This window comes from Bidens hawaiensis, unplaced genomic scaffold, assembly GCF_021521415.1.
Source record: "Bidens hawaiensis isolate Kalapana, Puna unplaced genomic scaffold, B.hawaiensis_p1.1 tig00025587_1, whole genome shotgun sequence".
Taxonomy (NCBI): Eukaryota; Viridiplantae; Streptophyta; class Magnoliopsida; order Asterales; family Asteraceae; genus Bidens; species Bidens hawaiensis.
Genome location: NW_027494093.1, coordinates 18001 through 82761, shown reverse-complemented (window position 1 = coordinate 82761; position 64761 = coordinate 18001). Strand labels below are relative to the sequence as shown.

General features: G+C 40.1%; 3 protein-coding genes and 1 long non-coding RNA gene across 4 annotated transcripts; 2 read left to right on the top strand and 2 right to left on the bottom strand.

Moving 5' to 3' along the window:
* The first annotated feature begins 5863 nt into the window (after window positions 1-5863).
* On the top strand, window positions 5864-30001 carry LOC143571828 (oligopeptide transporter 3-like). The gene is made up of 6 exons (XM_077057151.1): window positions 5864-6375; window positions 7080-7177; window positions 24761-25330; window positions 27104-27359; window positions 27502-27684; window positions 29276-30001. Exons 1-6 carry the CDS (start codon window positions 5899-5901, stop codon window positions 29888-29890), a joined length of 2199 nt encoding a protein of 732 aa, XP_076913266.1. The 5' UTR covers window positions 5864-5898; the 3' UTR covers window positions 29891-30001.
* A 1312-nt stretch (window positions 30002-31313) lies between these two features.
* On the top strand, window positions 31314-34074 carry LOC143571844 (acyl carrier protein 3, mitochondrial-like). The gene is made up of 4 exons (XM_077057170.1): window positions 31314-31394; window positions 31492-31545; window positions 32457-32660; window positions 33540-34074. Exons 1-4 carry the CDS (start codon window positions 31314-31316, stop codon window positions 33720-33722), a joined length of 522 nt encoding a protein of 173 aa, XP_076913285.1. The 3' UTR covers window positions 33723-34074.
* A 4338-nt stretch (window positions 34075-38412) lies between these two features.
* On the bottom strand, window positions 38413-39682 carry LOC143571831 (uncharacterized). Its single transcript, XR_013142166.1, has 3 exons — window positions 39614-39682; window positions 38824-38932; window positions 38413-38742 (listed from the first exon to the last, which is right to left on the bottom strand). It is a non-coding gene; the product is annotated as an uncharacterized LOC143571831 (long non-coding RNA).
* Window positions 39683-40786: 1104 nt separating this feature from the next.
* LOC143571830 (uncharacterized) lies at window positions 40787-41973 on the bottom strand. Its single transcript, XM_077057153.1, has 3 exons — window positions 41846-41973; window positions 41500-41754; window positions 40787-40851 (listed from the first exon to the last, which is right to left on the bottom strand). The coding sequence occupies exons 1-3, from the start codon at window positions 41943-41945 to the stop codon at window positions 40847-40849; spliced, it is 360 nt and encodes a 119-aa protein (XP_076913268.1). The 5' UTR covers window positions 41946-41973; the 3' UTR covers window positions 40787-40846.
* Between the last annotated feature and the right edge of the window lie 22788 nt (window positions 41974-64761).

The following is a 64761-nucleotide window of genomic DNA, read 5'->3' as shown; positions in this document are numbered from 1 at the left end:
ATGCCCTCTCTCCATGCATCATGCAGGAGCCTTAACAATCTGAACAAACACAATCCTAGCCCTAACAAGCCTTATCTCTGTTACTTATACTACCTCCATATTACACTTTAGCCACTTGTATTATTTTCCCCTTGCCTCCTTTGAAAATACATATATTACTTTTCCATCATAGCTCATTCCCATCAGAACGGTTCATGAACTGTTCAGCGTGAAGTTCATTTATGCTTGTTTATTTAATGAACAAAGGAAGGACGTGAACACGCGTCTCATTTGTTTATTTTTGCTCATGAACGTTTGCTTATCTTCATTCGTTTATATTCATTTATGCTCGTTATTACGTTTCTTTAAGTTTGTTTGTTTATGTATTCATTTAAATTGTTAGGCCCACTACAATTTAGGCTTGTTTTATTAATTTTTTAGGACGAACAGCTTGATATTCATGGTTACTTTTAATTAGTGTTTGCTCATTTATGTTCAGTAATATTCGGTATTTCACATTCGTTTATTCTATTAATGAACGAACGTGAAAATCCCATTTGTTTAATTGTCGTGTTTGATCGTTTGTTTGGTTGAAGTTAAAGTTCAGTTCATTTACATGTCTAATCAGAACCATTTGTTGAGTTTCAGATCAGACACGGTTGAATACATTCTTTCCACGTCTCTATTCCCATCTGAATTTTCTGTTAAAGATAAGGTTAGAATGTGGGTCCGACTATTTTCAAAATTTGATAAAGTTGAGATAAAAGCGTGTGCTTGTTGAATATAAGGTATGCTTACACATTGAAACTTGAACAAGGTTGTAAGGAAATTATTTTTACTTAATCCTTAACAATTGTCATATTTCAAGTTATTTTGCGATATTCTGAATATGCTGACACGTGCCTTGGCATTTCATTATTCCTCTTTTGCGCGACGTTATCGTGCATTTATTATAGGGAATTATGAATGAGTTTTTAGCCTTTACGTGTCAATATGTGTTACTCTGCCTATATCTATTATAATCCCATGCGCGGCCCCCGACCTGAGACCTTAACAACTATGCTTTGGCATGTGCTTTGCCTTAGTTGTGCTTAGGTATTTTTATGGTCCAGCTGCGCAATACGTATGATGGATGCTATGAGTAATTTGAGCTAAGGCTCATATTATTGGGCTAAGGCCCTGACGTTTTAGAGTTAAAACTCGTCAACGCGTCTGAGCTTGAAGCTCGCGCATGTATGTTTTACTTCGTTTTATTTTTAGTTTGATGTCAATACAATGTTGTCATATTGCTCAAAATTAATAAAGGGAAGTGTGAAACATGTATGCAAAAGGTAATAGAACGCATATTAGTTTGGTGAGGGGAGTCCATATTCTTGGTAGAGGTCTGTTAGGCTCTCTACCGCCTTCCTTCTTGTCACCTTCTCCGCGATTAAGAATGTCTTTTTGGGGGTTGGGCGCGCATGCATGGCGGGAGTTGAGCGCGCATGCATGGCGAAGGGTTGCGTGCGCATGCATGGCGTTGGAATCTTTCATAGGTGGTGGAATGTTGATCCGCGGCTCATGCATGCATGGCGGGGTAGTGCATTATCCGCGGCCCGCGCATGCTTGATGGTGAAATGCTCATCCGCGGGGACGCATGCATGCATCGTGGCGAAGTCTTCCACAGGTGGTGGAGTGTTGATCCGCGGCTGCACGCATGCATGGTGGTGCATCAGCCGCGACGCGCGGATGCATGGTGACGAAACCTTCCACGGGCGGTGGAGTGTTGATCCGCGGCTGCAAGCATGCATGGCGGCGAGGTGTTCATGTTGCTACGCGGATCACGGTTTCGACCCGCAGGTGGCATTGGCCACCCACAGGTGTTGATACACGGGTCACGGTTATGACCCGCGGGTGACGGCATCGTACAAGCAGGTCTTTCCTTCGCATGTGTATAAAATTTTTAGACATAGTTTATACTTTTTAGGATTTGCCTTTTATCAAGGGCGGTGCTACAAGCTTGATCCTCGGCAATGCGCTGCCATGCAGCGAAATCTTGATCCTCGGCAGTGCGCATGCATGGCGGCGGAGTGGTGACTCGCGGGCGCGCATGCATCGCGGTGAAGTCTTGACCCTCGGCAGTGCGCATGCATGGCGGTGGAGTCTTCTGCGTAAAACCAAGGACATGGAGTCGTCTTCCGACCCACATGGTGGTTTCCACGGGCGTGCATGCATGGCGACGGAGTGATGACTCGCGGGCGCACATGCATGGCGGTGGAGTCTTCTGCGCAAAACCAACGGCATGGATTCGTCTTTCGACCCGCATAGTGGTTTCCGCGTGGATTGTAGGGCGGCGGAGCATAAAGGGATAATATTGATGGCTATTATTTTGAGGCTGTGCACAGCCTGTCATTCTCCTATGTATTCCTTTTTTACACCCAATTTTTGCTTTGTGACTATAAATCTAGAACTTATTCCAGCATTGAACACTGAAAAATCAGAACTGGATCCGACACCCATTGCGTATGAACGCAGATCTAGAGAGACGAACAAAAATATCGAACGTAACTGTTGCTCAAACGGAATCAGATCTGAAGGAATTAGAACCAGATCTGACCTGCGTCACTCCAGAAACACAGATCTGATCCATGAAACCGAGAAGATTGAGGTGCGGTTCATTGCCGGTCCCACGGATGGCGCCAATGAAGAAACATGAAATGAATCTGACCTGATCCATGACGATGTTCCCGGGTCTTCGAGATGAACGAACCACGACTCGATCTTCTTCTCCGGTAGCTTGAGATCTGCAATGGTTTTTGGGGGTGTGGAGGTGACTGCTAAGAAATCTCGAGGATCTCTTGTTTATAGACACAAAAATGGTTATGGTGGTGGCTCTTATTGAGAATAACAACCCTTAATAAGGAGGTGGAGACCTCCTTATATAGGGAGCCTCATGGCCACCATCATGGTACCCTAATGGGCCTAGCCCAGTTAGGGTTACCTCCACAAAACCCCCTCAGCCCAATAATATTGTATTAGTCCATATAATAAAATAAGCCAAACATAATAAATTAAGGTCGTAAGCCGGGTTTAGTACTATACCCCTACAGTCTGGTTTTTGTTTTCTTCGGTTAAAAAATAAAGGGGCCTTCACCGAGTAATGCCTTTACGCCCATAAGGATTCGGAATTTTTTGTTTCACTTTATTCTTTTTAAATGTTATTTTAATTTTAACTTATTTGGATAAGGGAAATAGATTAGAGATTGTTTAAAGCAACTCTTACAAATGGAAATTAAGAATAAAGGGTTTTAAAGAAATTGGAATGTGACTTGTGGTGGTATAAAGGATGGATTTCAATTATAATTCTTTGGGTTGTTTGATAATTTTTTAATGATTCTATTAAAAGACTATATCTGAATCAGTCACTATTAACTTTGTTTGGTTCGTTAAAATGGCACCTCTGAATTAGTCATCAAATTTCTTATCCATTAAGTTTCAAAATAATGTTGAATTTGTCGTTTCACATGTACGTGTCATAACTTTCAGTCTGCTACTCGGACAACACCTCTTCTACCCACCTCCTCCACACAGAGTCTGAGAGATTGATTTCTGACAAGTGGTATCAGAGCATGTCGAATCTCGGATACGTTGAAATGTGTACACTCCCTCAAATGAGCATAAAAAAGTCGAGGATGAGTTATGCAATGGTGGTGGTAGAAGGCCAAATATGGGATTGCCAAAAAGATAGTCTTTGTACGCCGTGAGTATGGGATCGTGAGTGTCGACCTAGTCTAGATTCAGTGAAGCCCTCCGTGTTCGTGTTCAAAATCAATGGTCCTAGCAGAGCCGTAATCAGCTTTAAGGTTGCTACATATTCTGGTTCCCCATGTCCCAGAAAACAAGATGAAGATCGGTGCCCCCTTAACAACATCTGATGCACCATTGAACTGACACCACTGATCATTGGTTGCTGAACTACTGGGTTTACTACTTATCAGAGTGAATCATTGGTTGCTGAACTACTGGGTTTACTATACGAGACACGAAATGAAATAATCTTACAAGTATACCCGATTGAGAACTACATTATCATGTAAAATTATTCTAAGGTATGGAGTTGAAATTTGGAGACCTACAATGTTTAGATAAAGGGATGAATCAACTTTAATAATGTAGGGCTAAAGAAAATTGTCCAACACTAGTCAAGTCCTATTATTTGACAATGACAACCAACCACCCTATCATTTCCTTATTATTCCTTCTTTCATTAAACGTATACTGAAATTATTTGACTGTAGTAACCAGTAATCATCTTACAAACATTGTGATGGGTTAAGATGATCAAATTTAAGTTGCATACCGGGTAAATCCCATAAATAGCAAAAGCTATTATACGGTAAAAAGAAATATGAGATGGCACAAATATCTATTGTTACTAATCAGACGCTAACATTAGCTCATCCAATTTAAATTGTATTAGATCTCAGACGATTAACATAAATGAATTATTTGAAAGCATGTGAAAAAAAAGAGTGATGCGTAGTTTCAAATAAAACATCTACATAATATCGCATATATTCCATAAATCACTAATTAATTTCAAATCGATGAATTTTCAAAGCGAAAACTGTGTGACGTGCTGAAAGTAAAATATTAACAGACATGCTTAAAGTTTATATCGCAATTGAATTGTTGAAAATAAGAAGAGCTTATCACCATGAAGACTAACCATTACATTTCCATCAATCGAAGAAGTTTTGTCATTTATTATATGTTTGTAACGACCTTACATTTCATTTCCGTATGTTAATATCATATATAAAAATCACAATAATCATAATATAAAGCAGAAATTAACTACCTTTTTAGTAAATTGATTAGATTAATCTCCACTAATAAAAACACAAGCACTAATTTGTGTACATACAAACACCTTTTTGCTCTTGTAAAGTTACTTGCATTCAGTTGACCTAGATGATTGCTCTTCACACACACACATGGTGAGTTCCACAAGAAACCACTATGGTGATGCCCATGCATGTCCTACGTGTCTCAGTCTACGTGGCATAGTAATCACACGTGGAATGAAAGTGAGTGGGTCCCATGTGGACACGTTGGAAGCTCTTTTTGGTAAATGGTGCTAGAGAGTGTGTTAGATAGGCCTAAGTCGTGTGATTTTCACAACCCTTTGGAAAGTAACAACACATACCCACCCACTTTGATCTTAACTTATTTATTAAATTTTTAATTTGTTTGACACCGGTCACCACTGCAAGAAAGTCTTTTTTACCCTTGCCTAGTGTATAATTTACTAAGATAGTGCGTAGTCGGCTGACGACAACGGATGCACACATCAAACAAAAAAACCGAGTCATTTGTCACCTTTCTCCTCCGCATAGGCGACACCTCTACTTGAAATCAGGTTTATTCAAATAACTCAAGTTACAAGATAATTGAAATAATAAATAAAATATTTTATGCATTTTTATCACGCAAAAACAAAAATCATATAGTACGTTCTATTCCAATGACAAGATCAGGTCACTTCAAAATTCATTAATTCAAATTCGATAACATAACCAAATTCCCGAAATTTGATTTGGACAACGACCTGATTCCAATATGCAAACCCCCAATTCAAATCAAATTTCAATTTTTTTAAATATGATTCAAATACTGAACACTCCTGGTTAACACGCTACCGTCATCAACATTTTTCTCCCACTACATATATTTATAAAAATGTCCAATACCTGACGAGTAAAAGAAAATCCATCTTTTTCATAATTTAATCATACCCAAAACTAAATGTAACATAAGAAAAGGAATATATAAATACCTAAAGCCAAGGGCAATATGGTAACTTCACATATAATATTTCTCACTCTTTTAATTTCTTCTATAAAAACCAATCTCTCTAAATAACAAAACAATACAACAATGGCCACCAAAAATGACACCGACGACACACAAACCACCTCCGAATGCACGGTGGAGGAGGTGGCGTTGGTAGTACCCGAAACCGACGACACGACACTACCGGTAATGACATTCCGAGCATGGACACTCGGTGTAGGGTCATGCATAATATTAATATTCCTAAACACGTTCTTCATATACCGAACTCAGCCGTTGGCAATATCCGCGATCCTCATGCAAATTGCGGTTTTGCCTATCGGGAAGTTCATGGCTGCCACGTTACCGACAAAAGAGTATAAGGTGTTTGGTTGGAGCTTTAGTTTGAACCCTGGTCCGTTTAATATGAAGGAGCATGTGATCATAACTGTTTTTGCTAATTGTGGCGTGTCCACTGGTGGCGGTGATGCGTACTCGATCGGGGCGATTACGGTTATGAAAGCTTATTATAGGCAGAGCTTGAGCTTTGTGTGTGGGTTGATTATTGTTCTTACTACTCAGGTATATGTTTTGGTTTTGTTAATTTAATTTGTTTTAGTTTTTGATTATATTTATGGATTGAAATGAAATTGTTGAGAACGTAAACGAGCCAAGCCGAGCCAAGTCTAAGCTTGACTAGGTTGGAGGTCAACTCGTTTTGACTTAGGAGGTTCAGAGGCGGATCTAGTAAAAAAATATTCAAGGGTATGCCAAAAAAATATTTTGGATCCTGGGAGATCATATATAAAACGGAGAAGAAAAAAATTACAGTAATTTTACACTTTACCAAGAAAGTTCAGGTGTATCCCGAGACACCCCTGCTTTCATTGTAGATCCGCATATGGGAGGGTTTGAGCTTGAACTTGGCTTGTTTCGTGCTCTTTTTCCAATGCCTGAGTTCGACTCGTGAGTTATTTATTAGTTATTTTATATACTTCTTATAATATTTTGAAGAAAAAACCCTTAAACGAGCCTAAGCTCGGCTTGAGCTTGTTTAGTACCTTATACGAGCTAGGCAAAGCTCGGCTCGAGCTAGGTTGTGAAGTGTTAATTTAATACAAATAAGTCTAAAAAAGGGGAAAACTTAAAACTATACAAGGCTAGAGTTCTGACTTGATAACTAAACGAGTTTTGGTTGAGACTCGGGCTTGCGTTATTTGCACTCCTAGTTGAGAATTTAAAATAATGGTTTAGATAATGTTTATTGTGGTTGTATTTTGTGACAGATATTAGGATATGGATGGGCCGGGATGTTGAGAAGGTATCTAGTTGATCCGGTTGAGATGTGGTGGCCTTCTAACCTGGCTCAGGTTTCATTGTTTAGGTTTGTGTCATTTCATATTATTGATTTGAAAAGGGGACCTACCAATAGGACCGAGAACCGGCTACATAACTGGTTTGGTTGAGTCTGTATGAACTGGAAACAAAGATATTTTTACTAGCGTTAAAATTATTTATCATGTTGTTTGGGTTTTTAAACCGGTTTGACTAGAAAAATGATTGGTTTTGATAAAACTGGTTTAACTAGTTGGACCTATAGGTCGGACGGTTCAATAACTGGCTTGATTTTTAAAAGTTAACTGATAATTTATTCTGAAAAAAAAGGCCTATTCCTTTTTTGGTTATGGAGTGATGTTTTGGAATAATGAAAAAGTTGATTACATTTGTGCGTCATATATTCGTTTCAACTTCAACTTCATGGAATTTGCAAGTCTTGTTTGTTGTGTGTGAGAATAAGGATAAAAACAAAATGGAATAATGATCGCTGGTTTTCTTCTGCCATCCACTCGCTATCAAATGTCATATTCTGATTACCTATCCACTCAACTCACCAAGACTAGCGCGTTTATGGTACACCTTAAAGTCAACAATATATCAAAACAAGTTAAATTGGTGTCTTTTTACTATGTTTAATAACCAAGTAAGTCTTTTTAAGACAAGATGTTAATAGTCTATACTGATTTTGACTATTTATGTTGGCTTACTCGTGTTCTTTTTCTACAAACAACGTTGAGTTGTTTTGTTTCCACGGATTGTTGAAAAACCATTCATTTAACTTTAAATCCGACCGTTACGTATTATTAGTATAAATAGTAATCTAAGAAAATCAATAATATGCCATAATCTAATATAGTCTCGGAAATTGCTGTGTTTACTCACTTTACTCGTTTAAATTAGCTTTAGTTCACTTAAAAGTTTTCTTTTTCTACTAGATTGTCAGTTAATATGTTGTAATTATATAGTTGTAAAAGTTGTTCAATCATAGGGGTGGACCTAATATTTTTGTCCACTGGTGTCAATTTCTTTTGATTCTTGAATATCTATCAATTTTATTAGAGTATAATTGGGAAGAGATATTTTATATTTGTAAATTATTGTTTTACTTATTTACTTTGTCAACTCTCCCTTAATTATAGGAGAGTTTTATGTATTCTTGTATTATATATAGTCATCAATATACAATCCCTCATTATTGAGGTTGATATTCTTTACATGGTATCACCCTAACACATCGATCCTCTCTCCTTCCTTCCCTACCAATTCGCAGCCCCCTTCTCTTCTTCTTCTTCCATGGCTGAAAACTCTTCTGCTCAATCGGAGTCACTCTCCATGAGCACCTTGCTACATCTTGTCACACTTAAACTTACCCCAACCAATTACTTGGTTTGGAAGAATCACATGCTCCCTATTTTTGCCTTCCAAAATCTTCTCCATCATGTTGATGGATCTCTGCCGCAACCATCCTCTACCATAACCAGTTATAACAAAATAATACTCAATCCCGATTTCAATACCTGGAAGGCCAATTATCAAAAAGCTGTGATTATTCTCAATGCCTCCTTGACCGAGGAGGTTGCCTCGGAGGTCCTTGGTATCTCCGGTGCTCGCAATATTTGGCTCGCGCTTGAATCTGCTTTTAGCAACTCCTCCGTTGAACGCATGTATTCCCTTCGTGACACCCTTCATCAACTTACCAAAGGTACCTCTTCCGTCTCTGATTATAGTCGGAAGTTTAAATCTATTTGTGACCAACTAGCCGCTATCGGACCACCGGTGCTCGAGATGGACAAGTTTCATTGGTATCTTTGTGGGCTCGGTCCATCGTTTGAGAAATTTTCCGTGTCTATTCGGAATGTCAAGCCTGCTCCGTTATTTCGTGACCTCGTCTCTCAAGCCAAGAGCCACGAAATCTTCATGCAAACGATTCACGGTAACACCACTCCTCCTGCGGCCTTCACTGCTCAACATGGCCGTAGGGACTCTTCCTCAAATCGGAATCGTGGTGCTAATAATCATGATGGCCAGAATCGTGGGGGGTCAAACAGTGATCATGGGAACTCATCTCAGAGTCGTAGCCGCTTCTTTGACAAACGGCCACCCAAATGCCAAATCTGCCAAGCCCCTGGTCACTATGCAACATCGTGCCCTGACTTGTACAAGTATGCTAAAAACCACTCCACACCCGATGAGTCTCTTGCAAAGGCATTTCATGCTCAATGCCATGTGACCAACAACACACCAGATTGGAACGTTGATTCTGGTGCAACCGCTCATATGACACCTGAATTTGATTCTCTTCATCAATCCGCTCCTTATCAAGGTAATCATGGTGTCATTTTTGTCAACGGTATGTCGCTCCCTATTACTCATACGGGTGGAGGCCTTCCAATCGGCCACTTATATTATCAATCGGCTTCCCACTTCTTTATTGGATAACAAGTCTCATTTCCAAGTTTTATTCAATCATGAGCCGCAATTTGCTAACTTTCGGGTGTTTGGTTGCCAAGTTTTTCCGTGTTTGCGAGAATACTCAAAACACAAGCTAGCACCGCGAAGTCTTCCTTGCATTTTTATTGGTTATAGCTCTCAATACAAAGGATATTGGTGTCTAGATCCTTCAACATCTCGCATATATGTTACACGGCACGCTCGTTTTAATGAGAAAATTTTTCCATTTACAGGGGTGGTTAATACTAATGCAATTTCTCAATCTGAGGTAACAACTTTTTTGGATGATTTTTCAATTTCTTCTACGCCTATTGTACCAACAAATCAACCTCCAATCTCTTCAAAATCTAATATTGACTCAATTGGTGTTAATGAAACTGGGCCTTGCAATTTATTTCATCCAGATCCACCTCACACTACACCTTCTACCCACCTAAATAACAACCCACCACCTAGCCCATCCCTCAGCCCAACTACTGCCGCTCCCTTACCCGATCCTCCAAGCCCACCTCAAATACACTTGTCAAACCCTCAACCAAATCACGAGCCCGCTGCCTCCTCACCATTTTCTCAGCCGAATAATTCCACTCAACCAACAAACCCAACTTCCACTCATACGATGAATACTCGATCCAAGTCTGGGATATTTAAGCCCAAACACTTTGCGGATCTAGCTTCCCTTTCAAATCACCCCCTACATATTGCATTAACAGCCGTGACAGAACCACGTGGCTGCAAGACCGCGATGAAAGACCCGAAATGGCTGCACGCCATGAATGAAGAGATAATGGCATTGCATCAAAATGAAACATGGGCATTGGTCCCTCGTCCCTCATCTACAAATGTGGTAGGTTCAAAATGGGTTTATCGTATCAAGTATCATTCAGATGGCTCAGTTGAACGATACAAAGCACGATTGGTCGCTCAAGGTTTTACCCAGATTCCGGGACTTGATTTCTCGCACACATTCAGTCCCGTTGTCAAAGCTTCCACCATTCGCATTGTCTTATCTCTAGCCGTTTTAAATGATTGGCAGTTACACCAGCTTGATGTAAAAAATGCGTTTTTAAACGGCAGCCTAAACGAGACAGTATTTATGGAGCAGCCTCTGGGGTTTGTTGATTCCAAATTTCCCAACCATGTATGCAAGTTTTCTAAGGCTATCTACGGTCTCAAACAGGCGCCCCATGCATGGTTTCATCGGTTGAGTTCCTTCCTTGTTTCCTATGGCTTCTCCTGTAGCCGTGCCAACACCTCCGTATTTATTTATCAACGGGATGGTTGTATCATGTATCTCCTTGTCTACGTTGATGATCTTATTCTCACGGGAAGCAATGAACTTCATGTTGGTTCCTTTATATCCCGACTCAACAAGGAATTCGCCACCAAGGATCTTGGAGCCCTCAACTATTTCCTTGGCCTTGAAGTAGCATATACCGATTCCGGTATCTTCCTCACTCAATCGAAATATGCAATGGACATTTTGAAACGTGCTGAGTTGATTGACTCTAAGCCGATTGCTACTCCTCTTGCGCCATTGGAATCATTTACATCGGACGGTGAACAGTTTGATGATCCAACTCTTTATCGATCAATGGTGGGAGCTCTCCAGTACTTGACTATCACGAGACCTAATCTATCTTATGCGGTTAATCAAGTCTCCCAGTTTTTACATGCTCCAACCTGAAGAGGTATGTACCCGCCTCAACACCGAGCAAGGCGGGTCAACCCACAAGATATGGACAAGAGGCTTGAAATCAAGACATTATGAAGGCACAAAGCCAAAACCTATGCGCATGGCGCATATCACACATGCTCAGGCATCATATGCCCAGGCACCACACATGCTCAGGCATCATATGCCCAGGCACACATATGCTCGCGCATCACATATGCTCACGCATATCACATATGCGCGTGGCGCATCAGCGCGCGGCGCATATCACATGCTCGTGCATATCACATCTGCGCATGAAACATCTGCGCGTGAGAATAAAGAGAAGACCTCGCGCATCCTCAGGATTGGCGCATATCACACATGCACATAATCAACCTCGTCCTTATCCAAATCAGGATTAGGGCAACCTTGATTGTGCACGTCAGACAACCTTCCAGAAGGTATCTTTTTAAGGAATAAGAATATGCTGATGTTGACAGCTGCCAAATGAAAGGTGGACAACTCAGCATAACCCATGTGCTACCACGTGATTATAACCAATGAGAAAGCACCAGGTGTCCCAGAAGACACGTGGCGCAGAGCAATTGGAGGAGGCCAACAAGGCTGAGCCCAATCAGTGGAAACCCTAGCACTATAAATACAGCATCAACTCCACAAGGAGAGGGATGATATCACATTCAATCATATTCAATTACATTCAATCAGACAGTTACATCCAATAACACAATCACACAGAGTATTCAGCTATTAAGCAATACTCTCCAGATTTCCTTACTCTGATATTATTATCTTCTCCCACAAATACTTATTCTCACACCGGAGGGTTACCTCAAAGAGGACCCCTCTGTCCCTTTCTGAGGGGTAAGTTGACGGTGCTGTTCATTTTGTAGGTGGAAGAACCCAGATCCAAGAAAACCATCGGTGAAATAGTATAATCACACCCGAGGAAAGTAGATCGTCTACCAGTGAGTCGATCCACGTTTCTTCATTGGCGCCATCCACTGTTACAACGGCAATCAGATCTCATCAGATCTATATATATAAAAAAAATCAACATGGTTTCTGGCGTTCATAACGTTGATCAAGTTCTGGAAGATATTGAACGTGAGGATGTTAATGAGGGACAGCAGTTTCTGAGGGGGCCGCGTGATTCTACGCGCACCACCAGTAACCGTCCCTTCATCACAACTCCTCACGGCCAGACTGAAACTCCTCCAGACGATCTCACGTTACAAAATCTTGCCGGCGCGAAACAAAAAGGACCAATGGGTCCAGAAGATGAAACAAATGATCCTAAAGAATGGCTCATAAACGAGCAGCGGCGTCTAATGGACAAGTACAATGAGATGGTCAAACAGAAAAAGCTAGCCGACTTAACACAAAGGCAAGCGTTTGATAAGCAAACTGTTCATGGAACAAAAAGGCCGCGCGCGCCGGAAGAAGGACATTCTGTTCACACTGCACACACTGAGTTCAGTGATGAAGAAGTGCACAGCATGAGGAAGACGCGAGATACTCATGCAGGAGGCTCACAGCTCCGCGCGCCTGTGAACATGGCGCCTGGAGCCAGAGCCGATCAAGATCTGCACATACCGTACAGCCCACCAGTTAGAGGGCAAGTGGACGTAACCACACCGTACAGACCAGCCATCTTGGTGAAACATTCAAAGTTCACTGAGCGCATCGCGAAGGCTCTCATCCAGCACAAAACCAAGATGCCAAGTGGTTTGGGCAAATATGACGGCACAACAGATCCAGACGATTTCTTGCAAGGTTTTTACAACACGGGAAACCTAGAGAGCTGGACGATGCCAACATGGTGTCACATGTTTGCTCGCTGCCTCACGGGCGCGGCGCGTGTCTGGTTCGAGAGCTTGCCGACTGGGCAAATCGATGGGTTCGAGGAACTATTGGAAAAGTTCCAAGCCCACTTCGTACAGCAGCGCAGACACACGCGCGACCCTGATGACATCATGCACTGCGTGCGCAGGAATGATGAAACGATTGAAAACTACATCACTCGTTTCAATCAGGAGTCTCTGGCAATCGGAGGTATCACTGAGCAACTATTGCGCGTGGCCTTTATACAAGGCGCGCGCAGTGATCAACTCCGCCGAGCTCTCGTAAGCAGAGATGGCATGTCCACCACTTGGGCCAAACTAATGGAAGCATCGCGAGTCTTCGCGAGAAATGAAAAACAAATTGCCCAGGATAGGGTAAGAGAAAGAGCGCATCAAGCTGAGTCACCGCGCAGCAACGAAAAAAGGGGCAAACATAACTCTGTATGGTCCAGGTTGCAATCAACCAGTTTTTCTTCCGCAGAAAAGCAGGCGCAACCAAGCTCACCCCAGCCCCAAAAAGACGTTCGTAGTCGCGGGGAGGGTGACAAGAGGGAGGGCGGCAGAGATCCTAGCAGACCTCTGCCAAGAATATGGACTCCCCTCACTAAAACGCCTTCACAGGTGTTAAGCACTGAGAATGTCCAATTCAAAAGCCCCAAGCCACTACACTACAAGGGACCATCAGACAGTGGCAAGTACTGTGAGTTTCACAAGTCCACAGGACACAACACTGATGCATGCCACCACTTGAAGGATGCAATTGAGAAGGATGTGAAATCAGGCAAGCTGGCTCACCTGGTAAAAAACTCAAGACCAGAAAATGAACAATCAGGAGCCTCAGCCAGCAAGAAGTACAAAAGAATCTGTGTAGCCGAGGGAGGAAGGCAAGGGCAAATGTCAAGAAAGAGAAGCGCGCAAATCCAAGGAGATTGGCGCGAGCAACAAGTCATCTTCCCAAGAATCAGAGGAGGCCCTTCCATCAGCAGTCCTCTTGTCATCACTACACACATTACTCATTATGAAGTGTCAAAGGTCCTGGTGGACACTGGCAGCGAATCAGACATCATGTATGAGCAATGTTTCAGGAAACTAGATCCGGCAGACCAGGCAAGGCTTGAAATTGTGAATGCACCAATCTCTGGTGTTTCAAATGAAATCATTCATCCCCTAGGTCAAATTCAATTTGAGCTAACTATGGGGGATGAGAAACACAAGCGAGCCGAAGTTGTTAACTTCTTGGTCTTGCCCACCACTTCTTGCCACAATATGATCTTGGGTAGGGAAACGATTGCCCAATTCAACGCCATACCGTCGCCAGCGCACGGCGCATTGGGGTTCCCAACACCAACAGGTGTAACTTTTGTATACCGAGATCATTTGTGCGCAGTGACAAGTACTCCGCGGGAAGGGAGGATGAAACTTCCAATGGCAGACAACGCGCCAGAGGAATGGATTCTCAACCCAAAATTCCCGGAGCAGACAATCACAATTGGCGCTACGATATCAGACGACACGAGGTTGAGAATGAAAAGATTGCTCACAGCATATATGTCGGTCTTCACGTGGCAACACTCTGATATGACTGGGGTTCCGCTAGACCTGGCGCAACATTCTCTCAACACCTTCAAGTCTGTAGAGCCAATTGCTCAAAAGAAGAGAGTCATGGGGGATGAGAAGGCGAGGGCCATGAATGAGCAGGTTGAGGATCTATTGCGCGCAAACATCATCCGCCCGATACGATACCAGACATGGGTAGCCAATCCTGTTATGGTAAAGAAAAGTAACGGGTCATGGAGGATGTGCATTGACTTCAAGGACCTCAACAAAGCGTGCCCAAAAGATTGTTACCCCCTACCAAACATCGACGCAAAGGTGGACTCCGTGGCGCCATTCAAGCTAAAATGTTTCCTGGATGCCTACAAGGGCTATCACTAGATTCAAATGGCACCACAAGACGAGGACAAGACCGCCTTCAGAACCGACAAGGGTGTTTTTTGTTACACAAAAATGCCCTTTGGTTTGAAGAATGCGGGAGCCACCTACCAAAGACTTATGGATGCTGTTTTCAGCGAGCAGATTGGAAGAAACCTAGAAGTCTATGTAGATGATTTGGTGATCAAAAGCAGGGAGGAGAAACAAATGCTCAAAGACATCGAAGAAACCCTTAGGCGCCTAAAGGAAGTTAACATGAAGCTCAATCCGAGCAAATGCACTTTCGGCGTACAAGAGGGAAAATTTCTAGGTGTAATGGTCACCAAGGATGGTTTCAAGGTGAACCCTGAGAAGGTGGAGGCCATCCTTGACATGCCCTCGCCATCCACCATGAAAGAAGTCCAGAAGCTGAATGGTAGATTGGTCTCAATCAACAGGTTCCTAGCGAACCATGCAAGCAAATCTACCCCATTTGTCAACACATTGAGGAATTGCTTAAAGAAAAGCCAATTCAAATGGACTCCTGAGGCCGAGCAAGCTTTCAGTGAGATAAAAGAAAGTTTGATAAATTTGCCCGCGCTCACAGCTCCACTTCCTGGTGAAACTTTGACATTGTACCTATCAGCAGAAGAGCGCGCCATCGGCGCAGTATTATTGGTGGATCGCAAGGGAATCCAAACGCCAATATACTATGTGAGTCGGGTGCTGACAGATCCTGAGACGCGCTACTCCATCATGGAAAAGTTAGTTTTGTCACTAACACACGCGTCGCGCAAGCTTCATAGATATTTCAATGGTCATCCCATTGAAGTTCTGACTGGTTACAACATCCAGCAAGTCTTGCGGCGCCCCGCGCTCTCGGGAAGGCTGACAAAGTGGGCGCTGGAATTAGGTGAGCACACAATCGCCTATAAGACCCGTCCAGCAATAAAGGGACAAGTCTTGGCTGATTTCATTGCAGAAGTCCCTGAAGAAAAAATTGAAGAGGCTCAGCGCGAGGTAGACCCTCCGCGAGCCAATGATGAAGAAAATGTTTGGAGTTTGTTCACTGACGGAGCTTCAAACAACGAAGGGTCGGGCGCAGGCCTCAAGCTGGTGGATCCAGAGAATCATGAATATACTTACGCCATCAGGTTGGACTTCAAGAGCACCAACAATGAAGCTGAGTATGAAGCCTTGCTGGCTGGCCTCCGCATCGCGCAAAAATTCGGAGTTAAAAATCTAGAGGCCCATGTTGATTCATACTTGGTAGCAGCACAGGTCAATGGCCTTTATGATGCCAAGGAGAACACCATGCCTCTATATCTAGAGCAGGCGAAAAAGCTCATCGAGCAATTTGACTGCTTCAGAATCATTCATATTCCGCGCAGTGAAAACAAATCTGCCGACGCGCTGAGTAAGATGGCATCAACCAGTTTCGATCACTTTGGCAAAGATGTCAGGGTAGAAGTAATGAGCAACCCATCGGTGGGAGCGAAGTCTGTCCTTGTAACTCATACAACCCCTTCATCATGGATAACTCCAATAATGGAATTCTTGAAGGAGGGAAAAGTACCGGACAGTCGCGCACAGGCGAGGAAGATAAGACACAAGTCGCAGAACTATGAACTGCTTGATGGTACATTATATCGACGCTCTTATCTGGGACCGCTCATGAAATGCCTAGATGCTGAGGAAGCAAGCTATGTGATCAGAGAGATACACGAAGGAATCTGTGGAATTCATGCTGGCCCGCGCATGGTGGTTGCCAAGGCAATGAGCGCAGGTTACTATTGGCCAGGCATGTACTTGGACGCTCTAAAGGAGATCCAAAAATGCAAAGCATGTCAGAGCTATGCGCCAAACACCATGCGGCCAAAGAACAACTTGATTCCAGTAACCTCAGCATGGCCTTTCCACAAATGGGCAATCGACATTGTGGGTCCCCTACCGCAAGCGCCTGGGCGAGTAAAATTTTTGGTAGTGGCAGTAGATTATTTTACAAAATGGGTTGAAGCCAAGCCACTAGCAAAAATAACAGCCGAAGCGATGAAGCAGTTTATCTGGAGCCACATCATATGCCGTTTTGGCTTGCCCATGGAAATTGTGAGCGATAATGGCAGGCAATTCACTGACAAGAAGATATCCAGCTGGCTCAAGGAATTGCGCATCAACCAAATTTTCACTTCAGTTTATCACCCTCAGGGGAATGGACAAGTGGAACGCGCGAACCAAAGCTTGTTAAATGGGCTGAAGAAAAGGTTGGAGGGAGAATCCCATTCTTGGGTCGAAGAGCTACCTAATGTCCTGTGGGCACACAGGACATTAAGCAAAACCAGCAATGGCGAATCCCCGTTCAGCCTAACCTATGGAACAGAGGCAATGATTCCAGCAGAAATTGGATGCCCATCCCATAGAGTGCTCATGATGAGCAAGATTGATAACGAGCGCGAAAGACGGTTGGATCTCAACTTACTTGAAGGGCGCAGAGAGGCGGCTATCATCAGTGAAGCCAAGTACAAGAAAAAGCTGGAAAAATATTACAACCAGCGCGTGAAAGAATGCCACTTCAAGAAAAATGATTTTGTCCTTCGAAACAATGAAGCTAGCCGCGCGATACCCCCGGGAAAAATGTCCCCCAATTGGGAGGGACCTTATCAAGTCTCGGAAGAATTGGGAAAAGGCGCATACGCTTTAAAAGATTTGAATGGAAAGAAGATCCCGCGCGCATGGAACGCGGCACAGCTTAGAAAATGTTTCATGTAAAAATGTCAAGTTTGTAATCAAGGCTTTTTAAGCCATTATAAATAATGATACGCGCTATCTTCTCTTAATGTGGATTCTATTACCTTTTGCATACATGTTTCACACTTCCCTTTATTAGTTTTGAGCAATATGACAACATTGTATTGACATCAAAATGAAATAAAACGAAGTAAAACATACATGCGCGAGCTTTAAGCTCAAACGCGTTAACGAGTCTTAACTCTAAAACGTCAGGGCCTTAGCCCAATTCTATTACCTTTTGCATACATGTTTCACACTTCCCTTTATTAATTTTGAGCAATATGACAACATTGTATTGACATCAAAATGAAATAAAACGAAGTAAAACATACATGCGCGAGCTTCAAGCTCAAACGCGTTAACGAGTCTTAACTCTAAAACGTCAGGGCCTTAGCCCAATAATGTGAGCCTTAGCTCAAATCACTCACAACATCCATCCTACATACTGCGCACCCTGACCATAAAAATACCTAAACACAACTAAGGCAAAGAAAATGCCAAAACATAGTTGTTAAGGTCTCAGGTCGAGGTCGCGCATGAAAATGTAATGGATATCTGAGTAACACATATTGACACGTAAAGGCTAAAAAATTCATAATTCCATGCGCGAAAACGTCGCGCAAAAGAGGAATAATGAAAACGCCAAGGCGCGTGTCAACATAATCAAGATATGAAAATATCACTTACAATATGACAAGGATTAAGTATAATAAATTCCTTACAACCTTGTTCTTATTCCAACGTGCAAGCATATCTTATATTCAACAAGCAAACATGCGATATAAAGAAATGAATGGGAATGCGCAAGATGCGAAGAAGGGAAAAACAAAATTTCATTCCAAAGCATTGAAATTTACAAGTTTACAAGATGAGATACAAACTACAAATAAAAATAAAAAACATGAAGGGCTTCTCAAGTCTCCACGTTGACATCAGCCTCTTCATCATCCTCATCATCGCCCTCAGCATCTGGCGCAGCCTGCTCCTCGTCATCTCCAAACTGACCATAGTCAAGTTCTTCGTAAAAAATGGAGTGTTCTATCACGACAGTGTCAGGAGCAGATCCTTTGGCCACGCCAGAGCCGCTAGCAGGAGCAGTATTCCCCGCGCCATCATTGCCGCCGCCAGCCCCTTCGCACTCATCAAGTAATTTCTTTAGCGCGACGAGATCGGGCTGGTCAGCAAGCGCGGATATCTGCAAATCATAAGGAAAAATATGAGTACACACATACTTCGAAAATAAATCAAAGTAATCTCATTAAAGTTAAAGTACCTGCGCAAGGATGGGAATGGGAGTATTCATATACTTCTCCCCCATCGCGGCCATTTCCGCGCAGGCAGCGTCGCTCTGATAAGGGTACTCGGATGGGTTCTTCTTCAACATGCCATATTCATAGCCATCCGTAAACCCTTCAGCTCGACCCACCAAGCGCGCGGCAGCGTTGCAGTCCATCACAAGGGCCTGAAACTCATCTGAGTATTTCATCGCGAAAGCGCAACGAGTCATGCCCTGTGAGATTAGCCATTGGCGATCCTGCGCGAGGCCAGCAACAGACGTCTCGAGGGCAGGAACCTGAGAGTTTAATAACTCAACAGTTTCCTTAGTCTGTTTTAGCTCCTCTTTGTCGGACGCTGCTGCCGCCAGGACTTCTTCCTTCTCCGCCCGCGCAGCATCAAGTGCTTCCTGGCTAGACGCTGCCGTCGCCAAGGCTTCATCTTTATCGGCCTGCGCGGCCGCCAGCTCCCTCTTCAGGCGCGCAACCTCACTCTCCAGTGATGATTTTTCAGTGATAGACTGGACAAGAGCTTGGTCACGCGCCTCCGCCTCCAGCTCCAAGTCGCGCGCTCTGCGCGAGTACTTGGCCGCCTCCGCCTCCGCCGCCTGCAGCTTCTCCCGCGCAGCCTGAAGCTCATGACCGCGCTTCACGAAGGCGCTGTTGGCACTTGCTCTGTTCTCACTGAGCTCTGCTTGGAGCTTCTCAGCTCTCTCGCGAGCATCAGAAAGATGCCAAGCAGACACCTTAGCCTCTTGCTTGGCTTCCGCAAGAGCATCACGTACTTTTACGTAATCATTGCGAAGCTCTTGGGAGGCAGCAACGAAGGCCGACCCAGCAAACATATGATCGTTGAGCAAGTCGTCGCGAGCGCGGTCCTCCTGGAACCTCCTTTCAGATGGAGGCACAGCATGAGCCCAGAATTCCGCACACACACCCATTGACCGAAATATGTTGTCTTCAGTAATAGTCCATCTCGGGCGGTAAATATGATCGGCTTCCTGCAAAAACAAAGTAATTATCTAAGTCAACACATTAAGATGGAAGTCCGCGCAGCGGAGCAAAAAAGAACCTATACCTGCGGGGATGAAGCAGAAAAGTCAGCGCCAGCCCCACGAGAAGGCTCCGCCGCGAAGCCTCGTGGCGCTGCAGGACTGGCGCGACCGCGGTCGGAGTCTTCAACTTCAAACTCCTCATCCTCCTCGAAAACAGGCCTTTTCTCCTGAGACCTAGAGCCAAAATCGGTCTCGCGAGGAGGGCTGTGCGCAGGAGGAGGTGAGGGAGGTCTCGACGCCGCCAGGTCGGCGCGCAAAACGGCCTCCTGCTCCTGAGTAATCCCAATGAGGGAGATTCTACGCTTGCAGGAGCAGGAGCAGAGCCAACGACGCTGGCACCGGCGCCAGGAGTGCCGCCAGCAGCTTGTGCGCCAGCTACGGCTTCTATGAAAAAATCAACAATAAGAATTGGTTCATGACTTGATCTAAAAGAAAGTCAGAAAAAAAAAGAGCGCAATACGTACCTTGGCGCAACTCCGTTCGCGAGGCAAACATCGCCATGAAGTCCATTCTACCCTTTTTCGAGGGTAAAACAGGGGACTTCGAAGCGACCTCAGGCGCAGCCTCGACATCTTGTGGCGCTGTCGCCGGCTCTACAAACATTTGAGAGAGCAAACATTCATTAGGATCGCGCTCATAGAATCATGAAGGATAAGCAAAGTATACCTGTCGAAGGCGCAACACCGCTTCCCTTTTCCGCCGCGCGAAGGGAGGAGGTAGCGCCACCATACCTCAGGTGGACAGGAGGTCTGCCCACTTTTTGAGGCAGGGAGGACAAGGAAAACTTGGTGGTAAACACCTGGGTTTTCTCAGGTCCCTTCGCCTGAGTAGGGGGATCCTGAACAACAGGGGCATCATTTTTCTTTTGTTTCTTACTGGCCCCTGCGCCAGTTTTCCCCTTAGCTTTACGCTTTAGTTGGGGCGCCTCCTCCTCCTCCTCCTCTTCCGCGAGCTCCAGCTCGTAGTTTTCGAGCGCATCTACAATACACGCAACAGAAGTGTTAGCAAAATTTGGTATTATAAAGGAAAATGCATAAGTACAAAGGCTTACCAGGCGCATCGCTGTCGAAGACAAATCCCAGATCAATAGGGATGAACATGTCATCAAAGCGATCGGGGAAACCAACCTCCCCAGCGCCGAGCGCGACGGAGCCACCCTCCATATGCTCATCATATGCGGCGTGGATATACTCCTTGGTGACTGCACAAAACAAGTCAAATGATATCAGCAAAAAGAATTATATTCGCGCAGAAGTAAAGCAATGAGATTAACTTACACAAGCCGTCCACTTGGATAACGGGCTCAGTCGCGCTGTCCGCCCACCTCCTGCTCATACCAACCCCCACTAGCGCCTCCTCACAAATGTTCTTGGCGGGGGATGGTTCAGCGGTCAACTTTTTAACCCAGGCGCCAGTTGGGTTCTTGAGGACACCCACATCCGCAGGCGCAGAAGAAATCGCGTGCATGGTCATGCGGATGGGGATCACACCAGCCCTTATATAGAAAAACCTCTCAGACCAGTCATGAAGGCTCTTGAATGAAACAGTGGAGCACTTCACCTTCTGACTGCGAGGAATAAATGAGAACCAAGAATCTTGGATCTTGGGCTTGTAAAAAAACTGAAAGCGCCGAGGTGTGGGCTCCTCGCGCTGGGATTTGCACATGAACTCAAAGTGAGTCATGCGCACAAGTCCAAACGGATGGACTTGGGATATATGAATCCCATAAAACTTAAGCAGCGCACCCACAAACCTTGTCATCGGGAGACGAAGGTTGCAGTGGGTGAAAAAGTGGCTATAAAGGGATATATAGCCGGTGGGCGGGTCCGCCGCCGTTTGCCCGGCCACAGGCAACATGCAGCCAAACAGAGGGGGAAAACCCTGAGAGGCGATGAGGCTGTCAAGATCGGCCTGCCTCAATTTGCAGGGGATTTCATTCCACCTCTTCACGGCCTTGGTCCTCCCTACCTCCTCCGATGAGCCCTCAGCAGCCTTCTTCCCCTTGCCGGTCTTCTTCATTGTAGACATTACTAACGATTTTCTACGGCAATGGATGGGGGAGATTGTGCTGTCTGAGCTATCAGACATACAACTGTGACAACGAGCAAAGGATGATCTGAAGAACAGAGACCTGGAAGCAGAAGACAAGTAATCGGAATAGAAAGAAAGAAAGAAAAGAGATCAGAAGAATAAACAAGAAGATGAAGGATAAAAAAACTCTAAGGGCTGGATTTTATAGGCCCAGGAGAGAGAAATATTGGTGCTGATCGGACTTCACGCGCCCCCACTCGCAGGTGTAAGCCAACGCGAGCGCGACACGTGTCCCTGACACTGTGTGAGGGGACACGAAAAGAAACTTTACAGCTGCTGCCAGAGTTCACGCGCCACCACTCGCAGAAACGGAACAACGCGAGCGCGACACGTGTCCCTGACAGCATGTGAGGGGACACGAAGGGCAACTGTAGCACCTCGAGCACACGAAAGGTCTGACACGTCTACATCACTGACCCACGTCAGCAACAACCAACCACGTACAGGGACGATTCGTTTTCAACTAAAAGGATAGAATTTCGCGCAACGATGAATAATAAGAAGAAAAAGACAACCCCTACTAAAAGAGCAAACTATTTAGTCTAACATCTGTCTTACCTCGCTCGCGCGAGACAAGACACACATTAGACTGGGGGGGCTTGAAGAGGTATGTACCCGCCTCAACACCGAGCAAGGCGGGTCAACCCACAAGATATGGACAAGAGGCTTGAAATCAAGACATTATGAAGGCACAAAGCCAAAACCTATGCGCATGGCGCATATCACACATGCTCAGGCATCATATGCCCAGGCACCACACATGCTCAGGCATCATATGCCCAGGCACACATATGCTCGCGCATCACATATGCTCACATATATCACATATGCGCGTGGCGCATCAGCGCGCGGCGCATATCACATGCTCGTGCATATCACATCTGCGCATGAAACATCTGCGCGTGAGAATAAAGAGAAGACCTCGCGCATCCTCAGGATTGGCACATATCACACATGCACATAATCAACCTCGTCCTTATCCAAATCAGGATTAGGGCAACCTTGATTGTGCACGTCAGACAACCTTCCAGAAGGTATCTTTTTAAGGAATAAGAATATGCTGATGTTGACAGCTGCCAAATGAAAGGTGGACAACTCAGCATAACCCATGTGCTACCACGTGATTATAACCAATGAGAAAGCACCAGGTGTCCCAGAAGACACGTGGCGCAGAGCAATTGGAGGAGGCCAACAAGGCTGAGCCCAATCAGTGGAAACCCTAGCACTATAAATACAGCATCAACTCCACAAGGAGAGGGATGATATCACATTCAATCATATTCAATTACATTCAATCAGACAGTTACATCCAATAACACAATCACACAGAGTATTCAGCTATTAAGAAATACTCTCCAGATTTCCTTACTCTGATATTATTATCTTCTCCCACAAATACTTATTCTCACACCGGAGGGTTACCCCAAAGAGGACCCCTCTGTCCCTTTCTGAGGGGTAAGTTGACGGTGCTGTTCATTTTGTAGGTGGAAGAACCCAGATCCAAGAAAACCATCGGTGAAATAGTATAATCACACCCGAGGAAAGTAGATCGTCTACCAGTGAGTCGATCCACGTTTCTTCACAACCATTGATCATTTCAAAGCAGTAAAGTGAATACTCCGTTATGTCAAAGGTACTCTCTCGTTTGGTCTTACTTTGCAGAAGAGTTTTCGGCCATGGAAGAGGAAGAAGAGAAGGGGGCTACGAATTGGTAGGGAAGGAAGGAGAGAGGATCGATGTGTTCGTGGCCTAAACAGAAATAGAATCATAACAAACGTGTAAATTTCTTTTGGTTCTTGAATATCTATCAATTTGAACTATAAAATTTCTAGTCAACTTTGGTGGTCATTTTAAACGTATGTAATAAGCTCATTTTGTTTTGTAATGGTTTACTTGAGTGATGCCGTATGGTCCTTTTTATGTCGTATGCCCATTTTTCGGGCCAGGTTAGTCACCTTAACATTTATATAGCATTTTCTGAATTTATCATTTATATATAAACTTAAGAAATATATAAATAAGTGGGTTGAAGAATTTTAGCAGTTATTAACTATCTAATAAAATTCAGTAAAAAGTGTAAACCAAATCAAATAAAAAATATGTATATAAACTTTTAGTAATTAATTAAAACAAATCCAGTTAAAAAAAATATAAGAAATATGTTGCAACTCTCTTAACCAAATACAATAAAAGAATTTTGAAAAATAAAAAGCAACTATTTAAATCAAATCCAACATATGAGATTATGAGCGAGTAACCACCAAACCAAAGAAAATGATCGCGTTGCGTTAAATTGTAGTGTCATTAAGCTGTGGCGTCACTCAACTTTCGGGTGACTTTGTATGTCATATTTCCTACAGTAATAACAATTTGGTATAATTTACTTTTTTAACGGTCTAGTTTTAGTTTAAAAACGAATAAAAACTGTTAATAATAGTTTGATTCACATTTAACCAAAATTGAATTATAACATCTAATCAACACTCAAAGCTCAAAAAATAATCATTACTTGCTAAAGTGTTTTAACTTCATAATTTGCAGGGCATTACACGAAAAGGAATCCAAAGCACAAGGCATGACAAGGATGCGATTTTTCATGATCTTCCTAATTTTAAGCTTCGTATATTATGCATTTCCAGGCTATCTTTTCGAGATCTTGACCTTCTTCTCATGGGTTTGTTGGGTCTGGCCCCACAGCATAACCGCCCAACAAATTGGGTCGGGTTACCACGGTCTTGGTGTCGGGGCCTTCACCCTTGATTGGGCCGGCATTTCAGCTTACCATGGAAGCCCATTAGTCGCACCATGGTCCTCCATAGTCAACGTTGGTGTCGGGTTCATAATGTTCATCTACATCATTGTGCCCCTTTGTTATTGGAAATATGACACATTTGATGCCCGCAGATTTCCAATATTCTCCAACAAGTTGTTTACCCGAACTGGGCAAGAGTATGACACCACTCGAGTTTTGACCCCGCAGTTTGACTTGAATGTGGCCGCTTACGAGAGTTACAGTAAACTATATCTGAGCCCGTTGTTTGCGCTTTCAATTGGTTCAGGGTTCGCAAGGTTCACTGCAACACTCACGCATGTCGCTCTATTTAATGGCGGGTAATTGATTATCCTAATCATATCTTGTTTTAACGAGTTCTCTTATTTTTTTTACATAGGGGTATTATTTAACTTTTGTTTTTTTCTAATCACATGTGACATCTATTATAAAAAAAATTAGAGACACAAATTTGTTTGTTTCCTTTTTCTTACCATGTTTCGATATAAATTTTGTTGAATACCAAGTGGTATTTAAGACCTATATCGAACCGTGGACAACAAAATTAAGAACCGTGGACAACAAAATTAATTTAACTGAACACAAAGAATTTCAAAATTTAAAATTATCCATTTCTATAAGACACAATTACGTTCTTGGTCTCTGATGTCTATCTAAAGTAACAAGATTGGGTACTAAGGTTAAAAATTCACATTTATATGTCCTAAGGTTTTAATTTTGTAACAATGTTACATACTAACTTTAACTTCCGTTAAATGTTAACATAAAGTGCAAAAAAGCTCAGGGCATTATTGTCATTACACATTCTCACTAAAATCTTTGGCATATTTGTGTTTTGGAATTTCACGATCTGATTAGTATGACAACTAGTGATTTACCGGTGCGTTGCACGGCAAATTCGGTCAGTAAAACTCATGCATTACGAGTCAACGTGAATTCAGTTTATATTAACTGCATTCGTTATGGTACCATAACTAAACCTAAAAAATAAATTTATCAAATTAATATATTTAAAACAAAAAAAACCAAAAAAAGGAAATCAGCGGCGCTCATATAACATTAAAAACACCATATTTTATGACAATATTTATTCAGTCGGTAAAAGCGGGAGTTGTGTTGCGACGTCGAGTTGATGCATATTCGGTGGTATTGATTACGTTCGTAAAGGTAACTTAAGAAAACCCAAAATATTGATTTGTTGAATTGACATATAAAAGGATTAACATACGAAAAAAATAAAATATTTAAAAATGTTGTTTATTCGGTCGATACAAATTATACGTTGGTGAAACCCGAGCGTTGAAGCCTACGCATGGTAAACCTGTGCGTTATGACGGTAAGTTGACGCAAATTATGTTAACTTTTGACATAATTTAAAGTTGGTACATAACATTGTTACAAATTTGAAACCTTAAAACCCATACTTGTAACTTTAAAATCTTAGTACCCAATCTTATTAGTTTTATGTCTTTCTAAAATGAAATTCAAATAAAAAATGAATTATACCATATTTTAATATAGGGAATATCTCATAGGATAATAACCAACTTTCAAAAGTGTTTCAATTATGTCACTCATTTATTTTTTTTCTCAAATCGGGTCACTAAATCTTCAAATCGAGTCTCACCGATTTTTTTGTGCGTTAAGAAAGAAATGGAGGATAAGATGTGGAGGTCAGAATTTGCAATATATGTAGTTATATTTTTAAAAATTTTAAAAACATTAATTATATTAAAATTCAAAAATAAAAAATAAAATCCACACACCACTCAACGTCAACATAAAAAGAAAAGATAAAAAGATTTCCTATGTGAAACAAAAAGAAAAACGCTAAAAAAACATGTTAAAACCTTTAGTTTAATAAAATATGAAAGTTGAGTGACCTAATTAGAACATTTTTTAAAGTTGAGTGACCTAATTGAAACACTTTTAAAACTTAGTTACTATTACATGAAATTGCACTAATATAACACCCCAAGTAATCGCCTTATCAAAACTACCCATTTTAAAAATAATTTCAAATCACAAATGCTATTTGTTAAAAGTTGAATAAATTAGTAGTTTTTGTTAATTTAAATCTGTGATTATGTTAGGGATATATGGAAGCAGAGTAAATCAGCAATTCAAAATGCAAAACTCGACATTCATGCAAAACTAATGAAGAGTTACAAACAGGTACCACAATGGTGGTATCTGGTTTTACTGTTTGGAAGCATCGCGTTATCACTACTCATGTGTTTCGTCTACAAAGAAGATGTGCAACTTCCATGGTGGGGCTTTCTGTTCGCGTTTGCCCTTGCATTCATTGTCACTCTCCCGATTGGTGTCATTCAAGCTACTACTAACCAGGTTTTATTTTATATTATTGATCAACTATATGTAGGGGTACAATGAGAATAATTACAAACGGAATTTAATCAAATCATTTATTCTAATTATAGCAATGAATAATAAAAACAACATCAATAACTCAATATATTATGTGATACAGCAACCTGGATATGACATCATAGCACAATTCATATTTGGGTATATTTTGCCGGGAAAACCCATTGCTAACTTGCTTTTCAAGATCTATGGGCGAATCAGTACAGTTCATGCTCTTTCTTTCTTGGCTGATCTTAAGCTTGGGCACTACATGAAGATCCCGCCTCGATGCATGTTCACAGCACAGGTTTGATTTGTTTTGTTGCTACGACCTAACATCGCCAACAAATTTATGGGTGCAAATTTTTGACATGAAACAAACTTAACATGAAATTATCAAGTTTAAGTTTAGTTTAAAAGGGTTCGAGTTGAACCTTAGTTAAACGGGTCATGTGTGGCTCGTTTCTAGGGGTGTTCAAGAAATCCGAAATCCGAAAAAATTCTGAACCGCAACCGAAACCCAAATAAACCGATCCGAATAACTAATTCGGATTCGGATTTGGAATTTTAAAAAAATCGGATTGTTCGGATTATTCGGATATCCGTTTAATCCGATTAAAAAACATGTTTTAGTGATATTTTCCGGTTTGGTATATTTATTAGACTATTATTTGAAGTTTAAACTTTAAATTTGTGTTAAAAGTAATTCGTATTTTCCGGCTTGTATGTTGATTGTGATTCTAAACTATTAAGTGTTAGGAACAAAAGAATCGGAGATTTTTTTAGGTTTATTTCGGATAATTTCGGATTATTCGGATATTATCCTAATCCGATCCAAATTGAATTCGGATAGATTCGGATCGGAAAGGAATATTCCTAATTCGGATCAGATCGGATCGGATTTCGGATAGGGTCCAAAAATTTTCAAATCCGAATAATCCGTTATCTGATCCGATGAACACCCCTAGGCTCGACCTAGCATCTTCACAGGTTTAACCCATTTAGTTGTATGCTTATTTTTTTCTAATGTATAATATGTTATGGGGGCCGCGTACGGGATACCCGGCGTTACTAAGTTGGCCGTTCAAAAAAAAAACTGATTAGGTACTTTCTACCCAAATCTAGAAGATATAAGACAAATTAAACATATCTTATAGATTAAAAACATTTTTTATATACATTTCAATATTTTTTTTGTAAATATGCCATTTTAGGACAACTATTTGTAAGCAATAAAAATTAGGGTTTGAATCAAATACAAACTATATTAACTAATTGTGAGAATCAAGTAGAACAATTATATATACAAATAGAGTAATTACGTAATTACATCTTAGAGTAATTACGTAATTACTCTACTTATATATAATTACTCTACTTGATTCTCACAATTAGCACGTTCATTTAATTTGTACGTTAACTTCCCCCATAAAAATTAAGCTTAAATTGATCATTTTTGTGTCAACATGCAAAAACTCACCCCCATGTTGTGATTCATGTGTCTAAACCTTTTTCACGTTCAAGTTCGTGTCAAAATTCCCGTTTTCGGGTAATTTATATCCAAATTTAGAATATAAAGAGTAATCACTAATCAACACCAGTTTTTAAAGTCAAAAATCTAAATATGATTATATTATATTATATATAGTTATACACATTTCTATATTTTGGTGTAAATTTGTAATTGTAGAATATTAATATGCAAAAGAAAAAGAAAAGAAATTTGGGGTTGAGCGGGTTGTGTTCGTGTCAACCCGCAAAAACTAATTTCAGGTCGGGTTCATGTGTCTGAACTGTTTACCATGTTCAAGTTCATGTCAAATTTTCTTGCCTGTGTCTACTTCAACTTGTCAACATGTAAACACGACCCATTTAACAACCCTAACTATAATTGACAGTTGGTAGGAACCCTCGTTGCCGGGACAGTAAACCTCGCGGTATCATGGTGGATGTTGGAAAATATCGAAGACCTATGCAACATTGACGGACTTCATGATGATGGCCCATGGACATGTCCCAAATTCAAGGTCACATTCGATGCGTCTGTCATATGGGGACTCATCGGGCCCGAAAGATTATTCGGTCCCAATGGTTTATATAGAAACCTCGTATGGTTATTCCTGATCGGAGCACTTTTGCCCATACCAGTATGGATAATGAGCAAAATCTACCCCGAAAAGAAATGGATTCCGTTGATTAACATACCCGTTATATCATACGGGTTTGCAGGAATGCCACCTGCAACGCCAACAAACATTGCCAGCTGGCTAGTAACCGGAATGATATTTAACTATTTTGTATTTAAATATCGTAAACAATGGTGGCAGAAGTACAATTATGTCTTGTCGGCTGCGCTTGATGCGGGGACCGCATTCATGGGGGTGTTATTGTTTTTTGCTTTGCAAAATGAGGGTGTTGATTTGAAGTGGTGGGGTGCACAAAAGGATCATTGTCCTTTGGCAACTTGCCCGACTGCCCCCGGGATTAATGTGACCGGGTGCCCGGTTTTTTAGGGGTGGCTATAGGGAATGAAATAAGGGGGACAAACATGTTTGTAGAAAGCAAGTTTGGGCTAATTGGTTGATGTAAATTGGTTGTGTAGACTTTGATTTGTTTGTGTTTTGTATTTGTGTTACTATTTTGGAGTTTTGGGCAAGGTTTTACCTTTAGTATGTATTGCATTACGAGCAATTTTGTGACAACTTTTTGTTGTGTAATAATAGTCAAAAGTAATTTTGGTAAACAATGGTCGATCATGATCTTAGATGAGTGAGTTCATAAAATGATGCTTTAAACCTTAATTATAATCCACATGTTATGAGAATCATGTATGAAATATGTTTGGATGAAAGTTTTAATGAATTTGTGCTAATGCACAAGAGTCAAAATGGAATTTGCATCTAATCTTACTTTTAAAATGCCAAATCTATGAAACTATGGTTAAATAGGTTAATTGGTATTTTAGAAAGTGTAATAATATGGTTAAGCTATTTTGAAACTAAATAATCGACATGACAATGAAAAATAGAAACTTGTAGAGAACAAGATACGTATAATCTATAACAATTGTAACATGCTGGGACATTTCAAATTAGCATGCTTCTTACTTAGTGATATAGAAGAAAATGAGAATGAAAAAACAGATAACAAGAACACTTTTCCCTTAAAAACTAAAAAAAAATCTTTATGAGTGTTCGGTTGGACTGGCACATGCACAATATGGGTTAAAAGGGCGTACTCGGAAAACCAATTCGAGTAGAAAGGGAACTTCTAGAACACCGCACCTTTGGTTCGACAAAGTAATACGGTGAAACAAATCGGCTAAAAGTACCCGAAATGTTTTCGAATAACAATATTGCTTTGTTTTGAAATGTGAAATTGGGTAGCTTAGAAACTCTTACCCAATTGAATCCAAGGTAAAAAATGATGTGTAACCATTTTGATCCAATGGAAAAGGTTGGCTATATATCTTTTGTTATTATAACGGAACGAACAATGAATCTAGTGTCTTATCGATCCACAAGTTGAACCGGCTATATCGAATTTAAAAATTGGATGACGGGGCTCTTCTACCACATTTCTAGAACGTATTGTGTAAACATCACCTTTTCAAGTCAAACCGCGGTAGGAACCAACCATTTTAACCAACAACCGCCATCACCAACCATGGTTTCCTTGTTGGTTTGACCCTCACCATAGTTGGTCCACTTGAGGAAGTATCAACACCAACGGAACTTAGAGTGTCTATCATTTAAGCGTTTGAGACTTCTGATTTGTCTTTTGAGAGCTATAAATGTAAGGAGATAAAACCGATACATCCAATACCTATTTATGATAGCATATCGTTTAAAAGACTGAAACTGTTACAAAGTGATATTTTTTTTCCAACGATAATAACCAAATAAAATAACCGATTTAACCATATTGGTTCTTAACATGTGGTTTATATCGGGTACAAAACGGGTTTCCAATAACAGGTTTTTCGGTCGGGTCGGGTCGGTTTTAGAATTGATTTGCGTACGTACATGGTTAGCATTTTATCAGTTGGCCCAATCAATCAGCCCATTAGCACTCGGAGCCCCTTATTACATCATACCGCCGATTACTCCGCCAGGGTTCCGTCACCGTCACCGTCACCGTCACCGTCACCGCCGCACAAGTAACTAAGGTCACGTATGCCTCTTATTAACAGTTTACATTCATCAATCTTCAATCCAACAACTTCACACACTGCAGTTTAATTAATGAAATGACTTATATCCACTTATTTGCTGTAAATAATTAATCAGTACTACTTTCACCTCACACCATTTAGACTTCTGTAAGTTATAAATTGATTTTATATCTATCTGCAATTTGAATATTAACAAATGTTGGGTTTGTGGAGGCTTGGGCCCAGTTTAGAAGACATGTTTACTGGGTTTAATAATGAAATTTCGTTTATTTAATGAACATGAACACGTGTTTTGTTCATTTATCTGTGTTCGTTTACATATTAATAGTAAATACTTAAATATTATATGGACAAATAGATGGTTTTATATTTGTTCGTTTGTGTTCGTTTACGTTTGTTCATAAATCATAATATATTTGTTTATGTTCGTGAACTGTTCTCTAGATTATAAGCGCACGTTCATAAACGAATACGAACATGTACATATTTTAAACGAGCGAACATGAATACAAATATTTGTACGATTGAGTGTTCGTCTTCATTCGGTTCGTTTACAGGCCTACATGGGAGGTCTTTGGGTCGGCTCTATATATCTTATTATTATGACCCGTTTAAGTTTTATTGTTTCTTAAGCTAGAAACTCTAGTGTATTTCTATATATTCATAACTTGTACTTGTAACTTCTCGTCACGAGAGTATACCGAACCACATAAATCCTTGTTTCCCGTGTTCGTTTAATTCCTGCATTTTGATTCTGCGTGTGTTTCACATATCCGAGATCCTAACAACAAACTAATTACAAAAAAGTAATTACTGAAATAGATGTAAAATTACAGATATGATTTAGTGATTATTCTGCCTTTGAATCTTAACATCATTTATTTTTGCCACAATTGTCATTTCAGATCAATCTGCAATGCTTAAGAGATTCTGTGTTGACACATTTGAGGGTTAGGGCTTCTAGAACACAGCTTATGTTAACGCAAAACATTTCTGTAACTCGCACCCTTCACCGGCTACTTTGCACATCAACCGGGCCCAATCATGATCAGGTAATGGCTCGGGTGATTGGACTCGTGAAGAAGTTTGACAAGATTGATGCCACTAAGGTACCTATGCTAATGACATTTTACCTGTTAATGCTGTATGATTGTGTTTCAACTTTCAAGTTTGCTGTTTTCGTACTCCATATTTTCAAAGAGTTATAGTTGGAGGAATTTTTTTTGGCAAAATGTGAGGTTTGGCATGTTCGTAAGATATATTTTGGTCTGTTTTTTTTTTTGTTTTGAGTAGAGGTGTAACGAGCCGAGCAGAGCCCGGGCCTGTCTAGGCTTAAGCTTTGGCTTGTTTAACTTATGTGAGCTCGAGCTCGGCTTGCTAGTAGTTATTAAAGCTCAAGCTGGGCTCGTTTATTATTTCTTAGTTAATTTACATATGTTTACAGTTATTTTATATATATACTATTTAGTTGTATTTTCATAATTTTATATATATATAAATAATAATTTATTAATATATATCTATATAATACATTAAATTAAAATCATGTAATATTAGTCTTGTGGGCCAGCTCGAGCTGGACAAGTGAAGCTCCCGCTTGGGCTTCGTTAATAAAAAACATGGTTATTTTTAGACTTGAGCCCGTTTAAACTCGGCTTGATTCAAGCTTTTAGCAAGCTGGTCTCGAGTAGCTTGCGAGTGGCTTCGCTCATTTCAGAATTTTTATTTTAGGTAATTTGCAGCATGGTCAAACTTACTGAAAAGTCAACTCCCATGACAGTATTTTTGGGCTTTACCAAATGTTTTTAAAGTTTACTACTTTTTACGAGTCAAAACAAAGATTATTACCCAAAACAGAAATCAGACCAAAGTTGGCCAACTTTGGTCTGATTTTTGTTTTTGGTCATCTTCTTTGTTTAAGAAATTATCGTGTGTACATGATAATTTCTTAAATTACCTATATTAAACTTTTATATAACCTTAAACAGGTTACTGAATCAGCCGACTTTCAGAAAGATTTGAGCCTTGATAGTTTGGACCGGGTGGAGCTCGTGATGGCGTTTGAGCAAGAATTCTCCATTGAAATCCCAGATGAGCAGGCAGATAAACTCAAATGCTGTGCTGACGTGGCAAAGTATGTCCAGTCAGCCCCTAAATCTGAACATTTTTGATGAATTGTTTTCTTGACTTAAAATCACATTTCAATTCATATTCCTTCTGGTTATACGGTTTAAAACGTTGCGAGATGATGTTTCTATGTACAAAGATCGTATCTTTTTATCGAATACATATAACGTGTTTCATTATATGCTCAACTTTATAATATGTACATACAAAAAAAACATTAAAAAAAGAAGCATATGAAAATGATCAAGCCCCATAACTCATTGTTATGACTGTAGCGCCTTCTCGAATGAGCATACGAAAACATGGCCATTACATTAAGATGATGTACAATGTTTAGAGTGTTTCTTCTTTATTCATGCATGGTTGTGAATATTTAGGTTTCAAATGAAACTCATGAGCGGTATGCACGAAATCCATTATCTGTTGACAACAGTGTTATTTTTTCGTGTCGGCCCGTGAAAGCTTGGTAGCAAGGCGAGTCTTTTGGTAAATTGATTATTCTCGTGCAGCATTTGTTTTCCATAGCGGGAATTGCATGTAGATGAGAAGGAAGATCGATTAGGAAGTCACCATATTCATCGGTTGTGCCTGTTATCCAATCGGATTTACTTGTTTTCTTCTTGGTGACACACGAAACTGTTGGGTTTCTATGGAAATTTTAAACTTAGTTAACCATTTAACTAGTCATTAATTAAGGCGGAAGCGTGATAATCACAAACTTAAACATATGTATCCATATATATATATATATATATATATATATATATATATATATTACAAGTTTATATGATATGTTAATCTATGAATAACCCTTTATTCTTGTTTCAAGATTACCATTAATCTTAAGATTAGAAACCCGAGACAAAAGATCAAATAATACGGGAAAAAAAACTAAACTATCAAAGATTGTAAAACTTACATTCTTAAACCTTTAAGAGATGTAGTTGATGGTTGAAGAAGATGATGATGTTGATGCTAGACTTTCAAAGGGAAGATCCTCAAACGGAAGATACCCTGAGCCTCCAACACACACCGAGCTATGTTAGGGAGCTTGAACACGAGAAAAAAACGAGACCCGAACCTCTTCTTTTCTTGTCTTCGGCCGAACCAAAAGCAAGAGAGAAAAGGTATTGTATATCTCTCTTCTTACTTGAAAGTATGTTGATGCTATTTAAAATGAGACCATATCTCAATCAAATCCTTGGTTAGGTCTTGGTCAAGTAAGTCTTACTCAACCTACATCAACTCTTTACCAACTTTGACCAAGTGTATGGAGTGTATGTGACTCATGTTTTAAATGATATATATATTTTATACCTTATAAAATATATAAACACCCCTTCTTTTATAAACCATTTTATAAAAGAACACATGTTTAAATAATCATTCCAATAATAATTATTTGAATAAATAAATTAACCAATTAATTTATTTAACACTTTCAAGTAATTATTCAGAAACCCGATTTCTGAATGTGTCGTGTTCTGTATTTGTTTTATAGATCATATCTCAACAAATACATAATTGGTGTGTGTCTAACTCGTTATTGGGTATGACCCGACTTGGATCAAACACGACTAGCCACATTAACCTAATTATGTGTCTCGGGCATACGGTATTCCAACAGAAACCGCGATTGATGCTCCTGATATTCCAATATAGATGATTTGTTAGTGTATAAAAGAGTTCGGTTTTGATAATGACTCATTACTAGAGGTGGTAAAATAGGTGGCTTTGGCCAAACTGTACTAGGTTAGGACTTAGGAGTGTGCAATGGTCGGTTTGGGTTAGCTTCGGGCTCATATTAAACCGAGTTCGTGAAAACCGCTATGTTTCAGTTTTACCATTTGGGCTTAAAACTTTTAGACTAAAAATTCAATAGCTCCGAATGATGGATTTGGACCTAGAACTTTTTGCTAATTAATGACTAATTGATTATTGTACATTTAGGCTAAAATATTTGGGTTACACTATTTAATATATTCTTATAAATTATTTGAATTTATTCAAAAACCAATTATTTTTTTCGAATTGGTTGACGGGTGTTGCTGAAAATGGTCGTTTCAACATCCACATAATAAGTTTGCTTGTTAATGTATCAAACTTAGTAAATGAATCTAATAAAGATACTAAAAAAACATATTACACCCGTTCATAAGTAAATGGATCAAAACTGCAAACTCTACTAGTTAAACAACATACCCGGGATGGGAAGGGATTGAAGATCATTTTTATCCATACAAACATCACATAGAACCGAGCCGCTAACCACAACCGTTGAGAGCTTCTCATCACCATATCCCGCCACCCTACTCAACTCATCACTGCTAGAGGGCTCAACCAACGGGTTTTCAACCACATATCTAGCGAGCGTTTTATGAGCCCCGAGAAAACCAAAGAAGATGAAGAACAGGAGTCTCATGTTATTAGTGTTTTCTTGAAAACTGATTGTCATGTTTTGCGTTTGTGGATATTAGGAAAGAACTTAGGAGCAACGCAATGGGTAAGACAATGAAAAGCTACCTGACTGCCTTGAAGGATTTATTTATATATATATGCCTTTAATCCTATGCTTGTGCATGGGGTTAATTAAAGTTATGTTTATAGAGTTATATATTATAAATAAATTATACTTTTTGTCAACATTCTTGTGGTTGTGTACCTACTTTAAGCTTTGACCGGTGCCTTGCACCTTATTTGGATAGGTAATACCCCTCAAGACAAATACCATCTAACTACAAATGACTCAGATAAAGAAATACTAAATAAGTGCAATACATCGTTTATTTATTTATTTATTTATTTTATCAATGGTTTGTATTTTTAAAATGTTTAAAAATTTTTTTAATCATTTACATGTCACATGACTTAAATTTATTTGTGTGTTATATGTATGAAAGAAATTTGTTTTTATTTTTGTTTATTTCAAAAGATACGAATGAGCATTGTACGTATTCCTATTAATCTCTTATAATTTGAAATTCTTTAAAACTGAAAAAATAAATTTTGTATTACATTTCTCGTAATATTTAGAGTTACGTGTAGATTTTTCCCATGTGTGTGTATTGTCTAGATGGGTGGTACTACGCGGTAGACAATTTATTACAAGAAGGTAAATTACAAGATTATATCAATCATTTTTTCACTTTTTTTAAAAAAAATACAAGAAAATGGTTGAAATGCAGTGTTTATTCATCACTTTTTACAGTGTTAACTAATATATAAAGTTATAAACAAAATTCATTTATTTGTAAAACTTACAAATGTGTAGGTTATCTGTATCATGTGTATGTATATTTCATACACATGCTTGCACAAACGTTTAAAGGTGAAAAAAGCATATAAATAAATTAGTTTAATGGTGTTTTTTTTCTTTTTAATACAAAATAGACCTTTGTGTGTTAAAAGTAAAAGTTTCTTAAAAAAGAACAGTTGGTAAAAAAAAGGAAGTAAAATGATTCAAATTTGTTCTTTCTTTACTTGCAATAAATTGTCTTCTTTAATGAACATCTCTATGTACTCACATACATACACAATTTTATATATACTCATATTGAGAGAGAGAGAGAGAGAGAGAGAGAGAGAAATAAGGAGTGAGAGTTGGGTTGTCATTTTTTAATGAGAATCAAAAAGCTTGTGATTCTTTGATGTTCCTTTATTTTTACTCATAAGTATAAATTAAAAAAGAAATATCCTTGTATTATGTTATATGTTATTTAATTGGTTTACAAATGAAGAATATAAAGATGAGACTGTGACAATGTTAATTGTAATATTATTATTCACTTATTTGTTGATTTAATCTCAACTTAACTTTTGTATGTTTCTTAAAAGTAAACCGTTGACTTAACTGTTAAACCACCTCATTCCAACTGAAGTGGACCATAAGCCACCCTAGTTCTAAACAATGTGGGCACATGTTGGTCACATGAATGTGGGAAGGGTATTTTAGCCTTTTTTTTTTCTTTGTTAACTTCTTAACATGAGTGGTAGGTAAATGTAGAAATTTTGTAAGCATACATGGAGAGGGAGATAACCACAAAAGAAAGAGAGGCTGTTAGTTTGGTAGCTAACCAACACACACTCATGGTCAAGCCTACTCTAACCATCTTTTTATCTTGCTTATCAATTTTAACCCATGTGTCCCAAAATCTTTCTATGTCTCTAATCAATTTTAATCCATGTGTCACTTATGTTCATGGTCTGGTTTCGCTTGTCAATTATGGACCAAAACACTAACTACGGTTTCAAGAAATGACAATAAACCGGTCTGGTTGGGTTAGCAAGACAGCCCTTTGATGGTTTGACAACTCGGTCTTAACAGTTTGAATTGTTTTTGTACTAAAACTTTTTAATAAAGAATGGGTCATGAATAATAATAATAATAATAATAATAAAGGTTAAATATGAATTCCTTTTACAAAGTCATCAGTTTCATTGGTTTATGAACACTTCTACATTTCACATCCGGATGAATACAATGGCACTATTTTTACAAACGATGACTCACACGTCTCGAGAAGATTAACCGGAGTATCAAGCTTTGTGTTGATTACAAAGAAGACCCAAATGTCAACTAAGAATTAAGGCATTTGTAGTTGAAGTATAGGTTGCTTTGTTTATTTAGAAAACTTGATGATGAGAGACACCAGTATACGCTAACATAGAATATAAAACATATACATAACCACACATTCTAAATATTTATAAAATAATAATTAAAGTTAAATGGCATATTCATTTTACACGGTTCAGTTTCAACGGTTTATGAACACTCTACATTTCACTATGGGGTGAAAACCATAATGCAACTTTTAACAAACAATGACTTGTGCCTCGAGATATGCTAGATTACGAAGAAGACACAAATGTTAACTAAGGATTAATATCCTTAGTGTTTAAGTACAGGTTGCTTGGTTTATTTTGGAAACTTGTGAGTGTAGGCACAGGAGAGAAACCAGCATACTTTCCATCTCGTTTTAACATGCATATTTTCGCCAATTGCTTAAGAAGATCGTGATTTTGAACAAATGGTTGAGCTGCATAATCCTCAAACGCCATCCACTATGCATAAAATAACCAAACGTTTAATAAAATAAAGACGGTTTCATTGATCATGAGTTCTTAGCTATATATAAAACTAACCTGGGCTGCCTCTATCTCTCTTTCTTGCATCTGGATGTTGAAGGATAAAGGTTGCAACATGCACATGAGGAATAAATCTGACTTTTCGAAAAATGACTTATGGCTTTGTCTGCAAAACACGAGCAGTGTATTTATTCGTGTCAAAAAATAGATAAACCCTAACGCGATACACTTAAAATTGTGTAAAACATACACAGATCTGTTTAAGCCTTTTATATAAAAAAAACGTCAAATGGGCAACCGAGATGGGTTTCGGGTTGGTGGGTTGAATTGTTCAATCTGAACACGACCCGCATTTTCATTCGTGAAAAAAACATCAATCTTGACTCGCACATGCTTGAAATTGTCTGACCAACATGATCTGTTTAACAGATTCATCAAAACGTGTCAAACGGGTTAGTGGCTGATAAATGATAATCAAGTTGCAAACATGTTGATTGGGTTGATGGGTAATGGGTTATTGAAATGAGTTAAACGGGTTAGCGAGTCAACCTGATTAATTAAACAGGCTGGTCAATTTCTTTAGTTAAATGGATTAAATAGATCAACCCGCACACGGCCTGTATAATTATACAGGTCAACCACAAGACCCGTTAAAATAGGTTAGACATGACAAACCAAAACCTAGTTGTAAATGTGTTAAAGAGATTGGCGGGTCAACCAGAAAAAAACCCATTTATTAAACGGGTTAGAAATGGCAATGGCAACCCAAAATCTAATACTTTCGTGTCGGTGTCATGTTTTGGTACAAATGTAATGATTTCCAAATTAGTTGCAATCATTTCCTTACCTGAACGCTAATACTTCCATGAACTTGGTGTCGATCTGAACCATAAAAAACATCCAGTTAATCATCACATAACCCAAATTCATCATTCATAAGTAACGGGTCAAATATGACACCCATACATCCAATCAACAAAAATAGCTTAAAAGTAACTGCAACTTACCCCAGTCTCTTCTTTCACCTCTCTAACTGCTGCATCGCAAATATCTTCACCCTGTAAAAACATTCCTTTCATAATATCAAAATATTTTTGTGTATGTGATGAGTAAATTACCAAAATAGACATACCTCATCAACTACTCCCGTAGGAAACTTCCATATGCCCGTCCCTTGGAACCTTCCACTCTTCTCTTGCACTACCAAAACCTTATAAAACCACAAAGAAGTTAGCAAATATAGAATATATACAAAAATAATTATACGTTCAAGTTCACATGCTGACAGAGTCACAGAGCGGGACTGAGGGAGCACAAAATATATATTAAAAAAAAACTCTCTATTAAGAGAAAAATTGATGAATTACTCAATAAGAACAACTATTGCATCAACCCTTTTTATAGGGGAAATTTAGGTTTGGCACAAGTGATTAGAGCTGTTCAAAAAGCTCGCGACTCGCTTAAAAAATCCATGATTCACTCGTTTTGCAAACAAAATAAATTCAAGTAAAATCACAAAAATTGGGGAAACTGTTAAAAGTCAATATCAGGGATCCGGATGTGTAAATTTGGGTTGGAAAGTTGGGCAAACCATCTATGAACGTTTGTCACAATGTCCAGCCCGTTACACTGTTTTTGTCCATATTTTATAAGCCCCGCAACTCCAGACTGATAAAATCTTATGTCAGTTTAAAGTGGGTCACGTTCTATTGCTTCTTATGCAATATGCAGTTCAATATGAGTCTGCTATACATCATAAAAAAATATAAAATTATTAAATATATAAATATTGGTCAAGTACCTCTCCGTTTTCGTTCATCACAAAAGCACCAATACCGACCCGGTGACTTGCATTTGCGGGTAAAGTATTTATTGTTTCGGGAATCCAATGCACAAGCATCAAGTGTTTTGGTTCCGCGTGGTGATAATAAAAGCCTTCCTGCAATCAAAGAAAATTTGAGATAAATTATAAATGTATTAAAAAAATCGCATCTGTAGATGTAATAAAAAAAGACTTACTTGGACCGTAGGCTCGATGAGATTCACAAGCTCGATTGGCAATTTGATCCAAATACCCCTTTTACCCTAGACACATATTAACCTTATGTTCAAGATATGTTATTTCAACAGAAAAAATGGTAATAAAAAGAATTATCTAGGTTGATGCATAATTAACCAAACTTGAACACATATCCTTGATCAATATAGGACTTTACTAGCTATAACTCCGGTCATGAAAGAACTTAGTCATGAGAAAATAATTATGGTTTAGTGCCAAAGTTAACAAGATTCACAAATAGGGGCTGGCAATTTCTGACAAGACCCGTTAACACGACAGGAAGCTAAGCAGGTTTGGGTTAGACTTAAACATGCCCGTGTCATAAACATGTTGACACGTCTATGACATGATTAAACCGCCTAACCCATTTATGATACAATAAAAATTAAAAACCATCTAACTATACACATTTTTTTAATGATAGAACACATTAATTTTTTATAAATTATATAGTTATATCCTAAAAAACCTAAATGTCATATTTAATGGTGTTAAACAGCTCGTGTCGTGTAACATGTTTATTAAACATGATCATATCCGTGTTCAGCTAAACGATACATTTAGTTAAATGGGCCGTGTTACAAGTCTACTCATTTCATATATTTCATACAATAACCAACTCAATTAATCAACATTGCTAAAAAATCATCAAAACAAAAGAAAGCAAGAATGACCAGCCTGTTGTTTCCAATGCAGCATTGAAGCTTTGAGCAAAGAACCAAACACAAGCGGGTCAACGGGCTCCTCGGTTGACATTTCCACAATGACACCTCCATGTTCATCCTCTTTACCACTTAATAACAATACACCACTACTATCTACTCTCTGCTGCACCTGTTTATTTGAAAACAACACAGGTGATCGAGACGATGAACCCGCGGAAGCCGACATGGACCGAACATTCAAACTGAGTGTCCCAAATTTGGTGCCTGAACACAAATTAAACAAAAACCCAGAAATTAAAAGTGGGTAATGATTGGATTTTAAGAAGTGAAGTGGGTTTGTGAAATTGAGCTTCACCGGAGTACAAATTTGGTCTGAGACGGAGTTTGGTGGTGATGAAACATAGAATTGATGATGATGGAATTTGTATTGGTCTGTGGAGAAATCGGATGATCATTGTATTTGTGAGACTGTCTCAGTATTATAATTGGGGGTTTTACTTTACAAACAATATGATTTAACGGACTCATTGGTTCGGTTAACGTGTTCCTGTTAACAGAAACTGTATTGAACCTTTTATGGTTATGCTTTTTTTTTTCCTAAATTGTATACTTCTATTTCCATTTTTTTACCACTCTGTTTTTATTTTTTACACATCATAACTTAGGGCCGAGCTCGGTTCAGTTATTAGGCGAAACCCAAACCGAAACCGAAGTAATCGGTTATTTGAATATAAAAACCGTTTAGTTTTCGGTTTTCGGTTTTCTAGTTTTTCGGTTTTTTCGATTCCGGTTCAGTTATTTTCGGGTTTTTTTTGTGAACTGTGTAGACATTGCAAAAAAAAATGTATTTTTAATTTTTAAACATTTTTAGAAGCCAACAACAAGATAACCACTTTCTATAGCTGTAGAAATTTAGATTTCATATGATTGTGAAGAAACACGAAATTCCCTCTTAAGTCTAATTGCTTAGTCCAAGGGTGATGATTAAGTATTTCCCACGATGGGTTGGATTTCCTTCTTGGCGCAGATGAATGTCACTTACAAAACAGAACACCGTGAGCTTGTTACGAGGAATATGGGGGGGGGGGGGGATTCTCTCGTAACCACCCTCCGGCGTGAGTATCAGTATATGGCTAGCGATAAGTATATAGAGTGAGAGTATTCAATTTAGGATCATTTACCATTTGAAGATACCTTGGTATTTATAGCCATTGGATGAGAGAGAGTGTGTGTGGTCAACTGCCTTGTCAGATTCCCCACCAATTATATTCCCTGCACGTGTGTTCTAGGGAGTTGGTGGGCATCGTGGTCATTTGACGTTGACATGTCGTACTAGGTAGTACTATCGTCTATGTGTTGTTTATCCCTTATTAGTTGAGCGTCATTCACGATGAATATCCTTCCTTTTTGTCTCATGCTTGTGGAGATCTTTGGCGCTACCATTCCCGAGGTGTTAGTGAATGTTTATCATATAAGGTCATATGTATTTTCATCGTTTTGGCGCCATGGTATCCGCATGGCGCTTGGCCCTTCCAACCGGCGGGATAGTATATAACTTGTTTAGAGGTGGGTTTAATACCTATCTCTACAGATTGTATAAAAGAATCCGATACACGTATGATGAAACAAAAAACCACATGACATTTAAGAGTAAGACATGTCATAAAACATTTAATTTAACACTTCATGCGTCGTTCAAAAAAATTTAACACTTCATGTAATAGCCGGAAATAAACAAATCAATCATTTTATGAAAACAAGTAAAGAATCATATGATTTCATAATACTATCAAAAGTAATTTGATGGGAAAAAAACATGGTTAAAATAAAATAAAATTTAAAACAAAAAAATCGTGTATATGGTTCGGGTAAACTTATACATGGTTCCAGAATACCATATTCGTAGTAATTTTTCTTTTTGTCAATTCGGTACCCATATCGGTTACCCGTCTCATTTCTTGTACCGTTGTTTCAAGTATTCTCATCGGGTTTGAGGGTCTTTATTTATTTATTTATTTATTTTTTCCATGCTTAAGGATTAGCTAGGTTTCCTAATGGTTCCACTCAAATCACATGAATAACAAAATACAAAAGACTTTTTGGTGTTAGTTTATATATTGAGCAAATTTGTATGATTTACATGATTAGCCACCTTAAAATTCTGTACTTATTTTCTCAATAATTAGACGTTACATAAGTGTGTCGATACAAAATTACAAACAAGAGTACAATATTTAATGTAAGCATTTATTGATATGTACAGAAACTAACATACATTTTCTTGGCCATAACATGCACTGATGCACATTATTGAACAAACTGACCGATCTACAACGATAACCTTACGGCGTACAATATGAAGCTATGCGTCGATTACAAAGAAGATGGAGATATTAACTAAGGATTAACATCTTTGGTGTTAAAAGTAAAGGTTGCTTCTTTGATTAAGGAAACGTACGAAAGTAGTAACGGGAAAGAAACCAGTATACTTCCCGTTTCTTATTGCTGTGCATATCTTCACCATATACATAAGAAGATCATGCTCTTGAGGAAATTGTAGAGCAGCAAAATCCTTGAATGCCATCCACTATACAACGGTTTAACAAAATTAAAGACGGTTTCATTCATTATGAGTTATTAGCCTAGAAGCTAACCTGGGCTGCCTCTATTTCTCCTTTTGGCTTCTGAATGTTGGAGGATAAAGTTTGCAACATGCAAATGAAGAATAAGTCTGACTTTTCAAAGAATGATTTATGGCTTTGTCTACAAAATAAAGGGCAAATGCTTTGATCATTGTTGACTTTTTGGAACGGGTATTCAGGTATGTGACTAGTTTAAAAAAATTGCGGGTATTGAACATGCATATATACATTACTCGAACCATACCATACCCGTAAACATTTCATTTTCTTTGTCCCTTAAGCAATAGAATAATTCACTAATTTTTTGTTTTTATATTTTAAATTTTATTGGGTAATAAAATTATATAAAATGACAGTGTTTAACAAACTAATAGGTATACCCGATACCCGACCAGCCCCATTGAACATCATGTGACACTATGTCAGGTTGATGGGTTGAATTGTTGAGCTCCATCACGACCCGTAATATTTATTTGTCTTAAGGACATCAACCCTGACACTGGTTCACTTAAAATGTGTGATCATAAAGTGTTTTAACCGGGTTATCTAAAAAAGTACAACAAGTTGTCATGATGCAGCCAAAATGTAAACATGTTAAACAGGCTGTAGGGTTGTAATAATAAGTTATGAAATCTAGTTAAACGCATTGTTGTCAAAATTCATGATTACACGGCTTCTACTACTAATGTGTGTGATCCATAGCCACCAAGTGCATGTACAATCTTTTACAAGATACAGGCTTTAGATTTGGTATGTGATATTATTATTATTATTATTATTATTATTATATGTTTGCTTATTTCTCTAGTGTTTTGTATTTATTTTATAATTTGTTAGATTTTTAAAAATTTCTAATGGGTATTGCATGATCAGTGGCGAAGCTTGGGCGAGTTCGTCGGGGGGGACTCAAAATGTATTATAAAAATCATAAACTAGGGGGACCGGGGTTATTTTATGTAATTTTCATTCGTTATGATTAATCAGAGAATTATTAGTTTCTTCTTATAATTCTTGTGCTCCTGGGAGATTTCGATAGTTTCAAATAGTACTATGACAATTAATAGTTAAAGATTACTAACTTTAGAAATAAAAATTTTAGTTATAGCTAGTTTTAGAAACTTCATCATTAAACATGTTTCAAGACTTTTGCTTTTAACATTCTTCTTATGGCTTGTTTTTCGCATTCTTCATGTTCCAATAGACTTTGTATACTTTAAACAAACTCTTACCAAGGATTATTAATATCTGTTGAAATTTTTGATGTTTAGATGTTAATTCAATTTTGCTTTGAATTTTGTCAACTGCGTGTGTTAATTTGAATTGATGCTTCTTTAAAATTCTTTAATGGGGTTAGACGTCTTGTTATCTACATATGAAATAGTGATCTAATTAATTGATAATAAATGATCGTGAATATCTTGGAATCGATCAGGTTTACAAATGGTTAATCTAATTCACATGCATGCAAAAGACTTTTGGTGTTAGTTAACATATAGGGCCGGCTCTAAGAAATCAAAAAAATAATTGGGCTGAAGACGGAATTTTTTTTGCTCTTAAGTAAAAGGAGTATTTTGTTGGGTTTAAACAATTTAATTTTTGCATAGGCTTACTTGTTTAAAATTTGGGTTGTGTAAAAAACGTTTTTATAAAAATAGGATTAAGCATGCCTCAGAAAAACTAGAACTCATAACTTTTAGGTTGGAAATAATACTCATTTGCCACTAGACCAAGTAATTAGTTAATTTAGTTTAAACACTAAATATACATATTGTTTTAATAAAAATACATATAATTTAAAAAATAAAAATTCGGACCTAACGGAGTGTCGGACCTGTGGTCGTTGACTAGCCAGCCACACCTTATGGCCTTATGGCCGGCCCTTTTAACGTATACCGAGCATCATATCTATCCAATTATATATATAGATTAATATGCATTTGTCGGTGTCACAACTTTTGTGGAAATAGACAGTTTGTGCATTTATGTATTTAGTTTCACCCTTTAATCAACTTTGTGGGTGTAGTTGGTTGGTTGAAGTTTGTCTTGCTAACCTCTTTGGGTTTGCTTGGCCTGGGCTCGACTGTCTGGGCTGTTCAAATCTTTCTCTTTTTTGGTGTTTAATTGTTTTAGTGTATCTATCTATTGTTTTAAAGGTATTTGAATTTAGGATTTCTTTTAAAGATACTATACTAATTTGAGCTAACTAAGTTTTATATTTAGTTTCAATATCATAACGGATCTAAACGATGCCAACTAAATACGCTACGCATCGTCGTCGCAACACCCGTGTTTTCTTATTTAGTTTTGCTACCGTAACGAACTTAGCCAATAACGAAATTAAAAGGTTTTTTATTATTATACTAGCTTGAGCTAACTAAGTTTTTATATTTAGTTTTGATATTGTAACGAATCAAAGCGATGCCAACTAAATATGCAACGCATCGTCGTCGCAACACCCGTGTTTTTCTTATTTAGTTTTGGTATCGTAACGAACCTAGCCAATAACGAAATTATTTTTTATGTTTACTTCCGGTACGATGACCGAATGTGTGTCGACTCAGCGCTGCAACGCCCGCGTATTGTTTTTGTTTTTTTAAATATTTTTATTTGAATTTAAAATTTCTTTTAAAAGTTTTTTTTAAGTATACTACTTTAAGCAAATTAAGTTTTATATTTAGTTTCGATATCTAAGCGATGCCAACTACATACGCAACGCATCGACGCCGTAACACCTGTGTTTTTCTTATTTAGTTTTGGTAACGTACGAATCTAGCCAATAACAAAATTATTTTTTTTATGTTTACTTCTGGTACGATGACTGAATGTCTGTCGACTTAGCGCTGCAATGCCCGCGTATTGTATTTGTTTTTTAAAATATTTTTATTTGAATTTAGGATTTCTTTTAAAGGTTTTTTTAAGTATACTAATTTGAGCAGGTCTTTTTTAAGTATACTAATTTGAGCAAACTAACTTTTATATTTAGTTTCGATATCGTAACAAATCTAAGAGATGCCAACTAAATATGCAACGCATCGTCGCCGCAACACCCGTGCTTTTCTTATTTAGTTTTGCTACCGTAACGAACCTAGCCAATAACGAAATTATTTTTTTATGTTTACTTCTGGTACGATGACCGAATGCGTGTCGACTCAACGCTGCAACGCCCGCGTATTGTTTTTTTTTTTTAAATATTTTTTCGAAATTATCTTTCGTGTTTAGTTCCAGTATTATGGCAAACCTGTTGATACTAACTGAATTTCCCCCACCATTTTGCCAATTGAATAAGCGTGGTTTTACATATATTATTTTTTGTATGATGAGCTATACGCTCTCATCATAAGTTATACACTTGCTGACACTATTTTAGACGTTCACAACATTTTTTTTATTTAGTGTTGATGTCGAGACGAACTTTACTGATACCAGCCGAATTTGGTCAAGCCGTCGCCGCAACGCGGCGGGTTTTAAACCTAGTTTATATGATTGGCAAGACTAGCAACGTTAGAACTCTGAGTTGGTTTCTCATTAGTTAGACATTAGATAAGGGTTTTATGTAACGGAATGGCGATTCAAAATTGATAGTTGGTTGAGTGTAATTATTGTGTTATAATTAATCTTAGAGAACTCTCTCACGTAATTATAGAGAATCTATTGTGAATGTTCTTAAGTCATTTGGTTAGTTTTTACTCATAGATTTTGTGTCTTTTTAGTGTAGTAAGATGGAGGGTGGGCAGATGTGAGTATGAATATGGAAAATACGTACGAGTATCAACGTATTATTATTATATAATAATATTATGTACTAATATATTATTATTATTAGTACGCAATAATAATATGTACTAATATATTATTATTATTATTATCAACGTATTATTAGTATTGCTATTATTATTATGATTATTATATACTACGTACTAATATGTATCAAGAAATTTATAATTAGCATTTGCATGGCCGAAATACGCACGTTATTGAACAAGAACCTGATCCTAGAACATACTCAGATCTACAACTAACAATCCTAGAACATATTAACTATTAAGGTTTTAGTTGTTTACAGACTCTGTTGGATCGATTATGCATTTTCTTTTAAATTATTGTATTTGTTTGTTAATGAAGAAATAATTAAACAAAACAGGAAATCATTTAAACTTGATCAAAGAAGAATATAAATAATATTTATGAGCTTCCCATTTACCGTTCTCTCGTATTTAGTTTCAATTTTGTATATACAAATTGCTATAATTATCCTGATAACAATTACAATATAGTAGATACAGACCAATATTAAGCTGTAATAACTAATAACATCCTTATCTCGATCTTGACCTCTGAAGAGACGTGGATCGACTCACTGGTAGACGATCTACTTTCCTCGGGTGTGATTATGCTATTTCACCGATGGTTTTCTTGGATCTGGGTTCTTCCACCTACAAAATGAACAGCACCGTCAACTTACCCCTCAGAAAGGGACAGAGGGGTCCTCTTTGGGGTAACCCTCCGGTGTGAGAATAAGTATTTGTGGGAGAAGATAATAATATCAGAGTAAAGAAATCTGGAGAGTTTTGCTTAATAGCTGAATACTCTGTAATTGGATGTGATTGTATATGATTGTGTATGTTACTGGATGTAACTGTATGTGATTGAATATCTCTCCTTGTGGAGTTGATGCTGTATTTATAGTGCTAAGATTTCCACTGATTGAGCTCAGCCTTGTTGGCCTCCTCCAATTGATTTGCGCCACGTGTCCTTGGGGACACCTGGTGCTTTTTCATTGGTTATAATCACGTGGTAGCACATGGGTTATGCTGAGTTGTCCACCTTTCATTTGGCAGCTGTCAACATCAGCATATTCTTATTCCTTAAAAAGATACCTTCTGGAAGGTTGTCTGACGTGCACAATCAAGGTTGCCCTAATCCTGATTTGGATAAGGACGAGGTTGATCATGTGCACGTGTGATATGCGCCTATCCTGAGGATGCGCGAAGTCTTCTCTTTATTCTCACGCGCAGATGTTTCATGCGCAAATGTGATATGCACGAGCATGTGATATGCGCCGTGCGCGGATGCGCCACGCGCATATGTGATATGCGTGAGCATATGTGATATGCGTGAGCATATGTGATGCCTGAGCATATGTGATGCGTGAGCATATGTGATGCGTGAACATATGTGATGCGTGAGCATCTGTGGTGCCTGAGCATATGTGATGCCTGAGCATGTGATGCATGAGCATATGTGATATGCGTGAGCATATGTGATATGCGCCATGCGCATAGGTTTTGGCTTTGCGCCTTCATAATGTCTTGATTTCAAGCCTCTTGTCTATATCTTTATGGGTTGACCCGCCTCGCTCGGTGTTGAGGCGGGTACATACCTCTTCAAGCCCCCCCAGTCTAATGTGTGTCTTGTCTCGCGCGAGCGAGGTAAGATAGATGTTAGACTAAATAGTTTGCTCTTTTAGTAGGGGTTTTGTCTTTTTCTTCTTATTATTCATCGTTGCGCGAAATTCTATCTTTTTAGTTGAAAACGAATCGTCCCTGTACGTGGTTGGTTGTTGCTGACATGCGTCAGTGATGGAGACGTGTCAGACCTTTCGTGTGCTCGAGGTGCTACAGTTGCCTTTCGTGTCCCCTCACGTGCTGTCAGGGACACGTGTCGCGCTCGCGTTGGTCCGTTCCTGCGAGTGGTGGCGCGTGAACTCTGGCAGCAGCTGTAAAGTTTCTTTTCGTGTCTCCTCACACAGTGTCAGGGACACGTGTCGCGCTCGCGTTGGCTTTCACCTGCGAGTGGGGGCGCGTGGAGTCCGATCAGCACCAATTTTTCTCTCTCCTGGGCCTATAAAAGCCAGCCCTTAGAGTTTTTATTCTTCATCTTCTTGTTTATTCAGAGCTTTTCTTTCTTTCATTCTATTTCGATTAGCTGTCTTCTGCTTCCAGGTCTCTGTTCTTCAGATCATCCTTTGTTCGTTGTCACAGTTGTATGTCTGATAGCTCAGACAACACAATCTCCCCCATCCATTGCCGTAGAAAATCGTTAGTAATGTCTACATTGAAGAAGACCGGCAAGGGGAAGAAGGCTGCTGAGGCCTCATCGGAGGAGGTAGGGAGGACCAAGGCCGTGAAGAGGTGGAATGAAATCCCCTGCAAACTGAGGCAGGCTGATCTTGACAGCCTTATCGCCTCTCAGGGTTTTCTCCCTGTGTTTGGCTGCATGTTGCCTGGGGCCGGGCAAACGGCGGCGGACCCGCCTACCGGCTATATATCCCTTTATAGCCATTTTTTCACCCACTGCAACCTTCGTCTCCCGATGACAAGGTTTGTGGGTGCACTGCTTAAGTTTTATGGGATTCATATATCCCAAGTCCATCCGTTTGGACTTGTGCGCATGACTCACTTTGAGTTCATGTGCAAATCCCAGCGCGAGGAGCCCACCCCTCGGCGCTTTCAGTTTTTTTATAAGCCCAAGATCCAAGATTCTTGGTTCTCCTTTATTCCTCGCAGTCAGAAGGTCAAATGCTCCACTGTTTCATTCAAGAGCCTTCATGACTGGTCTGAGAGGTTTTTTTACATCAGGGCTGGTGTGATCCCCATCCGCATGACCATGCGCGCGATCTCTTCTGCGCCTGCGGATGTGGGTGTCTTCAAGAACCCAACTGGCGCCTGGGTTAAAAAGTTGACCGCCGAACCATCCCCCGCCAAGAAAATTTGTGAGGAGGCGCTTGTGGGGGTCGGTATGAGCAGGAGGTGGGCTGACAGCGCGACTGAGCCCGTGATCCAAGTTGACGGCTTGTGTAAGTTAATTTCATTGCCTTACTTCTGCGTGAATATGATTCTTTTTGCTGATATCATTTGACTTGTTTTGTGCAGTCGTCAAGGAGTATGTCCACGCCGCCTATGATGAGCATATGGATGGTGGCTCCGTCGCGCTGGGCGCTGGGGAGGTTGGCTTCCCCGATCGCTTTGATGACATGTTCATCCCTGTTGATCTGGGATTTGTCTTTGACAGCGATGCGCCTGGTAAGCCTTTGTACTTATGCCTTTGCCTTTATAATACCAAATTTGGCTAACACTTCTGTTGCGTGTATTGTAGATGCGCTCGAAAACTACGAGCTGGAGCTCGCGGAAGAGGAGGAGGAAGAGGAGCCGCCCCAACTAAAGCGTAAAGCTAAGGGGAAAACTGGCGCAGGGGCCAGCAAGAAACAGAAGAAAGATGATGCCCCTGTTGTTCAGGATCCTCCTGCTCAGGCGAAGGGACCTGAGAAAACCCAGGTGTTTACCACCAAGGTTTCCTTGTCTTCCCTGCCTCAAAAAGTGGGCAGACCTCCTGTCCACCTGAGGTATGGTGCCACTACCTCCTTCCTTCGCGCGGCGGAAAAGGGAAGCGGTGTTGCGCCTTCGACAGGTATACTTTGTATATCCTTTGCTTATCTTTTATGGTTCTATGAGCGCGATTCTGATAGAATTACTAATGAATTTTTGCTCACTCAAATGTTTGTAGAGCCGGCGACAGTGCAACAAGATGCCGAGGCTGCGCCGGAGGTCGCTTCGAAGTCCCCTGTTTTACCCTCAAAGAAGGGTAGAATGGACTTCATGGCGATGTTTGCTTCGCGAACGGAGTTGCGCCAAGGTACGTATTGCGCTCTTATTTTCTAAATTTCTTTTAGATCAAGTCATGAACCATTTCTTTTTGTTGATTTTTTCATAGAAGCCGTAGCTGGCGTACAAGCTGCTGGCGGCACTCCTGGCGCCGGTGCCAGCGCCGTTGGCTCTGCTCCTGCTCCTGCAAGCGATGAATCTCCCCTCATCGGGATTACTAAGGAGCAGGAGGCCGTTTTACGCGCCGATCTGGCGGCGTCGAGACCTCCCTCACCTCCTCCTGCGCACAGCCCTCCTCGCGAGACTGATTTTGATTCTAGGTCGCAGGAGAAGAGGCCTATTTCAGAGGAGGATGAGGAGGTTCATGCTGAAGACTCCGACGGCGGCCGCGCCAGCCCTGCAGCGCCACGAGGTTTCGCGTCGCCGTCTTCTCGTGGGCCTGCCGCTGACTTTTCTGCTTCGTACCCGCAGGTATAATTTTGTTTTTGCTCCGCTGCGCGAACTTTCATATTAGTTTTTGATGACTTAGATCATTACTTTGTGTTTGCAGGAAGCCGATCACATCTACTGCCCGAGATGGAACATTACTGAGGACAACTCATTTCAGTCCATGGGTGTGTGTGAGGACTTATGGGCTCATTCTGTGCCTCCAGCTGAAAGGAGGTTTCAGGAGGCCCGCGCTCGCGATGACTTGCTTAAAGATCATCTGTTTGCTGGGTCGGCTTTCTTTGCTGCCTCCCAAGAGCTTCGCTATGATTACGTAAAGGTACGTGATGCTCTTGCGGAAGCCAAGCAAGAGGCTAAAGTATCTGCTTGGCATCTTTCTGATGCTCGAGAGAGAGCTGAGAAGCTCCAAGCAGAGCTCAGTGAGAACAGAGCAAGTGCCAACACCGCCTTTGTGAAGCGCGGGCATGAGCTCCAGGCTGCGCGGGAGAAGCTTCAGGCAGCCGAGGCGGACGCGGCCAAGTACGCGCGTAGAGTGCGCGACTTGGAGCTGGACGCGGAGGCGCGTGACCAAGCTCTTGTCCAGTCTATAACTGACAAATCATCGCTGGAGAGTGAGGTTGCGCGCCTGAAGAGGGAGCTGGCGACCGCGCAGGCCGAAAAAGACGAAGCCTTGGCGACGGCAGCGTCTAGCCAGGAAGCACTCGATCTTGCGCGAGCGGAAAAATAAGAAGCCTTGGCGGCAGCAGCGTCCGACAAAGAGGAGCTAAAACAGACTAAGGAAACTGTTGAGTTGTTAAACTCTCAGATTCCTGCCCTCGAGACGACTGTTTCTTCTCTCGCGCAGGATCGCCAATGGCTAGTCTCACAGGGTATGACTCGTTGCGCTTATGCGATGAAATACTCAGACCAGTTTCAGGCCCTTGTGATGGACTGCAACGCTGCCGCGCGCTTGGTGGGTCGAGCTGAAGGGTTTACGGATGGCTATGAATATGGCATGTTGAAGAAGAACCCATCCGAGTACCCTTATCAGAGCGACGTTGCCTGCGCGGACATGGCCGCGATGGGGGAGAAGTATATGAATACTCCCATTCCCGTCCTTGCGCAGGTACTTTAACTTTAATGAGATTACCTTGACTTATTTTCCAAGTCTTTTTGTACTCATATTTTTTCTTATGATTTGCAGATATCCGCGCTTGCTGACCAGCCCGATCTCGTCGCGCTAAAGAAATTACTTGACGAGTGCGAAGGGGCTGGTGGCGGCGATGATGGCGCGGGGAATGCTGGCGTTGCTAGCGGCTCTGGCGTGGCCAAAGGATCCGCTCCTGACACTGTTGTGCTAGAAGACTCCATTCAGGATGAACAACTTGACTATGGTCAGTTTGGAGATGACGAGGAGCAGGCTGCGCCAGATGCTGAGGGCGGTGATGAAGATGATGAAGAGGCTGATGTCAACGTGGAGACTTGAGAAGCCCTTCATGTTTTTTTGTATTTTTATTTGTAGTTTGTATCTTTTCATCTTGTATACTTGTAAATTTCAATGCTTTGGAATGAAATTTTGTTTTTCCCTTCTTCGCATCTTGCGCATTCCCATTCATCTCTTCATATTGCATGTTTGCTTGTTGAATATAAGATATGCTTGCACGTTGGAATAAGAACAAGGTTGTAAGGAATTTATTATACTTAACCCTTGTCATATTGTAAGTGATTTTGCCATATCTTGATTATGTTGACACGTGCCTTGGCGTTTTCCTTTTTCCTCTTTTGCGCGACGTTATCGCGCATGGAATTATGAGTTTTTTAGCCTTTACGTGTCAATATGTGTTACTCAGATATCCATTACAATATCATGCGCGACCTCGACCTGAGACCTTAACAACTATGTTTTGGCATTCGCTTTGCCTTAGTTGTGCTTAGGTATTTTTATGGTCAGTCTGCGCAGCATGTAGGATGGATGTTATGAGTGATTTGAGCTAAGGCTCACATTATTGGGCTAAGGCCCTGAGCTAAGGCTCATATTATTGGGCTAAGGCCCTGACGTTTTAGAGTTAAGACTCATTAACGCGTTTGAGCTTGAAGCTCTCGCATGTATGTTTTACTTCGTTTTATTTCGTTTTGATGTCAATACAATGTTATCATATTGCTCAAAAATAATAAAGGGAAGTGTGAAACATGTATGCAAAAGGTAATAGAATTGGGCTAAGGCCCTGACGTTTTAGAGTTAAGACTCGTTAACGCGTTTGAGCTTGAAGCTCGCGCATGTATGTTTTACTTCGTTTTTATTTCGTTTTGATGTCAATACAATGTTGTCATATTGCTCAAAATTAATAAAGGGAAGTGTGAAACATGTATGCAAAAGGTAATGGAATCCACATTAAGAGAAGATAGCGCGTATCATTATTCATAATGGCTTAAAAAGCCTTGATTACAAACTTGACAATTTTTACATGAAACATTTTCTAAGCTGTGCCGCGTTCCATGCGCGCGGGATCTTCTTTCCATTCAAATCTTTTAAGGCGTATGCGCCTTTTCCCAATTCTTCCAAGACTTGATAAGGTCCCTCCCAATTGGGGGACATTTTTCCCGGGGGTATCGCGCGGCTAGCTTCATTGTTTCGAAGGACAAAATCATTTTTCTTGAAGTGGCATTCTTTCACTGATGATAGCCGCCTCTCTGCGCCCTTCAACTTTCGCGCTCGTTATCAATCTTGCTCATCATGAGCACTCTATGGGATGGGCATCCAACTTCTGCTGGAATCATTGCCTCTGTTCCATAGGTTAGGCTGAACGGGGATTCGCCATTGCTGGTTTTGCTTAATGTCCTGTGTGCCCACAGGACATTAGGTAGCTCTTCGACCCAAGAATGGGATTCTCCTTCCAACCTTTTCTTCAGGCCATTTAACAAGCTTTGGTTCGCGCGTTCCACTTGTCCATTCCCCTGAGGGTGATAAACTGAAGTGAAAATTTGGTTGATGCGCAATTCCTTGAGCCAGCTGGATATCTTCTTGTCAGTGAATTGTTTGCCATTATCGCTCACAATTTCCATGGGCAAGCCAAAACGGCATATGATGTGGCTCCAGATAAACTGCTTCATCGCTTCGGCTGTGATTTTTGCTAGTGGCTTGGCTTCAACCCATTTTGTAAAATAGTCTACTGCCACTACCAAAAATTTTACTCGCCCTGGCGCTTGCGGTAGGGGACCCACAATATCGATTGCCCATTTGTGGAAAGGCCATGCGGAGGTTACCGGAATCAAGTTGTTCTTTGGCCGCATGGTGTTTGGCGCATAGCTCTGACATGCTTTGCATTTTTGGATCTCTTTTAAAGCGTCCAAGTACATGCCTGGCCAATAGTAACCTGCGCTCATTGCCTTGGCAACCACCATGCGCGGGCCAGCATGTATTCCACAGATTCCTTCGTGTATCTCTCTGATCACATAGCTTGCTTCCTCAGCATCTAGGCATTTCATGAGTGGTCCAAGATAAGAGCGTCGATATAATGTACCATCAAGCAGTTCATAGTTTTGCGACTTGTGTCTTATCTTCCTCGCCTGTGCGCGATCGTCTGGTACTCTTCCCTCCTTCAAGAATTCCATTATTGGAGTTATCCATGATGAAGGGGTTGTATGAGTTACAAGGACAGACTTCGCTCCCACCGACGGGTTGCTCATTACTTCTACTCTGACATCTTTGCCAAAGTGATCGAAGCTGGTTGATGCCATCTTGCTCAGCGCGTCAGCAGATTTGTTTTCACTGCGCGGAATATGAATGATTCTGAAGCAGTCAAATTGCTCGATGAGCTTTCTCGCCTGCTCTAGATACAGAGGCATGGTGTTCTCCTTGGAATCATAAAGGCCATTGACATGTGCTGCTACCAAGTATGAATCAACATGGGCCTCCAGCTTTTTAACTCCGAATTTGTGCGCGATGCGCAGCCCAGCCAGCAGGGCTTCATACTCAGCCTCATTGTTGGTGCTCTTGAAGTCCAACCTGATGGCGTAAGTATATTCATGATTCTCTGGATCCACCAGTTTGAGGCCTGCGCCGGACCCTTCGTTGTTTGAAGCTCCGTCAGTGAACAATCTCCAAACATTTTCTTCATCATTGGCTCGCGGAGGGTCTACCTCGCGCTGAGCCTCTTCAATTTTTCCTTCTGGAATTTCCGCGATGAAATCAGCTAAAACTTGCCCCTTTATTGCTGGACGGGGCTTATAGGCGATCGTGTGTTCACCTAATTCCAGGGCCCATTTTGTCAGCCTTCCCGAGAGCGCGGGGCGCCGCAAGACTTGCTGGATGTTGTAACCAGTCAGTACTTCAATGGGATGACCATTGAAATATCTATGAAGCTTGCGCGACGCGTGTGTTAGTGACAAAACTAACTTTTCCATGATGGAGTAGCGCGTCTCAGGATCTGTGAGCACCCGACTCACATAGTATATTGGCGTTTGGATTCCCTTGCGATCCACCAACAATACTGCGCCGATGGCGCGCTCTCCTGCTGATAGGTACAGTGTCAGAGTTTCACCAGGAAGTGGAGCTGTGAGCGCGGGCAGATTTATCAAACATTCTTTAATCTCACTGAAAGCTTGCTCGGCCTCAGGAGTCCATTTGAACTGGCTTTTCTTTAAGCAGTTTCTCAATGTATTGACAAATGGGGTAGATTTGCTTGCATGGTTCGCTAGGAACCTGTTGATTGATACCAATCTACCATTCAGCTTCTGGACTTCTTTCATGGTGGATGGCGAAGGCATGTCAAGGATGGCCTCCACCTTCTCAGGATTCACCTTGAAACCATCCTTGGTGACCATTACACCTAGAAATTTTCCCTCTTGTACGCCGAAAGTGCATTTGCTCGGATTGAGCTTCATGTTAACTTCCTTTAGGCGCCCAAGGGTTTCCTCGATGTCTTTGAGCATCTGTTTTTCCTCCCTGCTTTTGATCACCAAATCATCCACATAAACTTCTAGGTTTCTTCCAATTTGCTCGTTGAAAACGGCATCCATAAGTCTTTGGTAGGTGGCGCCCGCATTCTTCAAACCAAAGGGCATTTTTGTGTAACAAAAAACACCCTTGTCGGTTCTGAAAGCGGTCTTGTCCTCATCTTGTGGTGCCATTTGAATCTGGTGATAGCCCTTGTAGGCATCCAGGAAACATTTGAGCTTGAATGGCGCCACGGAGTCCACCTTTGCATCGATGTTTGGGAGGGGGTAACAATCTTTTGGGCATGCTTTGTTGAGGTCTTTGAAGTCAATGCACATCCTCCACGACCCGTTACTTTTCTTTACCATCACAGGATTGGCTACCCACGTCTGGTATCGTATCGGGCGGATGATGTTTGCGCGCAGTAGATCCTCAACCTGCTCATTCATGGCCCTCGCTTTCTCATCCCCCACGACTCTCTTCTTTTGAGCAATTGGCTCTACAGACTTGAACGTGTTGAGAGAATGTTGTGCCAGGTCTCGCGGAACCCCAGTCATATCAGAGTGTTGCCACGCGAAGACCGACATATATGCTGTGAGCAATCTTTTCATTCTCAACCTCGTGTCGTCTGTTATCGTTGCGCCAATTGTGATTTTCTGATCCGGGAATTTTGGGTTGAGAATCCATTCCTCTGGCGCGTTGTCTGCCATTGGAAGTTTCATTCTCCCCTCCCGCGGAGTACTTGTCACTGCACACAAATGATCTCTGTATACAAAAGTTACACCTGTTGGTGTTGGGAACCCCAACGCGCCGTGCGCTGGCGACGGTATGGCGTTGAATTGGGCAATCGTTCCCCTACCCAAGATCATATTGTGGCAAGAAGTGGTGGGCAAGACCAGGAAGTTAACAACTTCGGCTCGCTTATGTTTCTCACCCCCCATGGTTAGTTCAAATTGTATTTGACCTAGGGGATGAATGATTTCATTTGAAACACCAGAGATTGGTGCATTCACAATTTCAAGCCTTGCTTGGTCTGCCGGATCCAGTTTCCTGAAACATTGCTCATACATGATGTCTGATTCGCTGCCAGTGTCCACCAGGACTTTTGACACTTCATAATGAGCAATGTGTGTAGTGATGACAAGAGGACTGCTGATGGAAGGGCCTCCCCTGATTTTTGGGAAGATGACTTGTTGCTCGAGCCAATCTCCTTGGATTTGCGCGCTTTTCTTGATATTTGCCCTTGCCTTCCTCCCTCGGCTACACAGATTCTTTTGTACTTTTTGCTGGCTGAGGCTCCTGATTGTTCATTTTCTGGCCTTGAGTTTTTTACCAGGTGAGCCAGCTTGCCTGATTTCACATCTTTTTCAATTGCATCCTTCAAGTGGTGGCATGCATCAGTGTTGTGTCCTGTAGACTTGTGAAACTCACAGTACTTGCCACTGTCTGATGGTCCCTTGTAGTGTAGTGGCTTGGGGCTTTTGAATTGGACACTCTCAGTGCTTAACACCTGTGAAGGCGTTTTAGTGAGGGGAGTCCATATTCTTGGCAGAGGTCTGTTAGGATCTCTGCCGCCTTCCCTCTTGTCACCCTCCCCGCGATTACGAACGTCTTTTTGGGGCTGGGGTGAGCTTGGTTGCGCCTGCTTTTCTGCGGAAGAAAAACTGGTTGGTTGCAACCTGGACCATACAGAGTTCTGTTTGCCCCTTTTTTCGTTGCTGCGCGGTGACTCAGCTTGATGCGCTCTTTCTCTTGCCCTATCTTGGGCAATTTGTTTTTCATTTCTCGCGAAGACTCGCGATGCTTCCATTAGTTTGGCCCAAGTGGTGGGCATGCCATCTCTGCTTACGAGAGCTCGGCGGAGTTGATCACTGCGCGCGCCTTGTATAAAGGCCACGCGGAGGAGTTGCTCAGTTATACCTCCGATTGCCAGAGACTCCTGATTGAAACGTGTTATGTAGTCTTCAATCGTTTCATCATTCCTGCGCACGCAGTGCATGATGTCATCAGGGTCGCGCGTGTGTCTGCGCTGCTGTACGAAGTGGGCTTGGAACTTTTCCAATAGTTCCTCGAACCCATCGATTTGCCCAGTCGGCAAGCTCTCGAACCAGACACGCGCCGCGCCCGTGAGGCAGCGAGCAAACATGTGACACCATGTTGGCATCGTCCAGCTCTCTAGGTTTCCCGTGTTGTAAAAACCTTGCAAGAAATCGTCTGGATCTGTTGTGCCGTCATATTTGCCCAAACCACTTGGCATCTTAGTTTTGTGCTGGATGGGAGCCTTCGCGATGCGCTCAGTGAACTTTGAATGTTTCACCAAGATGGCTGGTCTGTACGGTGTGGTTACGTCCACTTGCCCTCTAACTGGTGGGCTGTACGGTATGTGCAGATCCAGATCGGCTCTGGCTCCAGGCGCCATGTTCACAGGCGCGCGGAGCTGTGAGCCTCCTGCATGAGTATCTCGCGTCTTCCTCATGCTGTGCACTTCTTCATCACTAAACTCAGTGTGTGCAGTGTGAACAGAATGTCCTTCTTCCGGCGCGCGCGCCCTTTTTGTTCCATGAACGTTTTGCTTGTCAAACGCTAGCCTTTGTGTTAAGTCGGCTGACTTTTTGTGTTTGACCATCTCATTGTACTTGTCCATTAGACGCCGTTGCTCGTTTATGAGCCATTCTTTAGGGTCACTTGTTTCATCTTCTGGACCCATTGGTCCTTTTTGTTTCGCGCCGGCAAGATTTTGTAACGTGAGATCGTCTGGAGGAGTTTCAGTCTGGCCATGAGGAGTTGTGATGAAGGGACGGTTACTGGTGGTGCGCGTAGAGTTACGCGGCACCCTCAGAAACTGTTGTCCCTCATTAACATCCTCACGTTCAATATCCTCCAGAACTTGATCAACGTTACGAACGCCAGAAACCATGGTGAAAATTTTTTATTTTATAGATCTGATGAGATCTTGTTGCCGTTGTAACAGTGGATGGCGCCAATGAAGAGACGTGGATCGACTCACTGGTAGACGATCTACTTTCCTCGGGTGTGATTATACTATTTCACCGATGGTTTTCTTGGATCTAGGTTCTTCCACCTACAAAATGAACAGCACCGTCAACTTACCCCTCAGAAAGGGACAGAGGGGTCCTCTTTGGGGTATCCCTCCGGTGTGAGAATAAGTATTTGTGGGAGAAGATAATAATATCAGAGTAAAGAAATCTGGAGAGTATTGCTTAATAGCTGAATACTCTGTAATTGGATGTGATTGTATATGATTGTGTATGTTACTGGATGTAACTGTATGTGATTGAATATCTCTCCTTGTGCAGTTGATGCTGTATTTATAGTGCTAGGATTTCCACTGATTGAGCTCAGCCTTGTTGGCCTCCTCCAATTGATTTGCGCCACGTGTCCTTGGGGACACCTGGTGCTTTTTCATTGGTTATAATCACGTGGTAGCACATGGGTTATGCTGAGTTGTCCACCTTTCATTTGGCAGCTGTCAACATCAGCATATTCTTATTCCTTAAAAAGATACCTTCTGGAAGGTTGTCTGACGTGCACAATCAAGGTTGCCCTAATCCTGATTTGGATAAGGACGAGGTTGATCATGTGCACGTGTGATATGCGCCTATCCTGAGGATGCGCGAAGTCTTCTCTTTATTCTCACGCGCAGATGTTTCATGCGCAAATGTGATATGCACGAGCATGTGATATGCGCCGTGCGCGGATGCGCCACGCGTATATGTGATATGCGTGAGCATATGTGATGCGTGAGCATATGTGATGCGTGAGCATATATGATGCGTGAGCATCTGTGGTGCCTGAGCATATGTGATGCCTGAGCATGTGATGCATGAGCATATGTGATATGCGTGAGCATATGTGATATGCGCCATGCGCATAGGTTTTGGCTTTGCGCCTTCATAATGTCTTGATTTCAAGCCTCTTGTCTATATCAAGTGTGACTCTTACCGTTGGTAGAAACGTTCTTTAGCATGAACACTTATCGATCGCAATTGCTTTCGAAAGAACCTTCTTCATGGGTAGCAAGTCACTAGCAACAACCTCCTGTCTTTTCATTAGTAGTAACCCTTCCGAGCCATGGATAAATACCTTAGATATAATAGAAAGCAACTGTTAGTGCTTATCTTTTGTATTTATGTTTGTATTATCAGTTCTTTATTGTATCCTAATAGAAATCAACTCATATTCAGGGAGAATCAATGTCACACTAGTTTGAAAGGTTCACTTGGCTGAAAAGTGAGCTAAAGATCGCTGGAAGAACTTATGGAAACAAAGAGATGTTGGAAAAGTTTATAATGTGTGCATTGCCACCGCACTAAAGGATGTATAAGACTCGTCTAAACTAAAGAATCTTTCCTTGATAAAGATGAACTGGGAAGCTGAAAACATGAGAACCTGAGATGATCCAAAATAGTAAGATTCTTAACGAATCTAAATAGGTACATGAATACGTTCCTAGATCTTCAACCAAAGCAGGATCACATGTTCCCGCAATACCTGCACTCGTCACCCCTACTATATATTCTAGTAATCTTGATGCTACCTCTTACAGTCTTACAGCTATTCAAGAAAGGATAATCGTAATGAAGCATTCATTGCTAGAAGCGACGATAGTCATCATGATGATCTAGAAGATCCAGATCTCCAGTATTAATAAGCAATTATCTATTTAAAGGTAAGAAGAGTTTATTTAATTGACTTGTAGAGTATTCTCAAAGGGTAAAATCTAACCCATCTTAGTTTCACATCATTCGTTTTTTTCTCTAATTTCACTCTGTGTCATCCAAAGAAAATGGTTTAACCCATTTAATCAAAAATTAAAATAACAAATCAATTAGTAATTAATACATATTGTTCCTTTTAACCCGTGAAAAACATAATCCATGGACCTTTTTAACACACTTAACACTAGTAAGGAGTAGTTCAATGCATATTTAAAGTGTCATGTCATCTTAACATATGTTGAGAGTTAGAGTATACCCGGATGGGCCGGGTCCGTCATTCTGCCTAATAAATAAAATGCAATATAAACAACCATAACCAAAGTACGTTATAAGTATTAAAATAAAATATAAAGTCAAATTAAATAAAAATGTTTACAAATTATAATTGTTCAATACGCGTTTTCATGTATTGAAAACAAATCATAAAATCTTCGACCATTACTATCAGAAAGAACTTATTTTCAATATAAAAAATGCAAGCATTGTTTATATAAATGATACACATACGAGTAGTTTGAATATTTATTTTATAATATGATGATGGAGGAAATCAAAATTATAGGAGTATATTCTTATGGATAAAAATAGGGGGCGACGAGAGGAATTCGATTGGTCGAGTTTATGTAATTGTACATTTAAAAAAATTGAAGTTTGGTGTTGTGCGTTCCTCCGTTTCAAGCTTCTTGCTAGGCATTAGAGTTTTTTAATACTAATAATTTAGCCGTTAAAATTAACAAAATTAAATATGGATCAATGATGACGACCATCAAATAAAATATGGTGATACGTTTATTATTATAAAATATTTGTCTAGACATATATTTGGTGAGCGCAAATAAATTGACAAGAGTTCTCCTCATACCATCTTCTTTTCCATGGATGCCCTAAAATTAAATGGCATGTACTCAAAGCTTAAGAAAACGACATCGTTGTCTCTCTCTAAAATTCAAGTTTTTGTTTTTTCACCGGCGAACGGTGAAATGTTTCCAGAGATTTCGTGACACTGGGTTTGTTCGCCAAAAAAGAGTGGATTCGCTCGTTAAATTGTACCTATAAGTTATATATAAAACCGAAAATGGACCGGGTTCGGCCGAACCCGATGTCATGAACATGGCTCTGCCACTGACCCCATGGCCTAACAATATGCCCAGATCAAAAGTTTGTCTTAATAAAAGCAAAAATTAAATGTTACAAATGTAAACAGTTTGTACATTTTGCTTAGAAAGGCAAGAATCCAAGATAATACTAATTAGGTAACATTTTCTACCAAGCATAATGGTACCATTGAAGAAGCCTATAACACGAGGCAACACCAATCAATTATGCATATATATTCAACTAGCTTTAGAAACCCGTGTATCACACGGGATAACTTTATGTATAAATTAAAATAAATAATTTAATATAATTAAAAAAATAATTAAGTCTCTTTATATTATGTAAAAATAATTTATTACAAATATAGTCGTTTTATATCATCAAATATATTTGAATTTTAAATCAAAAATGAGTTGTTCTACTATCAGTATACAATAATGAAGCAATGTCACTGGAAGCAACATTTAAAATAATGAGGTTTTTCGATGTGAAGGAGGTAGCTAAAGTTTTTCACAAAAATGTTATACATTCCATACCTTGTCATAGACAAAAAAGACAACAGGTTTTTTTTGAATAACTTTCATGTTGTCCTTATACACACACGATTGTTCAACTATCACAATAGTCTTATAATAAATATAAATAATGGAAAATTTGATTTTTAAGATTAAATATTTGTAAAAAAAATTAAAAAAAAATTATTATAGTTTTCTTTAATATGAAGATGCCACGAAAATTGAATACTAATGTATTATTTAAACAAAAACTTTTTTAAATATACATTCCAATTTTAAAGAAAATATATTTAGACACGTAATTATTATATTAATAACTTTTTATATTAAGTATATTTAGAATATAATTTATGGCATTAATAATTCAATCAATGGAGATTGACCAATTAATACGGTATATTGAGTTTATAATCAATACTATATTTAGAACCAAGTTTTTTTTTCTTTTCCATCAATAGAAGGGAAGTGATTTTAGCAGAAATTTGATAGTAAGAGTTAATATCAGAATGCCATGTGTCAGAATTATTTCCTTTTATTAGTATAGGTAGATATCCTTGTCATTTCATATTAGGCAATAAAAATATCTTTAATGAAGTATCATAACTGAACCTATATTTTTTTTCCTTTTTCTTTAAAAAATACTTTTTACATCATTCTTCCTTGAATGTATAAAACGAGTTCGGTCGGTTTCAATTACTTTTGTTATGATACCATTGCTAAAAAACGAAATATATATATATATAAAAATCGAGGTGGACCAATGGGATGACGTCGGTTGACTCGGGCACTGGTCAATCCTCGAGCATTTGCTCGTTGATTCCGAGCATTGGGGCTGTGAATCTACGCGAATTCGATCGGTTTTTATTATGTTTGTTACAACACTGTAACTTAAAAAAAACATATGTCAAGGGGGCAATCGGGACTAAGCGGCACCAAACGTGTTAATTGCTATATAATAATATTAGTTTTAGAGTCCGTGTAACACGCTTGATGATCTAACTAATAAAGTTACAAATAAAACAATACATAATGAATATGAAAAAATGTATTACATATATGTTTGTATCAATACTATGTGTACACAAATTGATTTTATTTGTATCACAAAATATTTTTTTTCAAAAAAAGAATGAACTTAATAAAAAAAATGTTAGGGAAAAAACATACCCGAGAACGATCTATCTATTAAAAATTTTATTCTCAATATCATATATGTATAACTGAAAATTTTTTGCTTATGAACCATTTCCGGAGAATACTTTTCATACAATAACAGTTTGAGCTATGCCATGAAAAATATTTTGATAAATTTGA

Excerpts from the sequence above, each read along its gene's own strand:
- LOC143571828 (XM_077057151.1), top strand. The coding sequence starts at position 5,899 with ATGGCCACCAAAAATGACACCGACGACACACAAACCACCTCCGAATGC. Across the intron at positions 6,376-7,079 it reads TTATTGTTCTTACTACTCAG|ATATTAGGATATGGATGGGC; the intron begins GTATATGTTTTG and ends ATTTTGTGACAG. Across the intron at positions 7,178-24,760 it reads GCTCAGGTTTCATTGTTTAG|GGCATTACACGAAAAGGAAT; the intron begins GTTTGTGTCATT and ends CATAATTTGCAG.
- LOC143571844 (XM_077057170.1), top strand. The coding sequence starts at position 31,314 with ATGTGGTTTATATCGGGTACAAAACGGGTTTCCAATAACAGGTTTTTC. Across the intron at positions 31,395-31,491 it reads CGGTTTTAGAATTGATTTGC|GGTTCCGTCACCGTCACCGT; the intron begins GTACGTACATGG and ends TTACTCCGCCAG. Across the intron at positions 31,546-32,456 it reads CCGCCGCACAAGTAACTAAG|ATCAATCTGCAATGCTTAAG; the intron begins GTCACGTATGCC and ends TTGTCATTTCAG.
- LOC143571830 (XM_077057153.1), bottom strand. The coding sequence starts at position 41,945 with ATGATCATCCGATTTCTCCACAGACCAATACAAATTCCATCATCATCA. Across the intron at positions 41,755-41,845 it reads CAGACCAAATTTGTACTCCG|GCACCAAATTTGGGACACTC; the intron begins GTGAAGCTCAAT and ends ATTTGTGTTCAG.